The sequence below is a fragment of the Dermacentor silvarum genome, chromosome 1 (genome assembly GCF_013339745.2).
Source record: "Dermacentor silvarum isolate Dsil-2018 chromosome 1, BIME_Dsil_1.4, whole genome shotgun sequence".
In the NCBI taxonomy this organism is placed as follows: Eukaryota; Metazoa; Arthropoda; class Arachnida; order Ixodida; family Ixodidae; genus Dermacentor; species Dermacentor silvarum.
Genome location: NC_051154.1, coordinates 281,123,922 through 281,195,748, shown reverse-complemented (window position 1 = coordinate 281,195,748; position 71,827 = coordinate 281,123,922). Strand labels below are relative to the sequence as shown.

At 46.2% G+C, this 71,827-nt stretch overlaps 2 protein-coding genes and 1 long non-coding RNA gene across 3 annotated transcripts; 1 reads left to right on the top strand and 2 right to left on the bottom strand.

Annotated features, from left to right (window-relative positions):
* Positions 1 to 7,129: 7,129 nt before the first annotated feature.
* On the bottom strand, positions 7,130 to 15,761 carry LOC119440884 (histone-lysine N-methyltransferase PRDM9). Its single transcript, XM_037705717.2, has 4 exons — positions 15,605 to 15,761; positions 15,125 to 15,368; positions 9,041 to 9,206; positions 7,130 to 7,610 (listed from the first exon to the last, which is right to left on the bottom strand). Exons 1-4 carry the CDS (start codon positions 15,752 to 15,754, stop codon positions 7,130 to 7,132), a joined length of 1,041 nt encoding a protein of 346 aa, XP_037561645.1. The 5' UTR covers positions 15,755 to 15,761.
* Positions 15,762 to 46,754: 30,993 nt separating this feature from the next.
* Positions 46,755 to 48,950, bottom strand: LOC125942192 (uncharacterized). Its single transcript, XR_007464885.1, has 2 exons — positions 47,348 to 48,950; positions 46,755 to 46,899 (listed from the first exon to the last, which is right to left on the bottom strand). It is a non-coding gene; the product is annotated as an uncharacterized LOC125942192 (long non-coding RNA).
* Positions 48,951 to 50,424: 1,474 nt separating this feature from the next.
* On the top strand, positions 50,425 to 52,342 carry LOC125942189 (histone-lysine N-methyltransferase PRDM7-like). The gene is made up of 3 exons (XM_049660344.1): positions 50,425 to 50,529; positions 51,262 to 51,446; positions 51,701 to 52,342. The coding sequence occupies exons 1-3, from the start codon at positions 50,509 to 50,511 to the stop codon at positions 51,957 to 51,959; spliced, it is 465 nt and encodes a 154-aa protein (XP_049516301.1). The 5' UTR covers positions 50,425 to 50,508; the 3' UTR covers positions 51,960 to 52,342.
* The last annotated feature ends 19,485 nt before the right edge of the window (positions 52,343 to 71,827 follow it).

Genomic DNA, 71,827 nt, shown 5'->3' with positions numbered 1-71,827 from the left:
CGTCGCTCTTCCTAGTTCTTGCTTCGGCGATGTGCGGTGGGCTGCGAGGCCTGAAGCTTACGTCCATTTGCTGAGCGGGGTGTACCATGCTATACGCGCTTGAGGGTGGTGGACGGCGTACTGCTTCAGCGTAACTCATTTCAGGACGCGGTCCCACTGTGGTGCCTCGTACTGTACTATTCAGGAACATGGACGGCCTGTCGGACCTCGGCGAGCACCATTTCCGCAATGGAAAGTTGTCCCACAGAGGCAGCGGTCGTCTGAATCTGCTGCAGTTCCCCCTTGATGACAGCCCTGATGAGTTCTCGCAAGGCGCCGATGTCGTTGCCGAGGGTAACGACAGAGAGCTCCCTTGAAATCACGGCGTCGCGGTTGTATTGCCTGGCCCGCTGTTGAAGGGCCTTTTCCATGGTAGTGGCCTCGTTGTGGAACTCTGCAAGTGTCGTCGGTGGATTTCGAATGAGGCCAGCAAAGATTTCCTCTTTGACGCCACGCATTAGGTGGCGCACCTTCCTTGCTTCAGTCATAGAGAGGTCCGCACGTCCGAAGAGCCGATGCATGTCTTCTACGTACGCCGTCACTAGCTCATTCGGGCCTTGAATTCTCGACTCCATTGCTAACTCCGCCCTCTGCTTCCTGTCCGCCCTGGCGAAAGCATTGAGGAACTGCCGACGAAATTCTTCCCATGACGTCAGTGTCGCCTCGTGGTTCTCAAACCATATTTTCGCGGAATCTTCAAGAGCGAAGTACACGTAGCGTAGCTTACGCTCGTGGGTCCAGTCGTTGAGGTTGGCGACCCGGTAAATTGTCAAGCCAGTTGTCGGCGTCCTCTCAAGCACTCCCGTGGAACAGATTCGGCGTCCGGGTCTGATTGACGACCACGTGCGATGCTGCAGTAGCGGCAGGAGGTGGTTGGTTCGTCATTGAACTTCGTTCGGGTAGCAGACCGTGCTGTGGCTGGAGTCCCTGGAGACGTCGGCTGGTACGTACGTGCATAGGGGTAAGCTCGTCCGAACTACTCGCCGGGCTTAGGTCTGGGGTACGCTCCGGAGATCTTAACATCGACCGTACCCAGCACCTCCACCAGAAATGTCACCCAGCTAGTACAGCTAGAATATATAGTTGACCAGCATCAAATAGGCAAAAAACACGTATAATGGCTGGACCTCGGAGAGCGCGCGCGCGACCACGAACTTCCTCGTTCTCGCCTCAAGGGGCCAGTGTCACCATGTGCGAACTTATATCTCGTCAATATTAGGTTCGTGCGGTGTCCTCACTGAACTAAATAAAGGAGGCAGCTACTTCGTGTTTCATTACTCTAAAGACTAGCTAATGGGTGATGCGTAGGTAAAGCTTAATATAGATGAGTAATTGGGGATTTAGGAATACATTAAGTGTGCAAGCGCTATAGAGCGTTATAAGCGTCTGGAACGAGCAGTGCAGAATAGAGCACGCTGCACTGGCAGAACTATAAACGCCACCAAGAGCAAATTCAACGAACATTGGTGGTACGCCATGAAAACTTTCAGCGAAGTTGAATGCGGTTGGATCAAATACAGCCTTTGAAAAAATGTCTTATTCGAGTGTCAGGGCGTGTGATATATGGCCGCTATCGGCTATGCTTCCCAGTGTCACGACATAGCTGTGGATTACAACATGTTTATATTTCGTGGGAAGGCGAGGGGGTTGATGGTAAGTGCAATGTGCGACAAAAGTTTTACGTTTCTGGTCCAGTTAGAGGCGTTGCAAATAATTACTAAGCCGTCATATTTTTCTCCCTAATTTCATGCGTCATAAGACGTTCCTGTTTCGTTTCAGCGATGTTCTCGGTGAATTAAACAAGGCACTGTGTTTATATTTGGTGAAAATTAAAGGCGCGGTACGGGCAATATGTAGGTGAACTTCTACGTCAGGGGACTAATTATGACATTTGCAGCAAATTACGTAGGCAAGCAATCTGGAGTTTTATGAATGTGTTTTACTAACAAAGCAGAATTGATCTCTCGGCTCTGGGAGAAATGTGAACTCAAGCGATATCAACTCAAGCGAAAATTAGGTGGCGAACAGAGGTGGGGAGTGTATGGGATGGTTAGGGAGGGAGGACACCATGGTAAATGTTCTGGCGAAATAACATTTGTGTTGATGAATTACAGGCTTTTTCAAGTTTCCCAACAGGAAGTGCTCCGAAGCATTACAAGCGGGCAAGGTTTTAAGCGGAACAGTCATATACGGACTACTTTTGAAAGTGTGTGATTTAATTACTGGAAACTGAAACTTTTATTGCAACTGCTCGAAAGCGCTTCGCTGGAAATTGAGCAGTAGTTCTCCAAGGTCACACATATCGGCTGTCTTTTTTTCTTGTGAATATTGCGAGTCATTGATGTTGATTGTACTTCGTTGTGTATAATAACTCGCCAATACTATTAGCCTAACTAGCGATGCATTTGCGCTGTAGACTTAAACGTCAAGTACAAGTCTTTGTTTTATTAATAAAATTGTTTGTAGCAAATGTGTATTTTTTATATGCACTTTACTGGTGCTACTGGGAGAGATCAGAGAACTCTGCCTCAGTGCCTCCCCGCATCATCGGGAGATTATATAGAGTTTCAAGAAATAAATGCAAAGTCAAATAACTCTTCGGGACCCCATGGTTCACTATGTGTGATTGATAAATAGGTCTAGGTCTGTTCAACATATAAATAACTGACAGACTGCAATAGTAATAACTACCCGCCGGGGTAGCTCAGTCAGCTAAGGCGTTGCGCTGCTGAGCTCGAGATCGCGGGATCGAATCCCGGCCGCGGCGGCCGCATTTCGATGGAGGCGAAATGCAAAAACGCCCGTGTGCTTGCGTTGTAGTGCACGTTAAAGAACCCCAGGTGGTCAAAATTAATCCGGAGCCCTCCACTATGGCGTGCCTCATAATCAGAACTGGTTTTGGCACGTAAAACTCCAGAAAGAAGAAGCAATAGTAATAACTGACAGATGTAATATAGTAAGACGTAATATATACAGGGTGTCCCAAATATCATACACCAAGATAAAAAAAAGCAATGTGTGGGTGTGCGCGTGTGTGTGTTTTCGTTTTCAAGCACGTTATTTCAAGCACTGCGTCACGGCAGTTCCGTCAAAGTCACGGATTTTACAGCTCATTCTGAGATGAATCGTAAGCATAAAGGATTGTTCTCTGCGAGGTTGGACATTTCGCTCATTTGTTAAACTGCGTCGCTGTATCTCTGCCTTTATTGCCGACGGTCAGGTTAAAATGATGTCATTGTGTTCCTTTAGCCTCTATAAAAGCACAGATTTTGCTGTCATTATTCAAACGGAATTCGCGATTTCTTCGTGCAGTCATATTCTGAGTTATTCGCGAAGTCGTGCGTAACATACCTATATGCCACCTAGCGTGTCAGGGCATCCACCCTCTACACCATACTACATCTCATTCACTCCGTATTGGGTAAACAGCCGCTTAGATATATTCCTTATATCAATTTTATCTATCAAAAAAACCCACGGCGAGGCACCATTTGGAATTCCCATTCCATTTCCAGGACTGGCACTGCGAACGAGAGTGCTTGGTGGCTGTGGAGCTTAGCAGTCCAGCAAACTTGCGGAGCTGCGGATTCGGAAGAGACAAGTTGTCCTCTACACAACAGTACAGCTCGGAGCTAAAAGGAATCATTTCATGGTTTTTCTCGGAAAGGAAGGCTGTTAAAGAAAAAAAACAACATTGTCGTGGTCCACTGTTGTGATTTCTTTAATAACTGCAAGGCTAGGATTTATTTATTTATTTATTTTATTGCGAAGTTTGTATGTGTTTCCATGTAGCTTCGCACTTTCTAAACACGGAAGGAGTGGAGGTGGGAACAATTTTTCTCTGAGCTAGAGAAAATTCCTCCTCATTCCGGATTTCCGCAGTTTGCATTTGCATAAATACTTTACATAAAACTGTAAAGAAATTGCACTAAGTTATATTATTTTACTTTCGCATCGCGTTACTTGTGTCACCCAAAGTCTTGCGTCGTCCAACTTTTCCTTCCCAGGCGCTTTTGCCTTCACTAGTCCAGGAATTTATACACCCCCCTACCCCCCCCCTCCCAGGAGGATCTGGACACTCCCCCAAAATTATTCCGGATCAACTCCCCCTCCCCTCTTTCGAACAGGCACTCATCCTGGATCAAAATTACGCTGAACCCATCCACTGTGGTAATCGTTTTAAGAAATATTTACTCTTTGCTAAGGTGGACGCTACGTAGCCTTACTTCTGAGGCCCAATTTTGAAGTTCAGCGTGCAGACGACAGTGCTAAACTGCAACCTGCAGGAAATGGAGAATCCTTGAGGTCGCGGTAGACTCTTGCGTGTGAATGAGATGCGAGATTCATGTTTGGTCTTTCTGATTTTCCATTTTTAAGTCAACGTAGTTGTATGCACAATACGTACAGTACGAGTAATATCACTGTGCTTAGTCGTAAAATTTACAATGTGGCAGATTGCCCTCGTTATTCATTCATTCAAATAACTTTATTATTGCGATAGCAATTACGATATATGGACACTCCAAGCGGATTTCTGCCGTCGGCGTCGCCGTCGTCGTCGCCGTGAGGTTCCGTATCAAGTCCAAGGGCGATAAAATTGTCGCTGCGCGCCGTATGCGCGAGTGAAAGCGCGTGGGGGACGCGCGCTATCACGGAGAGTGAACGCACGGCGGAAAGCAAGCGCGACTTCCGTCGCGCGTAAGGCCGTGGAGGTATGGGAGGGAGGGAGGCGGGGCGACGCTATGCTGCGGCACTAAATGCGTATCTTGCAACCGGGCGCAATGGGAACTGGCCACTCAATCTCCCATGCGAAAGTAGGAAAGCGGGAAGGCAGCGCGGGAGGGAGGGGGGGGGGTGCAGCTTCTACTCTGCTAACAACTGCGCTTGTACTTTGCCCGGTTGCGGCGGTCGCCCGCACCGTCTCTTAAAAGCGATCTCCACACGGCTCTGACCTTTGTATCGATGTGCATTCGCCGCTCAGTTTCCGATGAAGCGATAGACCGCACGAACCTTCGCTCGTTGCGGCGGCTGCGCTTGCTGCCAGCGTTTTGACAGTGGTTGTCTGCGGTCATTGAGTGTGAGCTATTCATGTTCGCTTGTGCGCGCTGACACCACGCTTGTTAATTCAGTTAGTAAGCGAGTGTGTCCAAGTTTATGCAGCCGGTAAAACTACTATCCCTACTCCGTATAGCTCTCTACTAATTTGCTATGGCAATTGATGCTTCGCCTTTCGGGCGAAACTGCGACATTTTTTTGAGTGCCCTGCGATTTGGTGGGGTGGGCCTGGACCTCGCTTAGGCTTCCGACAAGGGTTGTTGGCCCTTGGCGTCTCCCCTCTCGTTATTGAATGAGTAGAATTTATAGACGGTATCCCGGAGAGCTGGCTTCACAGCAAGCACTCTTTGGGTGTGAGGTCGAGAAAAAGAATGTTCCTCGCTTTGTCATCAGCTGCAATGTAGATATTGCTTCTTCCCGTAGGAATTGCTGCCGTTGAACGAAGCTTTCCCACCATGAATAGGGTCTTACCATCAGAGAGATGTCACATAACGCCGGCCCATGTCGACGCGCTGATGAAAATTTCTATTGAAGCTTCAAGTATCCCCAATATTAGGAACGCGACAAGATGAGTATTTGCAGTTTGTGGACCAAGCCTACATGAAAACAAAAATAATAACTTCAAATTCTATAATATGCCATAAAATTGATATGAACTGAAATGATATTAGAATTCATTTCATATGTCATTCTTAAATAATAAAATCCTATTTAAGTATTCTTCCGGTTTCTACCCAATGTCGCCCGATTCATGACCAATCCCCTGTAGTGGGTTGTGCTATACATAACTCGTATATGCACCAAACCAAACCTATATGTTGTGAACCAAGAAACCACGTCGGGTATTGTAGATACGTGCGGGGTGACACGGTGCAATTGTGTATTTTGTGTAGTCCCATCTTTTTTATTATTATTATTTTGTGAATGTGGTAGCCATGGTTGGCCTAGTAGTTTCTTTGGATATTGTACGTACCGGATTGAAGCGCACATGATGCGCATATATACTCTTTAAATGTGAATAATTTCTTGGCGATCATATACCACTTTGACATTATCTATATATCTATCTATCCGCCTACGTCTTGCTGCTCTCATGGTCGTTTCGTTAACTTGGTATGTACTGAAATTGGCACAGTGGGACAAGAGTGTATGACGAACATAAATGATAGGTCATGACATGCGTGTCACGTAGGTCATGAAACAGCCGCCTACGTCTTGGCCGTTTCGTTAACTTGGAAGGCACTGGAAGGCACACTGCTTCGCATAACATCGATTCCCACAGGGCGTGGGATCTGCCGAATTTTCTTTTTTTGTTCTTAGTTGTTATATTTTAAATGTATTGTTTCAGGTATGTGGCTTCTCCGTGCCTATTGTGCTTGGTATTTTTTTTCTTGTGCAAAGTGATATTCTACTTAGCTTTGAAAACGTATGAACTTTATTCTTTCAATAAGACTTGTACATTAAAAACTTGCTTTACTTTGTTCTGCATAGAAAAAAAGAATAAACTTCGTGCAATCAAATGAAAACTCTAAATGCTGTCCCTTATGTTCCTCCAATTTTTAAACGTGGGGACAGAACGCCGTAGGTGTTTAAATATAGTACTGAATATATAATAAAAAACGAGGCACACATTTCAGCCTTCTATAAAGCGCTCGTTCATGCCTGCCTGTCTCCACCTTGGTTGTAGTATTGTTTGCGCAACAAAATCAACTCACCAACAAGAACAAAACCCCTCGTAAGGTGTAGTTTAATATGCTTGCATAAAGGGTTAATTAGTGTATCAGCTAATGAGCAGCTTTTCCGTCTCCATTTGATGAAAAAACCGTTAAGCCTGAATTAAATAAAACAACGTGGTAAAACGAGCGCCAACCCCTTGAACTTCTGACCCCCCCCCCCCGCCTTTCGCTTAAAAATGATAAGCCATACTTCGTATAAACACTCTCCCCCCCCCCCCGCGTTCTGGTACCTCCCCCCCCCCCCCCCCCCCCAATGTCGACATTCGGGATAAACCCCTGCACTGTTCATCGTCCTTCTCTTAGTCGTCGTCGTTGTGATGAGCCCGCACGTGTCTTCTCAGGTTTGCCATGTTGATGCACCCTTTGCCGCAGTGCGGGCACTTCAGCGGGTACTCGCGGCCGTGGACGACCTGTTTGTGTCGTTTGACATGGCTGCTCTGTGCAAACTTCATGCCGCACTCAGAGCAGGCGTGCGGCTTCTCACCCGTGTGAATAAGCAGATGTCTGGTGAGATTCCTCCTAAGGGTGAATGCTTTTTCGCACTTGGGGCACACATGTTGTTGAGCGTTTTCAGCCGAATGCTGCAGCCTCCGGTGAGTTGTCATGTTTGACACCTGCGTAAACCGCTGGCCGCAGTCTGGGCACCCGTACGGCATCTCCCCCGTGTGGACCACCATGTGGCCTCTGAGATGTGCTCGCCGGTTGAAGCCCCTGTCGCAGATGTGGCACATGAAAGGCCGCTCGCCCGTGTGTATCCTCTGGTGTTTGGTGATGTCGTTCCTGCGAAGGTGGGGACGAAAAAAGAAAGCGAACAGAGCGGCATTTCGACGCTGGCAGTAGACGTATCCTGCCACATTTGCACCAGCTTCGATATTCCGTTTAAGATGATATCAATTAAACAAATTCCAACCGTTACTCTGGGCTTCCCGCGCTCAGAAGAAGAAGAAAAACGAGAAAAATAATGAAATGAGATTTTGGAGGGGCTACGCAGATGACGAATTTCTATCGAGCCTAGAAGTTTTCTTTCGTATACATGACGTTGTCTCTATTCGCGTAGGTAGAAAATAGTAATACGCAGAAATTATATTTCAAGTGCACTCGGAATACATCGCATACAGTTTAGGAATATGCAAACTTTGACATGTACATTAATAAGCGTTTAAAATTAATGTAATGCCGAAAGTGCGCATTATTTGGAGTAATATTTACAGAGCCAACAATATAGCTGCGGTACATCACGCCTATATTGCTCAAGCAGTGTGCTCACTTCTGTAAGTTTTACCAGCACTGATGTTACATGTAGAGCTTACGAAAAATAACCAGAATCTCCAAGCTTGCGAGGATCTTGCCGTTTCTTTCTTTTTTGGATTTGAGAGCCGCTTAGCTATATAAATAAATTTAAAAATAGCAATAAAATTTTTTAACAGTTAGCGTGCATAGAGTGTATGACTACGCTTCGATTTGTCTATTTAAGTATGAGCTCAGCAATATCTCCTCCTTACCATGGCCAAGTCGACTGCCACAAAACTTGCAGCATCTAAATGAACCACTATAATGTTGTGTCAGATAATGGGTAACAGAAATTTCATGCCTGTTCTGTGCATGAAAGCTACAAAATTTTAAGGCATGCCGTGCTAACTTGCTTACAACTACCATGCTTACAAAACTACCATGCTTACAATTTTATTGCTTTTGTTTAGAGCGAACAAAACACGTATTTTTTAATTTTATTAGGAGTTAAAGTGTCACGGCGGCTAAACTAAAATGCAATGTAACCGGTTTTCATACGAAATAAATGACCCTGCAGTGCTACAATTCACAGCACAGATTATTAATTTATGGAACGCTCCGAAAGTTTGTGCACGCTTGAATATAGCATGCAGTTTTATGAATCACTGGTGTTCATGTTCAAGCCATACTGTCACCATTGTTCAATATCTGTGCGCATAGTTTCCAACCTCGCTCCCTTGTAGGCTGCAACGACTGTTGCCCTTACTTCAGGACTAATTACACCTGTAAGCGTCTTTTGATGCTTGCATATGCCAGAAAACATGATGAAGTACGCCTACAACACAAGCATGCATGATATTTGGGCTTTCGAAACACACGATATTGAAAACAAAGGAAGACTTATTTCTCATCAGCCAGCGAATAGCACCCCACAAGAAACACAGCAACATATATCAAGTGCCTGCCACATCTTCGCTCACCTTCTGTTGCTGGAGTAAGGGCAGTGGACGCATTGGTGCTTTTTTTGAGGCTTTTGCATGTGCTTGCGTCGCCGGTGGTTGTTCAGCAGCTGCTTCACGGTGAACTGATCGCCGCATTCCTCGTAGGAGAAGACCTCAGGTGCTGCAGCGACGTCCACCTCGGCCGCTTAATACAGACAAACAAAGAAACAAACATGGTGAATCGCCATAACCGCAGTACATTTAAAGTTGTGTATATATTTTTTATTCATTTCCTTTTTAGGAAAGTTCTCTTCGGAAAGAAAAGAAACTTTGGCTCCAGTCTACGCTGTGAAGGTGGTTGGACACCCACGCTGTGAAGGTGGTAAGCGACACCCACAACGTTGTGACGTCACTTGAATTCACACACGTGGCTCTACAAAGAGTGAAATCAGAGACAAGTGAAATGTACTTATGCTCATACAATGACATTATGTTCACGCTGTTCTTCCGGCGTGTTTACTTTCCGGAGTCTACCCATAGTGGCATTGAATGAACTGAATGAGTTGCTAGACCGTGGTGACATCACTACATGATTTCTACGCTGTTGGGTACTTTTCCACTCTGAGTAGCTCACGCAACCGTAATCTTTACCGGGAGACACACGTGGGAGAAGGAACGCTGTAAACGACACCCACAACGATTACCCTTTGTGACACACGTGGCTCTACAAAGAGTATACCCAGACACACCGGTTTCTCGAGGGTTTTGAATGACGTCACCCCCCTTCGAAGCAGCTGCAAACCTAATGTTTACCGCAACGCGTCGGAGGTTGTTCCCTTTGTTCACACGCGCCTTATCATCCATCATGTGGCTTTGATGCTTGTTTTGTGGTTGTTCTTTTGAAAACGAGTGCTGAATTGTATTCTGTATGTCCCATTTAAAAGGAGATATGCTGTTTGTATTCAATTTTGAGCCTGCCGTGTTTTGCTTACGCCGACAACAAAATTTCCTTGGCTAGCTGGTAGAGGTATACCGCTTCGCTGTAAAAAAAATGCTGGCTCTCCCGTAATCGAGAGCAGATATAAGCGTGAAATGGCTGCCATATGGCGTCTTTTGCTGCCTGTGGTGCCGCCGCCTTCAACCGCTTGTCTACTTATAACAGTGCAGCGCACTCAGCGTCTGTCGCTACTTTTTCTTCTTGTCGCGGACCGCTCACGACTCACGGACCACTGGCGTTCAAAAGAGCACAGGCAACCCTGTCTCAGCGCCAAAAGATAAAAGTCAATTGTATATGATTCCCTGTATCAGCCTTTTGAACGTCGCCATTAGAAAATACAAATATAACTTGAGCGTATACTGAAGATTCCAGCTTGAGTGGCATTGTGAACAAACATTAGGAAGAAATTGGAAGCAAAATTTGCGAACATGTGCTACTTTGACCGTATCTATCTATCTAGCCGCCTACCACTTTGTGCTCTCATGGTCGTTTCGGTAACTTGGTATGTAGTAAAATTGGCATACTATGACAAGAGTATATGAAAAACATAAATGATATGTCAATGACATGCGTGTCATGTAGGTCATGAAACAGTCACCTACGTCTTGGTGCTCTCATGGTCGTTTCGTCAACTTGGTAGGTATCAAAAATGGTATAGTATGACAGGAGTGTATGACGAACATAAGTGATAGGTCATGACATAAATGTCATGACATGCGTGTCATATGTCATGACAATGACCCAGCGAAAAAGATTAACACTAAATACCACTGAAATGGGTTCGGACGTGGGTACTAAGTGAAGGAAACACTACAGGATGCTGGTAGAAGTCACAGTCAAGAGCATGACTCAGCAAAAATGACAATGACTCAGCGAAAAAAGATTAACACTCAAAAACCACTGGAATGGGTTCGGACGTGGGCACTAAGTGAAGGGAACACTAAAAGATGATGGTAGAAATCATAGGCATGAGCATGACTCAGCATAAATGACAATGACTCAGTGAAAAACGATTAACCCTCAAAAGCCATTGGAATGGGTTCTGACGTGGGTACTAAGTAAAGGAAATCCTAAAGGATAATGGTGGAAGTCATAGTCATCAACATGACTCAGCAAAAACGAGAATGACTCAGCGAATAAATATTAACACTCAAAAATACTGAAATGGGTTCGGGCGTGGGTACTAAGTGAAGGAAACACTAAAGGATGGTGGTAGAAGTCATAGTCACGAGTAAGACTAAGGGTTTCGCCCTAAGATCTCTTAGGCGTAGGTAATAAAACTGCTGAGGACTCATGACATGAATGTCATGACATACGTATCATGTAGGTCATGAAAGAGCTGCCTACGTCTTAGTGCTCTCATGGTCGTTTCGTTAACTTGGTTCGTTAACTGCTGTGCATAATATAGATTCCCACAGGGCGTGGGATCTGCCCGCTTCTTTAGAACTTGTTTGGACGGTAACTAGCGTATGTAATCTGGTTTTGTACAAAGAGTTGAGGGCCACAGACACCAGCCGTGGTGGCTCAATGAGCTAAGGCGTTGCACTGCTGAGCACGAGGTCACGGGATCGAATCCCGGCCGTGGCGGCCCCATTTCGATGGAGGCGAAATGCAAAAACGCCCGTGTGCTTGCGTTGTAGTGCACGTTAAAGAACCCCAGGTGGTCAGAATTATCCGGAGCCCTCCACTACGGCGTGCCTCATAATCAGAACTGGTTTTGGCATGTAAAACCCCAGAAAGAAGAAGAGAGCCAGATACCTTGTGACTGGTTGCCCGGATGATTTCGTCTGACAGCCCGGATATTCTCGTTTGAGTTCCCGGATAACTGCTCTGACTTTTGGCTCGAGGTCACTTGAAAGTTGGGGACAACGGGAGCTAAAAGCTTTTCATGCTTAAAATAAACCATACAATACAAAATGAGGTGATTCCGTGGCTAAAGGCAACGCTATGGCAGTCACGTGGCTGGGCCTTCAGAGCCGCCACACAGGCAACACAACTACTATGTTGGTTTCAGGACAGCCATACTGTTTACTAATAAATACAAATGTAGCAGATAAAAAATGACGGCATACCTAATGTCACGATCCCTGTCTACTGTAATTCGATTAGCATTCGAGCAATGTAGTAACGCACCGTATTTCTGATGTCTACTTAGCCTCTGTTGTTGTCCTTCTGACAGTTCCGTTGGTTCGGCTACATTCGACATTCTCCTGTATCAGCCCACTTTGCTGTGGCACTCACTTGACAAGGTCGCACATCTTCGCACAACGACGACAGCTTGACGTCGATGTAATTTAGGGTTCGACGAAGAGTGTATGACGACGATGGAGTAACGATGACTGTACGATGACAAACGGAATCGTGGAGCTCGAATGTCAATGGTCACACGACCACGATGGCATGACGAGAGTCCGATGAAAAAATTGCTACGGCCTATATGCAAAGCGAAAACTTGGTTAAGTCTTGGTTTCACTTGGATAGCCTTTGATTTAGCTGTACTTAGGTATACACTCATCGATATAAGCCAGGTATAAATTATAAGCCGACAAGTCCAAGCGTTTTGCGAGCCGAACGGCTAGCTCTTCCTCAGTCTCCGACGCTAGCTTCGCGCGCTTAGCTTTCCGGATCCTCTCCAGTGAAGCAGTTCGCCGGGCGAAAGACGCGTGTCAGACGCCAGTAAAGAAACGCTGCCAGCCAGCTGCGGCGGTTGCTAGGCAACGGCTCAGCTCACGGTGCTGCCACCGGCCACTGCGAAACGGCGAGAATGCGGCCAGTGTAGCTTTCGCTACAAAAGCTGCAAGGACGACGATGCAACAACCAAGGACACATATAGTGGCCCAAGCTGGTAGGCAACTTGCGCCACTGGATCGGAGTGACTTAGGTTGATACTGCGACGCTAGCGATCTGCAATCTGCTGCACGAGTGAGATACCGTGGCGTGTCTGTTTGCTCGGAGCTATTAAGGCGTGAACTGCACTGACACGTTTACACTGAACGCGCAAACAAAACGCGTCTTATCGGTGCAGTGTCTCAGTGCAGCAAAACGCCAAGTTCCGAGTGTCGCGACTAAAGGAAAACTCGTGAGGTGAGCCAAACATACTGGCGTGAAAGGCGACTACCACCCTCCCCTCCCACCAGGGCCCTCTCTCGAACCCTCCACAGGAAGATGGCGGCATGAGAAAAGGTGGGCTGTCCTTCCGAGGCTCTCCACCACAGCAGCTAAACCACGTTTCAGATGTCACAAAGTTTTCGCGCGACAGCACGTGCGTCTCGAATAGACATATAATGGCATTCAGCGACGAGCACGTCTTGCTACTAGGTTGCGCGACAACAAACGCCCTTTGCGTCGGCGTCTTTGTATTGGCGGTGAAAGGCCAACCTCGAAAAGTGTCGAAAGAGTCAAACAAAGCTATCCGGTTTAATAATTGTACTATGCGGCACTTTGTTGACAATCCAGAATCAACAACCCAAACTCCAGTTAGCAGACCTGATACCAGCTGTCCCAACTATATGTTGCCAAGAATTTCAAGATAACAGAGTAATTCTGCCTCGAACGGCGCTCACATTTAGTTAAAGGGCGTCCTATGGACGAGAGTATTGTTCTTTCAAAAATATTCAGTTATAAACTTTAATTTGCTAACTTTTACTTAACTACAGAACTGGTAAGGCGTGAATTCAAAATCTGGGGAGAATTTCGAGAAATAGTGTAAATACCAAAAGCACTAAAGCCAAACAAGCTTCTCTTGTGTAGACCTTTTGTTTTATAAAGTTTCCGACGAAATCTGCTAGGGAGAACTTTGGCTCAATGATCTTCTTGCTGCTATGAAAATTATGGCTATCGCATGCATTTGTCTAATATTCGTTTTGATCCAAACGTTCTTGCCAAGTTACCATTTATATTTCCATATTTGCAAGCACTCATAGGTATATATAAGCACAGCAAGGCAACTGGTCTCTCTGAGCTTAAGCCTAATCATTGGGAATTGGGGCATGTGTGCCGCGACGTGTTGTTGCAGTGATCAGTTGGTAAAATTACAAAGTCGTTTGAAGGCATAAGGACGAAGTTTACGCAAAGCCATGTGCTGTCCATCATTACCATCGTGTCTGCGTGCAGCATCACAATCAATCGTTGGTAGCATGTTTCAGGGCACTAATGTCGCTGTGCGCCAGCGACTGTTCACGTGGCATGTTTTTAAATGTCGCGCAGTTTCTTTGCAGCCCGGAAAATAAAAGTCATCGCAGCTGTCACTATGGAAACAAATTATTCGAATATGTCTTAATAGGCTGTTCAAATTCTACATTGAAGGTCTTGCGTTTAAAACAACAGTTGAGAAGTTAATTAAATAACGAATAATAATTATTCACCTAAGGTTATCGTGAAACTATTCTGAGTTGTTCAAGAGGTTCGTGCAACGCGCACGTAGATTTTGTAAGTCTTGGCGCGAATTATCTGAAACACCGGGTATTTACGTTACTTAAACCATGCATTTCATAAGTGTTACGTGTATAATTTTTGGCAAATGAGACTGATCACATTCTGTTTGTAGTCGTCCAGCATTACTGCACCGGATTTTTAAATGAGATTACCAAACTTTTAGGTATTCATTTTGAGTCATAAGTCAGAGTGGAGAAGCGATACAGCCTGCTTACAAACACGCACTGAATCTTATTACTCGGGGTTATGTTTTACTAGGAATTCTTTTCCCTGGCTTGAATTTACTTGTGTCTTATCTACTGTTCACGGCTGACCAGTCAATGGAATAACCATGAGCATAGTGCTGCTCGATACGCTTACGAATCGCGTAAAGGAATAGCAATACAGTGATTGCTGTATCTCGGCTGAGGTTTCAGAAACAACTTTGTTGGATGCTGTGTTAGCTTCTCTGAAACTTTACCATTTAGGGCTTGTTTCCAAAAATGTATATTTAAAACATGCATTTTCCACTTTACCTATTTAGCTAAAAATACACTTCGGAAATACCTTTGGGTAGCCCACCTTGAAAAAGACAATCATCTCATAACGACCAAGAACAACCATTTCGTTGGTCTCATTTGCCCAGAAAGTTTCTGTAAAGTCTCGGTTCAAGTCACATCAAACAGTTTGTATTCAAACGAACGACTACACACCATGGTTCTGTTCCCCTGTGTTGCCGGCGAGACCTAGCTGCTTGGCGAAATCGTCACCGTACCACACGAACAGCTCCTCTGCGGTGTTCACCACTTTGCACGTGCGGTAGTACACGGCTCCCTGGCGCACGAACGCCACCAGATTCTGCTGACTCTGCTCTGGAGCACAGTTAACGTAGCGCATCCAGTTGGTACGGTCCAAAGGGCGGCCGTCCACCAGGAACACTCGGCCGTTCTGGCGGATCTGGAACGGGCCACAACGCACGAATGGTCTAAATCTAGCTATGATCAACTGTCAACTGATGGCGCTGCATAAGACACAGCACAAATGGACGAGACACGACACTGTATGGCTAGTCCCTTCCTTCTGTCTTGTTGAGTTATACGTAGAGTTTATCATTACACTCTTTGCACTAGTATCTGTCGGGTGCCTGTGATTGTTTCGGCACGCTGACACGCGGGATCACACATGACACAAACCTGCCAGGTGTAGCCGTCTGCAGCGCTGCTGTCCACCTTGACGCCCTCGTACGGCCCAAAGCACAGCCTCTTGGGCAGCCGCTTCAAGGTAAACACGCCGTGCTGGGCGCCTTTGATCGTTGAACGGCGCACAGACAACCCATCGGGCATGGTCTTATTTGCGCGCTTTGGGTCACCCAGAGGAACCTGCAATAGATATACATAGGAAATATTTCCTAGGTCGTGGCTATACTATATACAATAAGTATATCGTCTGGGCGCAGCTGCTTTCTGGCAGGGCGTTGGCCAGATCCGACCTCGAGGATCAGCAACGGCTGATCGCGAGGGCCCAGGACGCGGCCCGAGCTCAAGGCATTCTGGAATGAGGACGCCTCTCCAAAGCTGCATTTACATAATAAGGATGTTCTCTCTCTCTCTCGCAGTGCCGATAGAGTCGGCAGATTCCTGCCATAGCCTTGACAAACGCCATTCAGGTAGCGTTTCCAATTACTCTTATCACGACGTATTTGTGACGACTCAGACCAGATATAGTGGTGCAGCTCCAATGGCTATGCTTAATCATTAATCTTCTTCATCTCCTGAATGTCACCACTGCTAAAAGTTTCCCGTCTGCCCGGGCCCAGTCAAGCTGTCAAAAAACAGCTTTTTGCCCAGGTATCCCTACCAGAAATGCGTATTTTTTTCGGGACAATAAAACTGAAATGAACTCAGGGGCTTGCAGCGTGTGAAACATTGAACGTCGCACTGTCGAGGCATAATAGTTACCTGCTGAACACGGATGATTCGTAAAGACCTGCAGTGACGAGAACAAAATGTAGCTCTTCCAGAAACATTTATTTTACTAGTGACTTTACGGAACGTAAACGCCAAGGCAAAATGAAGCTTTTACGATACCCCTGTTCTTCACGGTTGAAACATTATCATCACATCATCATCAGCCCAATTTTATGTCCACTGCAGAACGAAGGCATCTCCCTGCGATCTCCAATTTGCCCCCTTTTTGCGCTAGCTGATTCCAATTTCTACCTACAAATTTCCTGACTTCATCACCCCACCTAGTTTTCTGCCGTCATAGACTGCGCTTACTTCTCTTGGAACCTATTATGTAACTCTAATGGTCCACCGGTTATCCATCCTACGCATTACATGGCCTGCCCAGCTCCATTTTTTCCGCTTAATGCCAACTAGAAAATCGGCTATCCCCGTTCGCTCTCTGATCCACACCGCTCTCTTCCTGTCTCTTAACATTCGGCCTAACATGTTTCGTTCCATCGCTCTTTGTGCGGTCCTTAACTTGCCCTCGAGCTTCTTTGTTAACCTCGAAGTGTCGGCCCCATAGGTTAGCACCGCTAGAATGCAACGATTGTGCACTTTTCTTTTCAACGACAGTGGTAAGCCAGGATTTGGCAGTTCCGTCCGTATGCACTCCAACCCAATTTTATTATTCTGTAAATTTCTTTCTCATGATCAGGGTGCCCTGTGAGTAATTGAACTAGTTAAGCGTACTCCTTTACAGACTCTAGAGGCTGACTGGCCTTACATTGCGTCGCTATATTGATTCAATGCTAGACGCATTACCATCGACAGTCATCGTGAGATGGCCTCTGCCAATTTTTTATTGATGCGTACCGTCAAATATTTGATTGAGCTAAAGATCTGGCGTCTGTAGCAGCGAAACGGGACCTATATTCCCATTCGCTGTGACGCGATGTCATGAGTGCGCCTCGACGGAGTTCCCATTGGATGCGACCCCTCGACGGAGCAGAGCGGGCGAAAGGCAACACTTGCTGCTGCCGTAGCGCGCCAGCTTTTGCGTGAAGGCATCGCCGCAACGCCACGTCGCCCTCCCTCTGTGTTACCCGCATGTTCCTTGGCCGAGCAAGCTGCCTTCTCACTGCGCTTCGGTAAGGCCAAATCAAAACGCGCCAAGCTTCACAACGAGCTTCATAAATCGAACAACCGCTCAGCGGCATTCAGTTGGGCATTATTCCTTTCGCATTCACAGCTCATCAGAAGCGCTTAGGTGTCCTTTGATTTTTTGTTCGTGCCCATTCGCTTTCAGTAGCAGAGTAGCATTTGTTTGGTCTACAATGCATGCGAAACACAAATTCTCTAGTTGAACTAACCTGATCAGCTATGCGCGCTAAAGTGAACCGAGAAAAACCCCACCGAGGAAGCGTTCTTACTGCCGATCCTAAATTCTTGTTCCCTCGCCAGGCTATTGAACATTATCGTTGTGTTTTGGATATTTCTCGGGGCACTTGGACACTTTCTTGGACGCTTTCTCGGTTAAGGTCATCAATAATTTTTTGTAATTCGTGTCTATTGTAGCTGAATAGGACAATTTCAACTGCAAACCGAAGGTTGCTGAGATATTCACCGTTGATCCTCACTCCTAAGCCTTCCCAGTATAAGTGCTTGAGTATTTCTTCTAAGCATGCAGTGAATAACATTGAAAAGAGTGCGTCTCATTGCCTGACCCCTTTCTTGATAGGTAACTTTCTACTTTTCTTCTGGAGAACCAAAGTTGCTGTGCAACCCTTGTAGATATTTGCCAAGATAGTCACGTATGCCTCCTGTACTCGTTGATTACGCAATGTCTCAATGACTGCTTGTATCTCTACTGAATCAAATTCCTTTTCACAATATATGAAAGCCATACAGAGGGGTTTATTGTACTCTGCATATTTCTAAATTATCTGATTGATGACATCGATGTGATCCATTGTAGAATATTCCTTCCTGAAGTCAGCCTTTTCTCTTGGTTGATTGAAGTCAAGTGTTGCCCTGATTCTATTGGAAATGATCTTGGTGAATATTTTATACAATACAAGCTAATGAATATATATTTCTTCACTTCTTTAACGTCTTCTTTCGTATGTATTAGAATAATATAGGCATTCATCCAGTTTCTTGGTATACTTGAAGTCACGAGGCATTGCGTATAAAGTGCGGCAAGCTTTTGAAGCTTGATGTCTCCTCCATCTTTGATTAAATCGACTGTTAATCCATCTTCTACTGCCGCTTTTCCCGGGGTCATGTCTTGCAAGACCCCTGTAACTTTATCGCTGAGTATAGGGTTGAAACAGCAGTGTACCAAATCTTTCTATACATGCCTTAGCCAGTCAACACGTCAAGCTGTTTCCACAAAAACGACAGTGTCAGCATTTACAAAATGAGAGGCTTAACCAAATGTCGACGCTAAGGAAGACAAGCTCGACGTACGTGGTGGTTCGTACGAATCGATGGCTGAATGGTCGATTATATCATATAATCTCTTTTTCATATTCGTTATTCACTCATTTCATGTCTTGTTCGTATAGGATTTCACGCGGAATTACTAACAGCTTGTCTTAGCGTCAACGCCTGGTTGACCCTTTCTTGTATTTCTTTTGCTGAAGACGCCAGGTTGGTCCATCCCGGATATAGCGCAATGTATGGCGCAATGTTGCAGTTTTCGACTATATTGGCGCTAATTACACCCTTGCCGTTGATTACCCTCCTCGGCGTATAATTCTCGCTTCATGTGGCTACCGTTGAAGCCGATTTCATGACATTATTGGCTTGCGCGAGCCCACGCTTATTCCAAGCTAACTCGCCCCATTTCCACGATTCTGTGCCGTAAGGCGGCTTTGCCTCAGCATGTCAGTAGCTACGGTGGTGCACTTTTTAAAGGGCATAAAGGGTATTTACGATTACTATAATGTTACGAAACGGAAGTCACATATACAGGTGTATTGACAATATATACAAGAGAGGGAACGATACGTGAACAAGATTTTAACTCTACGCGTCAAATTGTCTTCTTCGGACTGGCGCTACTCTTGGTTTCACCATAACATAACCCCCGCCTGCAAAGATGCTTGCTCGCGGTTAACTTTAAGGGAGGTGAACTCGCGGCAAAGTAAGGTTTCATCAATACTTCTTTTTGGGCGAGTTGGTACATCTTGAAACTTTGGGTAACAGCGCAAACAGACGACCACAAGAAGGGAGACACGGACACACAGGCGCTGACTAACAACTGGTTTTATTGTGAAGGAAAGCACACCTTATATATGCTAGAGTGAAGCAAGGGAAAGGGGAAAACATAACAAGGGTAACATCGTGCCAACAACGCAAGCGCAAAACAGCCAACCAAGCGCAACAAGACGCAAACAATTATTTTTCTTTCTAATCTGAACCCCCGATAGCCGCATCCAGAAGATAAAATTCAGCGTCAAAGAGAGCAAGGGAAGGGGTGCTGAAGCACTTGCTACCGAACTTCCTGATGTGGTAGGCTTCCAAACTGATGCGCGCTGTCTTGTCACTACTCTTTCCTAGAATCGTCGTCTCCTTTAACTGGGCCACACAATCAGTGCACTTGCTAACGTGCGCAACTATATGTGCGTATTTGTCATCTCGTTTTTTCAGTTTTAGAGCGTGTTCCCCTAAACGGTCATTGACACAGCGACCAGTTTCGCCGACGTAAAACATCCCACAAGACATGGGAATGCAATACACCACTCCAGTGGAACATTTAACGAACGGCGGTTGGTGGTTCTTCTGGCATCCACGTTTACTGGTTTTGCAGATACGTGGGCACAACTTTCCCAGCTTGTTAGGGGCAGAAAAACATATTGGCACGCCGTGCCTACTTGCCACCTTCTTCAGATTGTGGGAGAGTTTATGGATGTAGGGGACCACCTCAGGTCTATGTGCCTTCCGGTGATCCTCCGCCGTTGTAGTTCCCGTTCCACGCTTGAATTTTTGAAGGAGGGTTTCAGAAACAGCAGTCAAGATCTAGACGGGAAACCCTGCAGCCAAAAGACGGCTTACCTGATTGTTAAAACTGAGCGTCATCTGATGTGGGCACGATTTCTGGAGAGCCGATTCCATACACATCACCGCTATTCCTCTCTTAATTGTCTTGGAATGTGCCGAGTCATAGGGCAGTAGCTCCTTCTTAGCCCGTGGGTAGTATCCCCAGCAAACGTGTCCATCACAGAACGTGATTTTAAGGTCTAAAGACTGTAAAATTGAAGAGTCCGGAAGTTCATGGGTGAAACGCAACCCACGTCCATGTTTGCTAAAAAAAGATAAAACTTCACCTACAGTAGAGGAGTAGGTGGAGGCAGGCTGCTTTTTTAAAAGCATTAAAAAATCGTCAACATGCCTAAAAGTTTTTAAAACCGGGCCCCCCATTAAACACCTGTTCTAGTGTGTCGTCCACCTTGGCCAGAAAAATGTCACAAAGAATAGGGGCTACGCAAGACCCTATGCAGATGCCATCACGCTGCAAAAAAGGCTGATCGTCAAATACAATAAAAGTAGAATTCAGGTAAAACTGCAGTAAAGACAGAAAGATGTTTTCCCCTTTCCCTTGCTTCACTCTGGCATATATAAGGTGTGCTTTCCTTCACAATAAAACCAGTTGTTAGTCAGCGCCTGTGTGTCCGTGTCTCCCTTCTTGTGGTCGTCTGTTTGCGCTGTTACCCAAAGTAAGGTTTCAGCCGGGACACATGCACGGCATCAGTGGGGACAAGCGAGTCCTGTAGAGCGATCTCGTAGTTAACATCTCCAAGCTGCCGCAATATTGTGTAGGGCCCATTGTAGCGCAGCAGTAGTTTTTCAGGCAAGCCGACACGGCGACAAGGTGTCCCTAGGAGCACAACGGAGCCAGGAGGAAATCGAACGTCCCGATGTCGGCTGTAGTACCGGATGTTCTGTGCGGCCTGAGACTCAGTGAACCGGGAGCCGGCAATCTGGTGCGGCGTGTGAGCCCAAGCTAAGACGTCTTGAGCATATTCAGTGGGAGTGTTCATCGAGGAAGGAAGCAGTGTGTGAAAGGCCAAAGTAGGGTGGCGGCCGAACAGAAGGTAAAAGGGCGAAACGCCAGAGGTCTTATGATGGGACGAATTATAGGTGAATGTCACGATGCGTAACGTGCGGTCCCAATTCCTGTGGTCATCAGAAACGTACATAGACAGCATTTTGTCAACGTGCGATTGAGCCTCTCCGTTAGTCCGTTTGTCTGCGGGTGGTAGGCGGTGGAAAGCTTGTGCTCGGCAAAACAAGAGCGAAGTAGGTGTTCAACAACGTGCGACAAGAAGGTGCGGCCGCGATCAGTGAGGAGAGATCAGGACTCGCTTGTCCTTGCGCCTGTGTTGGTCTTCCTCTCTCTTGTGCTGTCGTGTTGCACGCCATTTCAAGATGGTTCTTATGTCAAAATACCAACTAGCCCAACATTCAAAACTTTTAACGCCGCTGTTCAGTGGGAATGTCACGCAGATCGCCAGGACGCAAGAGTCGGTGTCATGCGCATCATATTCAGGCCGGTCGACAGTATGACGGGAGAGGCAATCGGCGTCCTTGTGCCAGCGACCTGACATGAATATTCTTGCATCGGCCCAATCGTTCTGTGGGGTCTTTCAGTAACGAGAGCCAGCACAAGGCGTTGTGATCGGTAACCAGGGAAAAGGTGCGGCCGTACAAGTAGGGGCGGAATTTGGCTCCTGCCCAAACTAACGCCAGGCACTCCCATTCAGTAGTTGAAAAAATTCCTCTCGGCGGGTGACAGGAGGTGGATGGCGTATGAAATTACGCGCTCTGCGTCACGCTGCCATTGAAATAGTGCTGCCCCAATTCCATGGCCACTGGTATCCGTGTGAAGTTCTCTGCGAGCCGATGGATCATAATGAGCCAGTAATGGGGAAGCCGTTAGCAAGCGTAAGAGGGCGGAGAAGGCTTTGGTCTGAGGAAGGCCCCATGTGAAAGCAACGCCCTTCTTAAGTCGGTGAGTGGGCGACCGGTTTCGGCGAAATTCTTGATGAAACGACCGAAGTAGGAGCATAGTCCAACAAAGCTTCTTACGTCTGCGGTGGAAGACGGAACAGGAAAGTTCTGGACAGCGCGAATCTTGTCTGGGTCAGGTTGAACGCCAGCGGCACTGAAGTGATGGCCAAGAACGGTAATTTTCCGACGTCCAAAGTGGTTCTTGAATGAGTTCAACTGCAGGCCGGCGCGTTGTAAAACCGCAAGAATCGCCGACAGACGTGTGAAATAACTCGCAAACGTTGGTGAAAAGACTATTACATCGTCTAGATAACACAGTCATGTGGACCATTTATTGACCCTTTTCGCGGCGATCCCGTGGGCGCTGCCATGTTTGATCACGTGGTGACGCGTCAATTGCTTGCCTCAACTGCCTCCGTTGCCTCCTTGTTTACAATGAAAGTGTATGACGCCGGCGCGGCTTAGAAAACCTCTGTTTTCGGAAATATCGTAGACGGTGGACGACACGAAGCTTTGATCACGGTTTCAGAGAACATGCAAAAGCGCTTTCGGAGCTGATTAAGCTATATCCAAACGGCGCAAGCAGCGTATATGGTACTTGTTCTAAAAGCGGAGCTAAGTATGTATTCCAAGATATCCAAACATTCCGCTCATGAATTCAGTCAGGATTTCAGTGAAGTTTCTCGGTGCGGCCACTATCTGATTATTTTCTGACTAATCTCTCACGGGTGTGCTCAGTTCCGATAGATTTATTCTTGCTGCGCACAAGGCTTGTAGCAAATATACATATATTACAGCTAGTAACTCGCTTACTCTTGTGGACTGTCACTAAACATTCAGTTTCGACCATTCGTGCGCCATCGGTGTAGTCCGTCATTTATTGTGCGTATACAGTGCGCATATATTTAAGTGTGCGCCCATTCACTTATTCTTGGTACGTTAGCGATATAGTGGGCGTAAATTTTCCTGCCATTTGGGACAGATGTGTATAGATAACGTGCGCGAAACTTACTATGACAGGAAGCGGCGCTACTCCCTTTGTCATTGTTTAACGAGTGGTATTCACTCTTGCCGACGTTCTGGTGATGAAGCCATTTCTTTGAAGGTTAGCGATACAAGGCAAATGGCGGATGAGCAAATTTCTATATCCTCGAGGAAAGCCGTACATCACGAAGTGCCGGTAACACGTTCGGACAGTTGCAACAGCGGTCCGCGAACTTGGACACACAGATTCATTTCTATTCTTTAACATGCCAGTCACTATTTTTACAACAAACTACTGCACACGTCTTCAATCCACATGATTCAATCTAGCATGATTGGAGCACAGTGTGTTAGCGCAAACTCAGTTACATTTCCGACAGCTCATCGCACAGAAGCAAGGTGGAAGCGTTAATGGGTTTCGTATTCGTGCGCGGTCGCCGAGGAGAGGTATGGCGCGCCGCCGTGAGCGCCATCTCGTTTCTCTAATACAAACTGCTCCGCAAAAAGGGTCAATAGCCGCGTAGTAAGGAGTCCGTCATTTTTTCGAGGGTAGCCGGGGCATTACAAAGACCGAACGGCATAACCTTGAATTGATAGAGGCCGTCAGGTGTTACGAAGGAAATTTTTCCGCGGTCCATGTCATCTACCGAGATTTGCCAACAGCGTCATCGAAAGTCTATGGACGAGAAGTACTTGGCTCCGTGCAAGCAGTCCAAAGCGTCATCGATAGACGGCAAGGGGTAGACATCCTTGCGTGGGATTTTGTTGAGGTGCCGGTAATTGACACAAAAGCGCCAACTGCCGTCCTTCTTTTTGTCAAGGAAAACAGGGGACGCCCACGGACTGGAATATGGCTCGATAACGCCTTTAGTCAACATCTTATCGACTTCGCGTTGTATCAATTGTTGTTCGGCATGTGAAACACGGTACGGACGACGGCGTATTGGATTGACGTCTCCGGTGAAAACACGATGGGTTACCACCGATGTCTGAGCCAAAGGGCGGCCGTCAAGGTCAAAAAATGTCGCGCTAAGTTTCCGAGAGACGGCGGAGGTCAGCAGCTTCTGCAGGAAGAAGGTCAAGCCCGATCATCTTGCTAAGTTCGTCTGTGAGAGTCGGTGAATTGAATTGGAGGTTCCTGTAGAGGGCGACGAAATTTCGACGTCAAGCGCCGATATCTCGCAATCGTTCACAGCCAAGATGTCGCCCAACAAGGACATATGCCTCTGAGAACAATTTGAGTCGAGCAGGCAAAATTAAGGAGAAGGAGCGAAGTCTGATTGCCTGTATAACAGTGAGCACAGTATGGGGAACGGCCAAATTTCTTTCAAGCAGTATGTCAGCGGTGGGACATAGCACATAGACGCCGTCAGGAACAGGTGGGAATGACATTAGAGTGACGCACTGAAGTACATTTTGCGGCAAAGTATTTCTGAAATAGCCTATTTCACCTCAAATGGTTTTCTCCACTTCAACGAAAAGTGGTTAGGGGCCCCTTTAAGAGCTTCCTCTGCAAAATTTGTATCCCGTGAGTTGTACAGAGGCATGTCCAGGAGTGTTCGCCAGATGCTTCTAAACGTGTTATGATCAAGCATATGGAACGGCGTGGTCTTGTCGCAGGTGTCTTCGTGTCTAAAAGAAATTTTTTGGTGAAGCTGCAAGCTCACCCGTGACGTTAAACGGATCATGACGTCTACAAAACAATCAGTACAAATGACGTAAGCCGCACGCCTCATAGCATCGCGTCACATTGAAGTAAAACGCAGAACATCCATAGGATCGGTGTCGGTGGTTATCTGAATGGTCAACCGCTGGCAGGGGGGGGGGGGGACGGTGATAAATTGCATCTCATTATTTGGAATGTCTTCATCGTACATCACTTGTAACAACTTCCTTGACCCCGCGCAGAACGTCGACATTCACGGGAAGGCTTTGGTGACAAGGGAAACATATCAGGGTAATTCTATCAGGACTGTGGTTGTACTAGGAACCATTTTCTTTAGAGACAAGAAGGATTTTTTGAAAGTACAATACCTCGAGCCCACGTGATTAATGAAACATTTACAGTTACACCAAACAACAGCGCGAGCTGTAGCTCATCACATGCTTGGAGCCTTTACAGACTATCGGCACACTTAAAAGAAGTTAAGCCAGTTCCACGCTTGTGAAATCTGATGAAACAGCGGCGCTCTGCAAGCTCGGGTGTATAGCGTAGTGGGTATGACGCTCGCCTTCGGACCGTGAGAACCCGCTTTCAAATCCCGCCTCGCCAAGTTTATATTGTTTTAGGTGCGAAGCACCTTATGCGCTCGGGCTTTCGGCGTCTCCTGTCGTAGTCACGGTAAGCAAGCGTCTCGTGCTCGCGCTCGGCACGCTCTCGTCCCACTGCTCCCGCATCCGTTGTCGTCGTCGTCTTCCACAGCTGGCTGTGTTGCCGCTCATCATTCCAGCGTATAATTTCACTTCTCTTCTGTCGTCGTAATGGGGAGGCCGCCTTTACGGCGTTATGAGCCATTGCTTAAGGCAGTATGAGCCCCAGGTTTCACGTTAGTGGAGCTGCGTTTCGCTCAGTGGGTCATTTGACACTTACGCATAAAATTTAATTCACCGCTCAAACCGAGCCTACGACTTAACTCGTGCTAACTGTAATAACTAATAAATGCCCACACCGCAATGGGGCCGCACTCGTGCGAGCCAGCGGCGATGTTTTTCTTCTTTCTTTCTTTCTCTCTCTTTCTTTATTTCTCTCTCCTTCTTTATTCATCTCTATCTGTCTCTCTATTTGTCTCCTTCTTTCCTGTCTACGTGTCTCTCTTTTCGTTTCTCTCGCTCTCATTTTCTCTTTATCTCACCCATAGCAAGTTGTCTTACAATCGTCGGTACAATGCAATCATATATGGTCCCCATAAAGGCATGTTCTGCAAGTGTGGGTGAAAACAAAAAGGGGGGGTGCATAGCACAGTGGTTATGACGCTCGCCTTCAGTCCGTTGGTATCCGGGTTCAAATCCTGCCTCGCCAAGAACGTTCATTTTGTTTTATTTATTTCGTTAATTATCTCGCTCTCTGTCTGTTTATCTTTTTCTTATCTCTCTGCACCTGCTTTCTCGCCACTGTCCGACTACCTGTGGCTGGCGCTGATCAACGCTCGGCACGCTTCAACCTCGGCCTTAAACAGCTCCGCTGCTAAAAGCTATAATGCGCTTTCTTTCAGCCTTGGGGATTTCTAAACTAATATGAAAATAAATGTAGAGAGATGCGTCCGACAGCTGCAATGCAATAGCACGGAGAAAGGAAAAATGATGCGTCAGGCTTTCAGGATCGATGAAGCATCAAAGTATATCGAAAATCATCATCATAAGCCTATATTTATGTAAACTGCAGGACGAAGGCCTCTCCCTGTGATCTCCAATTACCCCTGTCTTGCGCTAGCTGATTCGAACTTGCGTCTGGAAATTTCCTAACTTCATCACCCTACCTAGTTTTCTGCCGTCCTCGACTGCGCTTCCCTTCTCTTGGTATCCATTCTGTAACCCTAATGGTCCACCGGTTATCCATCCTACGCATTACATGGCCTGCCCAGCTCCATTTTTTCCTCTTAATATCAACCAGAATATCGGCGACCCCGTTTGCTCTCTGATCCACACCGCTCCTTTCCCGTCTCTTAACGTTACGTCTAACATTTTTACGTCCATCCCTCTTTGTGCAGTCCTTAACTTGTTCTCGAGCTTCTTTGTTATAACCTCCAACTTTCTGCCCCATATGTTAGCACCGGTAGAATGCAATGATTGTACACTTTTCTTTTCAATGACAGTGGTAATCTCCCAGTCAGGATTTGGTAATGCCGTATGCACTCCAACCCAATTTTATTCTTCTGTAAATTTCTTTCTCGTTATCAGGGTCCCCTGTGAGTAATTGACCTAGATAAACGTACTCCTTTACAGTCTCTAGAGGCTGACTGGCAATTCTGAATTCTTGTTCCCTTGCCAGGCTTTTGAACATTATCTTTGTCTTCTGCATAATAATCTTCAACCTCACTCTTACACTTTCTCGGTTAAGGTCCTCAATCATTTGCGGTAATTCGTCCCCATTGTTGCGGAATAAGACAATGTCATCTGCAAACCGAAGGTTGCTGAGATATTCGCCGTTGATCCTGACTCCGAAACCTTCCCCGTCTAAGAGCTTGAGTACTTCTTCTAAGCATGCAGTGAATAACATTGAAGAGATTGCGTCTCCTTGCCTGACCCCTTTCTTGATAGGTAACTTTCTACTTTTCTTGTGGAGAACCAAGGTTTCTGTGCAACCCTTGTAGATATTTGCCAAGATAGTCACGTATGCCTCCTGTACTCCTTGATTACGCAATGTCTCAATGACTGCTGGTATCTCTACTGAATCACATGCATATATCCAGCATCCTCCCTCAAACATTGCGCACCTTTTACAGCAGCAGTGGCTTCGTGTTTGAAAGCGCGTCTCTTTTATATTGGAGGTGTAAGTTGTAAACTATATAGCTGCATGCCAGTGGTTATCCACTAGTATAAATCTGAGTACGAACGCATACCCAGCACCGCATCGCCTTGGAACTCTCGCCGAAACTCCTCAGCCACAACGGCCCACCCGTCGATGTAAAAGGTACCGCGACTATGAAAACACACAGACGCCACACTCTCGTGTTAAGTAACAAGATTATAATAGCATAAGGGCACTTCACTTACCGGAGTGTCCTTCACTTGCGTTAGGGGTCCGTGGACGGGACAGTCTCCCGGGTAGTCCATCTTGCAGTCATCACAAACTGAGAGTGGAAGAGTTCACAGCCGTGTTGGGTTACAGCTACGGCTAAGAACTCATGACATTTGTGCTGGCTGTGAATTGTTGTATTTTGGAAAAAATACCTCCTCAATTTAAAAACATTCATTATGGCCAAGTAGGAGGTTAAATCATATGATATACGTCTCGTGTTGTCAGCGAAAGTCGCACCATCCAAAATCGTTGCTTGCCTAACTTGCCTGCTTTGACACCTAACAAAAAAAGGTAGGTCCAATCCACGCTGTGAAGGTGCATTTTAGCGAAGCTGTTGAGATTAACCAAAGGAATTATTAAAGATAATAATATGCGGTATACAAAACCAAGCACGTGATAGCGCCACTATTTCAGCGCGCCCCAAACGACCGATCCATAAACGAAATCCGTATATCTGTATAGCGGTTCCGGGACGGGCTTGGCGTTACCGGTGGCAGCAAGGTACGCGCCAGCAACTCTCGCCAGTAAGATATGATCGCGAATGAATATAAGAACATGGCAATTGCATTTTCCTTCCCGATGAAACAGTTCGATGGTCAACATGTACTGAAGCCTGAGTTTCCTTCTTTTTTTTTCCTTGCTTTGTCCGTTCGGGGTTCATTCCACAAGTGGAGCGAATGATATGTTTATGCGACGTCACGTCGAAGCGCGACACACCTTTATCACCGCCGCTCGCTCTGTGCACCCGATTGTGACTAAAGCCTCTATATATAAAAAGTAGCGCCATTCTTAGATCTTGCCGCCACCGCGCTCACCCCGGCGTTTCCTCCTTGCCGCCTCCTGTCGCCCCAGCCTCCTCCGCTCCCCCATTGGCCAATCCGTGTCACGTGGAAGCACGTGTTGCGCTTTTGTATATTTTTTTCTTTCCAGCGCGCTCCGACTGCCATTCTCGGGCCTGTGCGACGAAAGTGCTGTACGCACAAACGGATCAAACGTGTCAGGGACAAGAACTTCGTTGTGATGGCATGCTGCTGCGCCTTAAGTTGCCGCAACCGACAAGGCGAGGGCAAAAGGCATTTTTTGTTTACCATCCGGCGTGGTCAAACGCTTGCTGCACACTTGATATTTGCGCCGTCTCGCATCGTCGCGTTGCTACTTCCAAAACGGCATTATTAAGGCCAGTTACTAACTGACGAAGCAAAATCGCGCCTCAAAAACTTCTTCGCAGGGCGCGATCAAAGTTTTCCTCGCATTTCCTCTGGTAGTGCGTTAGCTGTCGTCTGCCACGGCTGGCCCGATGCAGGCGGCGCCACTGTCGATATCGCGCCTCGATCGCGCTGGTCGCGCCGAGCGCGACAGTGGAACGGAGGAGGAGGGAAGTGGATGGCGCTACTTTTTATATATATGGGCTTTAATTGTGACAGGGCAGGGTTTTTTTTTCTTGAAAAACAAACGCTAGGATGTGCGGCTAGACCGGTTTCTGCGTGGCGAAGGTATGGCAACGAAGATAGGCTGTTTTGTGCCTTCAATTGCTGACAACAGGGACCTTATCAGTTTTTTGCTGGGCACGCGAAAGAACCGTTGGTTGGTAGAGGTATATTGCTTCGCTATAAATAGAATGAGTGTTTGCAGGTGGCCTATTTTCACTCATATCTAGACCTTCATCCGTCACTGTCATTGGTTAAAAAAATAGGCTAAAACTAGCAAGTGATTATTTGTTCAAGCTCTAAAATTCCACTGGCAGTGAACAATACTTTCTCAGTCGAAAGAATGAAGGACAAGCTTTTACTTTTTTTTAAAATTGGTCTCCCAACCTGAGCACCTATGACACCATACTGACGCCATGGTGTTTACTCCTAATGTGCATGGCTGCTTTCTCATCGGCGAAATCCCCAAAATATGCCACACTCAGTCTTTCGCTGCATTTGAATGTAGCTTTCATTCTTTTTTTTTCAGTATATTGGTAGACAGCTACCGCGGAGCAGACGCTGTCAAAATCGAATATGTCCTGATGAGATGGTGGGTGACATACAAGGGGGGTCGCTCCCTCTTCCTCATTTTTGCATTCTCTACTCCGGTTGGGGCCATGAACGGGAGTGCACTTTCAAACGTATTTATCCAAACTTGGCTAACTTATGTCTCTTTACGCCTGAAGTGCACCGTTGCACCGGGCGGTGCAAAGCCAACTTTTGAAGCCTCTGTAGAGCAACTTCCCGCTTCATTACAGTTTTAAATTATTTCCTGCTTTTAGTTCTAATGAGTAGTTTGAGAACTGCTGAAAATTGCAAGTTGTGAAATCAAGAGCATGTCCATTATTCCGCTACCTGGCTGCTTTCAAAAAACTCACTCGCACGTGAGAAATGAATAGACACAATGTGTGCGTGTGTTTGTCTGCGCGTACGTATGAGCGAGTTTTTCTTTAAAACGCTCGGCAGAACCTATTTCCCGATGACTGCCGATGCTAGTGCGTGTAGCATTGTGTCAATATATCGACACATAGTATTGCCACCATTGAAATGAATTACGCATGAGGGGTGTAACGCAGCGGGACTCCTCTTTCGCGCTTCATAAGATGATGATGATGATGATTTATTGGCATCCCCTTTGAAACGCGGCGGCGACAGTCACCTAGCCTGCTTGAATTATTCAGGTTTGCGTGCACGTTTTTTTTTATTCTAGCACTTCTACATTTCCCTAATCTTTCTTTTTTTCATTAAAAACTTCTCTATCTGCCTCATACCGCTACCTATGCCTGTAACAGATCCGATCGTATCAGTCTCTTCCCTGCTTGTTTCCACCAATACTCTAAACGTCTCTTGCTTATCTCGACTGCTGACGGATTGAAGCTTCCGTCCGCTTTAAATCCTAGTGCTTCTGGCTTACGGGTCTCGCTGGGCGAATCCCTTGGCATTCCATTAGGATGTACTGAGTGGCGTCCGCGTTTTCGATGCAGCATAGACGTGCCTCATCTAGCTCCGAATATTTGCTCCGGTATGTTTTTGCCATTGGGCAACCCGCTCGAGCCTCGAATAGCAAGGCACTGCCCTTTGTGTTATCGCGCAGGTTTTCCCTTCTAATTTCTTTCAAATCATGCTCGTAAATCTCCGTGGTCATTTTTGTTTCCATTCTTTGCGTCCACTTCACGGTCTCTATTTCTCTCATTTTCCTTCTGATGACTCCTGCTTGTCTATTTACAGTTTCGGTTAACCTGTACTTGGTTGCCAACTTTCTCGACCTGTTCCTCCATTCTGTGTCTACGCTTTTCAGCTACAGATACTTGTGCAGTTTAGCCGTCCATTTATCTTCATCCATGTTCCCTCGTTTTTCTTAAAAACTGATTTTGCTTTGCGCTTCTCTGACGTCACACGAGGCCCAACCCATGTCACCCTGCACTGCCGCTTTTCTTCTAGACGTGCTGCGTCATCTAGTGGCACTGCCAAGAAGTCCAGGCGTGGCCTCCGAGACGAGAAGCGTTGCGCGTGCGAACGCTGGGAATCGTCCCCTCGCTTGCCGCACACTCAGTGGCACATACACAACTTGACGAGAGGTCATTGAACTTGTGGAGCAGTCTGCTAAGACATCGGGTTGCTGTCCTCGAGGAATGCTCGTAACGCGGGTTCCATTTAAAGGATTTTTTTCTTTTATTTATTGTAGAGTGGCACAATTAAGCCTACTGGCACATAACCAGTGGCCAAAGTTGGCATCACAGAGGTTTTTGAAGACCAGCACAGAGCGATTGGCACATACTCGGTGCTTCTATTTTTTTATATAGTCAGCGTGAAAGAGGTTCGTTGAAGGGCGTATCATATTTATACATTGCCGCATACACAGTGGCAAGTTATTCCAACGGTTGCTTTCGATTCTGTTTCCCTCAGCACATCAGCCCGATGCTCTAATCATTCCATGATGAACTACACAGTGCCCCAGGTTGACGAGAAAGTGGTTAGATAGATAGATAGATAGATAGATAGATAGGTAGATAGATAGATAGGTAGATAGATAGATAGATACAGAAATGACCGTGAATTAAGTACCTTAAGAATGCTAACGGAATAAAAAAAACGCGATAGGCTTGCTTACACAGGTACTCTTCGTCCGGTCCCTCTACGCATTCCATGTAGTTAACTTCCTTTCGTCGCCGTCTTGGGTAGCGGATATCGCCGGGAGAAACGCTGCCTGTAGAAGCTGCAATGAATCGAATATTAGAAGGGTGTAGGAAGCTTTTCTCCTTTTTTGCGGTGTAATGTCACCTGCCATAATTTTGAGTACATTCATAAAATACAAAAGGGTTGCAAGCTCCTTATAAACATTATCTGCTCAGGTGTGAATGTTTTCATCTGGAAGCACACATACAATTCAAAGATAAGCTTTTGTAGCACGTACCCTAAAGCAAATATGTAATGGTGACTTAGCCAATTTATCGTTACATTATAACTGCTCGTTGTTATTTGTTACGCAAGTGATATTTGGTTCAAGTGGTGCTTCAGAAATTAGTAAATTCCCTTAATACGTACCGCATATGAAGCGTGGATAATATGAACAGCAATGTAAAAATAAGCAGCCATAGATGAAAGCCAGCTGTGTGGTATATGCGTCTGTGCATTTATATATATATATATATATATATATATATATATATATATATATATATATATATATATATCCTGCACAACATATAAGAGTGTGTCTTTAGTGGACATCGATCAGCTGTTCCTAAGTTTGGATCACAGGTGAGGCCGTTGCACACTGATTTGACCAGGAGGACCATAAAACCAGAACATTCGTTTATTTATAACTTTGGGCACTCTCTAAAAAATGGAGGGGGTCGAAATAACCCTGGCAATCTCCACAATGGCATCCCACATGTATAGTTCGATGCGAAGCTTTGTGATGTAAGGCCCCATTAATAAATCGCTCACGCAATCAATTTTGTGGCGTCAAAGTGGCACCGCTTCAGCGGAACAGACTCACAGAATTTCTTGTCGGTCGATTCTCCGTCGCTGTCATCGCACTCGGCGTAATTTATTTTCTTCTGAGCACGGCTGGGACGCTTGTAGCCAGCGTCGTTAGCAACTGCGCCTGCAAGGAAGCGCGTACTTGAAATTGTTGCTATGCAGGTAAACTTAAAGTGTTTTAGCACAACAATATAGCATTACTGCGAAACAGCCAACGTCTAGCACGGCCGTACGCCAGTTTTGAGCGCGTCAGCTTAGTTGTGCCGCAAATTTACCTATCGTAGTTTAGCTGCGCAAGATCTATAAGTGGCTAGTAGTGGTATGTTAAAACACCTCCAGATTCTGTTAGTATTGCACCAACTGTCACACACTCTAACCTCTAACTAAACAACCGTGTACTGCACAGGAATATGCAGATATTCAGTTAATAAAAAAGTGCAGTAGATCTAACGAGTTGGAATGTTTATACAGTGGAGCTTTGCGTGAGTGCATAAGGAGTCGAAACACGATTTAGAGTTTATTTAATGTCCGCAGAAAGCGACATGGAAGGCTTTATTCAGGCATTGTAGAGAGGCTAATGCAATGCCGCCGCCACCGCGGACGCACGAAGGCGAGCTTTCTGGTTCTTTTTTTTCCTTCCTGAGGACGCCCGCCGCCGCCACTGCCACGGATGCACGGAGGCGAGCGTCATCTGGGGGGGGGGGGGGGTGCAAGAAACCCAGCGGCGATGTCGCTCACGTCCTCCGCTGTGATTGGTTAGTCTATTCGGCTAGAGAGAGAGAAACCATTTTATTTAAATAAAGATGGAAATTAGATGGATAAGTAGGCTAAAGAATAACCATGAAGCAGCCACGGTCACGGAAATACGGCGAGGGTCGCAAAGAACAACTTCACTTTTAAAATGTGGTCGCGGGCAAGGGATTTAGCAAGCTGGAGCCAAAGTCTCGACAAAGGAACTTGCCATCGTCAGGGCAGCCGTAAGTGTCGCGAAAGCCTTATTTTGTAACGTTAAAGCGAATAGCTTCTTTTACAGTGAAAGCTGTATATGGCTATCCGAAACGAAAAACGATTCGTCCCATGTTTTGTTCAACGTCTCCATTGGCTACGCTGTCAGTTACGTCGTTCTCTACGTCGCACCCAAGCGCGCGCGCCATTGGCAGCGGCGTTAGTGACGTCGTTCTCTGCGTCGTACCCAAGCACCCGCGCCTGCTCTGCCCGCAACGCCGCCGCTATGGCTCGCCGTTGTCGCATGCGTTTGATATCTCGAGTTAGCTCGACATCGTGGTTAGCGGCATCCGCCCGCCATTGGCGCTTGCGTTCCACTAGAAACACAAACTTGTAACCAATAATTGAGAAACGCTTCAATACAGCGTCGGGATTAACCCACTGCTAAACACCGGGGCCGCACGTTTCAGCTTCGCTGGTTAACCATCTGTACGAAGTGATTGGGCGGTGATTTTTTTTTAGTTGGCTCTTACCCAGTTTCCCGTGGTCGATTGGAATTTGTTCGCTGATAGAATGAGGAGAAGGTAGCGTTATAGGGAAGAGGAGAGGGGTATGACGAAGGCGAGGGCAGTGCCCAGTAAGTAGGTCAACGGAGCTGTATCTGTGGATCTCGCTGGGTTGTCAGAGCGCTTGGTTGCGTTCGGCGCTGAATTGTAGCCTACGACAGCTGATTGACATTTTCGCAGGTGCTATCGCTAGAGTGCTTCGTTGGGTCCGAAGGTTTATATCCTTTATGCTGCGGTCGACTGTGACGCTGTGTCACGTTTCTTCGCAGCCTATGCTAACTACGGCAGAGCATGCTTTTTTTTGCGAAAGTCCTCTGCGCACTGTTTGCAGGCGTGCCGTTTCGTCTTGCCGGATCATCACAGCTTCGTTTGCGGATTATCATGTCATCGTGGTCACACTGTCATACCATGTACCAAAACATGTCGGCGATAATTTATACCACCATCATCGACCACTTTATCGCCGTCATCAGTATACTTTGGAATTATCGCCAGTGCGTCTATTTCATTTTTGTGGCCAGTCGAACGCTTCATTGGAAAATTGAGTTCGTGGTTTTTTTCTGAATATTTGTTTACATGTGTTCGCCCACGGCGAACATTGCACGAAGATAACTCGCTAGAGGTCCGTTCATATCTGTGACATAGGTAAAATGCAGTCCCGTTTACGTGAAACCGGTATGCTTGTGGGTTGAGTGAGAGGTCAAACATATTTGCGGCAAGATCATACCATAATAAATCAACACCATATATCACACTGCAGCTTCACGCCATAGCTTCAGCTCACTTGTGTTGATGCAGATGAAGATGATGTTGATTCCTTTCCAACTCACTGCTTCACTTCGTCCTTTTTGTCTTTTTATTTAACCACCTCTGTAAACAACCCTATGTAAACCTAACCTAACATAACATAGCCAATGTAATCCCTAACAATACTGCTATTCATACTTTGTGTGAAAATTGGGTTGGGAGAATGAAATCCCGTCCCTGTTAGCATGTGGATTGACAAACTAAGGCCGAACTACAGAAGAACTATTATATTGCATAGGATTTAGAAGAGCCTTACGAAGCAAGTTACCGTCTCTCAGACAAGCGGCGTTGCTGGCGTACCTGGTCCTTCTCGTCAACCGCCTGGTATACGAGTGGTTCGTGATCACCTTGGACAGCACATCGGCCCACAGACACATGCAGACGTGCTATATATTTGCAAAGTTTCGTTAAGGCCTCAATATTTTACAAAAACCTTAAGCCCTTTCGCAGGAAGCAATGCGCTACAAAAGCCGTTCAGGAGCGTCGATCTGTAAGCGCTGCAAACGGGAATACTTACTCTTGTGGCCGGTTGCAGCGCCAGCGGCGAGCTGCTTGTTGTCCGCGACGACGGCTTGGTCTTTCCCGGGAGCCGTGCACCTCTTCTTTCGAGGAGCGCGTTTTACTCCACCGCTGTTTATTTCGTGCTTGGCGACTGTATTGGGTGCCTATTATTAAGCACAAAAAATTAATATGAATAATAAAAGGAAGAAGAAACACCCACATTAAAGTAAGTATTGCATATCAACAGAAGGAGACAAGCGATGTCTTCCGAAAGAGGCATAGTAAAATTACAGGCCAGTGTAGGGGGGCACAGGGCAGTCATATTCAAAAGGGTCATCGGAGTTGAAAGATATTCTACATTGTATATCTCTGCTACAAAACACCAGCGTTTCATATTCGTATTCACGGAATAAAGATACATGTGGCACTTCCCGTTACCAAATAAGGCTGCTCTCAACATTTGCGCACGAGAATACACCTTCCCTCCGTTGACATATACAACCTGCTGCAGCATATGTTTCTCGTAATGTTGCGATCAGGCGCAGAAGGAAGGTCCTGCATCATGTGCCCTCATGTGCGCTTTCAGCAGACCAGCGTGAATTATATGGCGACGTTCGAGAAATAGTGATCTGGCTGGAAATGCGGTTGTCCGGCGCATTTCCATTTGAGCGTTCGTCACACGTGGGCGTATAGTTCACTGTGCTGCAATCTGTATTGTATTGTCCAACAAGCAGTTAATCGACAGCACGTATATCATTGCGTGAGCTCATTGCATTGCGTATGTCTGATGCACTTGTCGGATTCCCATTAATTATGTGTGCTTGAATCCTGGCATATTCTGCAATTTTTTTTCTTTCCTCCACTTCCCTCGGCCAATGAGACATGCATCATTGTAAATAAATCAATATATAAAGTCGCAGTTTCATCTGAAAGGCGAAGCGTTGATAGCGATATCAATATATTAGACGACGACACAAAGTAAGGTTCGTAGTCTTATTAGCCGTATAAACAGCAGTAAATGATCGCTTACCTATTAAATTATAAAACATGATGTCAATTAATCGCGCATAAGCAAGCATTAACAGATCTCACTCGAAGACCGCGAACACTCGCTGTGACAACGCCTGCATAATGAAGAGAACCAGCAGCGGGGAGCAAAAGATTCGTGCTGCCTCTCGCTTCAATACGTCTGCAAAACTTGTGATTACTCGACATCCAACTCTATAGTCTCCCGGGAAGACAGCGCACATGAAGCGAGCAGCCATCTATGGTCTCCCAGTGTTTTGCACCTGAAGCTGATCACCTCCAAGATAGGGCGCGCGGGCCACGATGCGCTCAGCCGCGTGGACAGCCATGAGGAGCCACGTCCGGACTAGAGGAGCAGACGCATGCCCACCTGCCCCCCCCCCTTCCCCACCGCGAGCTTCATCACGTGACCAAGCATAGCCTCCTATTGACCCTTTTCGCGGCGATCCCGTAGACGCTGCCATGTTTGATCACGTGGTGACGCGTCCACTGCTTGCCTCAACTGCCTCCGTTGCCTCCTTGTTTACAATGGAAGTGTATGACACCGGCGCGGCTTAGAAAACCTCTGTTTTCGGAGATATCGTAGACGGTGACTAGGTGGACGACACGAAGCTTTGATCACAGCTTCAGAGAACATGCGAAAACGCTTTCGGAGCTGATGAACCAAACGACGCAAGCAGCGTATACGGTGCTTGTACTAAAAGCGGGGCTAGAAATGTATTCCAAGCTGTCCAAACTTTCCGCTTATCAATTAAATCGGGATCAGTGTGCTCTGCGTTCTTTATTTGGCAAACATTTTGAACCAGCGGCTTGTCATATTTCTGACTTAGTTAAGTTCCTCGGTGCGGCCGCTATCTGATTGTTTATTTTCAGCGCAATCACTCGTGGGTGTGCTCTGCTGCAATAAATTTGTTCTTGCTGCGCACGAAGCTTGGAATTTAAATGTTCTGTACTTTGCGGTAGCTCGTAGCAAAGACGTATTATCGCTAGTCCCTCGCTTACTCTGTGGAGCGTCACGAAACATTCAGCTTCCAACATTCGTGTCTTGTCGGTGTAGTCGCCGTCACTCATGCTTCGGCACATTTATTCAAGTGTGCACCTATTCACTCACACGTTGGCGATAGGGTGGGCGTAAGTTTTTGTGCGAGTAAGGTGGATGTGTGTAGCTAAGGTGCGGGAAACTTACTATGCCAATAAGTGGCACTACTTCATTTTGTAACGAGCGGTACTCACTCCCAAGTGTCGACGTTCCGGAGTTGAAGTCCTTTCTTTGGAGGTTAGCTATACAGCGCAGGCGGATGAATTATATTTTTTTTATCCTTGAGGAAGCCGTGCATTGCGAAGGGCGGCAACACAGGCAGCCCTTATGTAGCAGCGGCGACACAGGTTGATTCCATTCAATATGTGAATCACTATTTTTGCAGCGAACTACCGCACACGTCTTTCCTTTATCGTTACACATTTTGCAGTATGAATTGGGCACAGTGCATTAGCGCACACCCAGTTGCATTGTCGACGGCTGATTGCACAGTAGCAGGGCAGAGGCAGTAATGGTTTCGTATTCGTGCGCATTCGCTGAGGCAACGTATGGCGCGCGGCCGAAAGCGCCATCTCGTTCCTCTAGAGCAAACTGCTCCGCGAAAAGGGTCAATATCCGGCTGTCACGCTCACGTAACATCCAGCGTTGGGCTAATAAGTTGGTTCTTTATTCTACGGTTTGGTAGGCGGGAAGACGGCGCGCATCAAGTCACCGTTCCTCTCGACTCTCCCGATTTCCCTCCCATTCAAGGCATATGCCGTGGTACGCGATCTTACCGCACTTAGACTTCATAAGGAAACTCGCGGCGACGCTGACGGCGAGAATTCGCCTTGAGTGTCCCTACAATAACAATTAAAAGAAATATCTCATTTCCTTTTGCTCTTTCCACATAAGTGGATAATACAGGCCAGAAAAATAGCTCCTTTCGCCTGACCTCTCCGTGCCTTTCTCTCAATAAGGTTTGCGGTTTGGTGAGCTTTTGTTATAGGCATTATTCGAATAAAGTTGAAGAAAGAAAATGTGAAACTGCATGACAATTCCTGCCGCCAATTGCCATTCACCATACAGCAGAATTCTTTCAAATGAAGTGATTTTGGCCCCTTGGAAAAACAAACTTCGGAGTCTACGCCCCCGTCCGAACATCGAGCCTGAGCCCACCGCCTTTCCGTGGCAGGCGCGCTGTAATCTGAGTTACCCAGGGTCTTCGTAACTGTAAGCTCCCCCGCCCCCCCCCCCCCCCCCATCCCCTCCCAACTCTCAAGCGCAATTCCCAATAAACCAAGAAATACGCCTTTCATTCTCTGCGAGCAACTCTGGTTCTAGGAAATCGATTAATGATAGTCGCTTCAAGCTTGCAGTGCTTTCGCTTGTCATAAAATTTGACAGATGATCACTTTGGCAAGAGATATGGTTTACAGGGTGCCTGACCTTGCAGACATTTACAAACATTTCATTGCCAAACAGCCGGAGAAAAACGCGCTTAAGAACCGTGTCCCTACCTGTGCGCTGTTGGCTGGCTTCTTCGGATGTTTCTTTTGGCTGTGCGATTCTGGAACAAAACAATCGTTTCACCAGACAACAAAAGCACAGGCGGGATATTTGCACTGCGTTTAGCGTTGCATATTCTTCATTTCGTTAATTATATTTGAATATACGCGCGGGCACTTCGAGTTATGTCCTATGACAGGTGTTGCCACAGAGTAAGGTAATCGCAACTCAAATGAACTGCAGGGGGCGCTGCGAAAACTGTCCGCGTCTGGCTACACTGTGCAACATGGCGGATATACGGAGGTCCCCGCATCGCCGCAACGGCTTTGTTTGATGTACAGTACAGTCAGGGGCGGATCCATGTTTTTTCTGAGGGGGGGTCAGCTTCTGTCAATAATGATGATGATGATGATGATGATGATAGTAGCCTTTCTTATTTAACGAAATTTACCGTTTTTCCTCACGATAAACCCGCGTTTTATACGGCTAAAGCAACACCTGTAGCCCTCCGTGGTGGCTCAGTCAGCTCAGGCGTTGAGCACGGGATCGCGCGATCAAATCCCGGCCACGGCGGCCGCATTTCGATGGAGGCGAAATGCAAAAACGCCCGCGTTTTTGCGTTGTAGTGCAGGTTAAAGAACCCCAGGTGGTCAAAATTAATCCGGAGCCTTCCCCTACGGCGTGCCTCATAATCAGAACTGGTTTTGGCACGTAAAACCCCAGAAAGAGGAAGAAGACCTGTAGCGAAGCCAGGTATCGGTTTCTCCGAGCTTATAGGAAAAGGACGTTACCCAATACAGCCATGTGCTTGGCGTCTGCACCTGATAATACAGGGTGTTCAAAAATAAGCTTTATTGTTTTGTTAAAGTTAGGCACTGGGAGGCACGCGAAGACCACCTGTGCAAATAAGTTATGTGGCTAGGGGGGCACAAAGTGAGATGATAATTATCGCTGTGAGCTGCCCAATTAATTAAAATTGAACAATTATTTTTGTTGACTGCAGTAAGTGGGTATGCTTGTATTGAAAACTTAGAGACAGTCAAGTTTCTACACAGTATCAGTCGGAAGAATTATTCTAGCGTGTCCGTGCTCCGAGATATCAGACTCCAAATTTCAATTGTCGTATTGCGCAGAATAATTGAGAATAAAGACGCGACAATTCTGATGAATTCCCGTGAATGATCATGAAGCTCAGTGACCACTTCTGTGGAGGGATGGCGGTGCCATCTTCTCTCTTGAGTCGTGGTGGTGTGTTGACTAGAGGAACGTTCTTGAATACGGGCGTAACGCTCCGCTCCAACGCAGCAACCACTACGCTGGTTGTTTACGATATGCGAATCACCGCGTATGAAGACTCACGACGCCACCTACAAGAAGAACGATGTGGCGTAGTAGGCGAGAGCGCTAAAGCCCCTATATATAGGGGCTTTAGAGAGCGCGAGCCAGCGTCTTCATGTTTTGTTTCCCACGCGGCGTCATCCTTTTACACAAGGCGCGCATCTGCTCCCGTTTCTCTAACCACGCGACGCCATCCTAGGCCCGCGCGCTGGCGTCACGCTCCCCCACTTCGCAGCCGCGGCTCGAGGCTTCGCCCCGCTCCGCGAGAACGCCCACTCAGATAAACGAATCCGGCGGGCTTGAGCATCCTATGCTTACTGTACGACAATAAAACTGCGAAGTTACAAATGAAAAACTTGTAGCGTACGAACGGTACTGTGCTCGTACTGGATATTGTCAACGTGTAACTGTGATCACAATGAGTGCTACAGTTAAAAAAAGTTGCCTATGCGTAGTTCTTAGTTTAGCTGTTAGTTGTTATTATTTATATATGAACACTTCAGCAAGAAATCTCTTTCATTAAGCAGGTTGGTCGCGGAACCGATGACAGCCAATGAGGCAACCGTTGACACCTCAAGGGGAAACTTAGTTAATCAGGCGCGAAGGCGCTCGAGCAGACCTCGGCGTGTTTGGCAAAAGGGACGTCCCCTCGTTCATTCGATGCCACCGACGGGACGAGTAAGGCACTGCAGGCGCCAGGAGGTCCAAGGTGTTCATGAGAAAAAAATAACTACGGCAACTTCGCGACACCACACTCCTACGGAATACAACTAAGCTTGTGAATGAGCTAGCTTCTACATAGCTTCTACATGGCTGATACCACTGGTACTCGCGAAAAATACTTTTGAAGAATGCTGGTGGCCATATTTGTTTTTTTTTTGCTACAGGGCCATCCCCCTGTCAGCGAGGGGGCGATGCAGAAATCTGAGGGGGGGGGGGGCGGTCAGGACATCCGGACATCCCCCCTGGATCCGCGCCTGAGTACAGTGTAGTTTGATGATTTTCGTGCAGTGTGATGCCGGTTTGCGCTGTTTTGTGGAAGGAAAGCGAGCAGCTTACGCCGACCAAATCATTTTAGCCGATCTGAGAGAGGCACAGTTGGTAATGAGGCTGAAGTGGTCGCACGGTGTGTTTAAACATCTGGCGTGACAGCGGACCCGCACGAGATTCTGATGAAAATCACCGATGTATTCGTTAATCCATTGGGCGTGGAACCGAAGTACTCGTGCACTGTTGGATGGTCAGAAAAGTACAGCGGTGAGCACTGTTAGGGTGAACACGCGAGCGCGTGGCCGACGGCACTATCAGCGCCGCGTAACAGCCATCGTTGGAAACATTGCACATGCGCAGCATGTGCTTTGCGAAACACTCTTTCCACCGCGCGCATCACGTCATCGATACGCTTGTTCGTCGTCTGCTAGCCGCATTTTTTGTTCGCTGAGCTGATACCTTCTGCATTTCAAGGTCCATCTGGATTGAAGATTGGCGCGTGAAGGAAAAAAAATGTGGTTGATCCCTCTTATATAGGAATCGGTATAGAACACGAAAGTGAAACGTGTCTTCACAGAAGTAGTGTAATGTTTATTGCACATTGATATATAATGTCTATTGGTGTTTTGTGGCTAAAGCGCCCTTAGGCGTTGATGCACCCACGCTGACGCCTGGTGGCACGTCTCCTCCATCACGACTACCAACGTCGATGACCATGAGCAACCGTCGTGCATATGGAAGCTGCACTACGCTGCACACGCTAGCACAACGCGAAAGACGAAGCACGTAACTGACACACTAATACAACGCGCAAGACAAAGCACGTAACTGAATCGTCACCGAGTCAAATCAGCGCGTACAGCGCGTCGTAATTGCAGCCTCCGCGATCAACTTCAGAAACATTTTTCGAGCTAATTGCGGAGGCCACGCTCCGCTGTGCTGAGTACGGTGAACGCCACCTAGTAGTGCTTCTGCGAGAACGCGTTGGTAGTGCTTCTTGATGCCAGCGTCCCTTCGAATGCTGGCATCGAGGCGTCGTAGTACTGAGACCACCGAAGCGTTCACTGTCGGTGCGCGTTAGTGTCATAATGCAGTACTTCTCTTTTCTGCTCGTAGGCGGCGGCACCGCCCCGAGCAAGAGCGCGGGTACACGGAGGAGTGTTAGATATATAAGGCGCGTCTGTGTAGCTCTCTGCAGATGCGTTTGTGGCGCAATGGGTTAAACGCTCGGCGATCTATCGTCGCGGACCGAGAGGTCGTGGGTTCGATTTTCAAATTTTGCATGTTTGTGGAACTTTTTCTTCTGGTTTCTTTCTTTGTATTATGTTCGTGTATGTTCGTGTGACGTATTTCCGTGACGGAAATACGTCAGTGAAGTCTTGGTGGACCCCGGCATAAAACACTTTCGTGTTAAAAAGTGAGTGTAAGAGGGATAATTATTAAACTTTTTATTCAAGAAAATTGCACTTTTGCAATTCAAGTTAAACAAGACCATGAGAACAAATATAAAAACATGAGCAAATCTAATAGCGAGTCATGTGACCACTTACAGCAACGACTGCAGCTATTCTGGACGGTAACGAGTCGTAAAGTGATCGAACATATTCCCGATCGGCTTTCAGCCTTTCCCACTCGTTGCTGACTTGCGCCCACAACTGGTCCGAAGTCGCGGAATAAAGGGGCTTCCTTGCCAAAGAAGCTTTCAGACGGCCCCACACGTTTTCTATCACATTCAGGTCCGCTCCTTTCGGAGGCCATTCCAGTAGCTGCATGTGCTGCTCCGCCTGGAACTCCTTGACAGCCCGCGCCGTGTGTATCGGTGACCGGTCCTGTTGGAACAGGTAATCACCGTCTGGGAATAAACTGCTCGCATATGGCAACAGCACATTGTTCAAAATGTTGCAGTATTGTTCCGACGATAAGTGTCCACGTATACGTTGCAGGGGCCCTAAACCATATCTTGAAACAGCACCCCACACGTTCACACTCGATCTCCCACTGGCAGAAACACCTTGCACGTTGTCCGGGTCGTTCCTGCGTGGCATTGTGACGTTAACTAAAACAATTGCTTTTCAAAGCAGGAAGTTTGCCTCACCGTGTGCCTGGTAGTCTCCAAACACGCAATCTTTGGTCTTGTCGCGTCGAAAACGTCGACTCATCCGAAAAGATGACGCGACCCCACTCTTCTGATGTCCATGCTTCGTGCAGCTCAGCGAACTGCCGTCGTGCGTCCTTGTTTGCCGCCGTTAGTAGTGGCTTCTGCGCTGCGACGCGACTGCGAAGGCCCGCAGTACGCAGGCGACATCGAACAGTGGTGTCCGAAACGTCCAAATCCAAGTCCTCGCGTATTGCTGGGGCTGGCAAGAAAGGGTTACGAACAGCAGCTGCAACTATGAGGGCGTCTTCATCGTCTGTGGTAGCTTTAGGGCGGGGCGCGCGGGGTGCATCCTGAATGCGACCTTCATATTTGTAGGCTTGAATTATCCTGTTCACAGTCTTCAGGGGCCTATTAACTAAAGCGCCAATATACCGCTGGGAATAACCTTTCAGGGAAAGATCGACAATTGAGCGCCGTTCATCATCGGGAACCCTAGCCATAATACGATCTGGCGACCGAATGAACGGCTGCGAAAGATGTTTGGTTGTTTTATATACGGCGTTGCATGCACAACGACTTTGAAGGGAACGAATAGACACGCCCCCATAGATATACAAGTTTTTTTGTCTTGTTCTGTTCAAGCACAGATGTTTAAAGAAATCTTAAAATGCAGGATGCATGGGCTTAGAAAACAAAAATGCGGCTAGCAGACGACGAACAAGTGCATTCATGACGTCATGCGCGCGGTGGAACACTTATTTCGCGGAAGGCGTGATGCGCATGCGCAATGTTTCCAGTGATGACCGTAACGGGGCGCTGACAGTGCCGTCGGCCACGCGCTCGCGTGTTCACCCTAACAGTGCTCACCGCTGTACAACCACGTTTCTGCTGCTTTGATTCACTGTTAAGGCGCGGTTAGGTAGTCCGGTGTTTCGAGCGTGCGAGACAGCGGCCGGCGAAGTTGGATACGTCACGCTGGCCTCGCCAGGATTGCCGAAATCTTACAACCTGCTCAGTTTGGCACGTTTAACATGGCCCGCAGCAGCGCACCGACTTGCTCGATAAGATGTTGCCGCTGTACATGCGGATAAATGCGCAGCCGGCGCGCACTTTCTCATTGTTGTTGCCTTATTACACATTTTCGTTCGGCGAAGGTGCAAACTCTGCACGCTGTTTTCAGTCCAGAGAGCAAGTGAACCTAAAATCCATCATTGCACTTTATCGCGAGCATGCACTACGAATCTGTGGCCAACCTTTCCCGCTACTTTTGCGTTCCTGTTATCTATTTTAGATTCAAGATTTGCGCGACGTGACTGCTGTTTCGCTTAGCTGTAGTTATTGCAGTAGCTGGCGCATTGCTTCTCTAGTAGAGAACAAAACGACAAATAAGAAACCGCAAGATATGCTTACTACAATAAAAATACATTTGCACACCATGTACAGGTACGGCTTATGCTGCGTGGGCTGACCATGACTGATTACTCCCCGCTGTCTACGAACATGTCGCTTATGGCTGCTGTGTAAACTAATGAAATAAAACAAATGTTTCTGTGTAAATTAATGTTAACTAAGCTACTGCATTATGAATCTAATTATTTTCCATGTAGAAGAGCTATGAATTGGGCTAGTTGGTGTGTATTCATTTTTTTCTTGTGTTTCTGGTGTAATCATAGTTCACGCAGTCGCAATACGGCGCTATGTGCTTTAAATACTGTATAATGATCTGACAATAAACCAGTTGTTAGTTTGCGCTTCCGTGTGTCACATCGTGTCCGCTTCATATCCAGTGTCCGTTTCATTTTTGTGGCGTCCTACTGTACTTAGCGCAATTAAGAAAAAAAAATTTCCATGTTATTCTATAATTTACGTATCCTGCACTTTGAGTGGCCAAAACTGTGTTCGCCTCTGAACTGCCAATTCCTTCAGACACTGATAAGAGATACAACTGCTTTGATAATTACGCATTTTCAAATGAGCGCCTACTAATTTACACTAGTTACACGGGTATAGCGTGTCCAGGTCGCAAGGAAGGCGTACGCTATGCCATCCCATAGTTATTTTGCACGCTGGCGCGTACATTTTGTGCTTACATAGAACAATTCATACCGACGTTACCCGGGAGTACCTGAAACTCCGATGTTCCGATTTTCGCTGATGTACCATACTCGGTAGTTCCACGCTGTGCGCCGCATGTATCCGATATAACAGCTTTATTCAAGGAAAGCTTGAGTACCGCGGTGACATTTGCATCATAAACTGCATTACCACGCCGGCTATCACATGAAACTGCATGTTGCAGCACGCATACGCTGAATGTTATCACGATGGCAGTAACAACCTCAACGCAAACTTCCTGAAGTTCGCTGTAGCGCTTTACTGCAAACATAGCCCAGGTGAAAATTTCCAACTGGGAATGCAACTGGTTCCAGTTAAACTGGTTTATGGAACAATTCCCAGTTGGTCCCCGTTGCAACTGGTCCCAGTTGGTCCCCATTGCAACTGGTCCCAGTTGGTCCCCATTGCAATTGGTCCCAGTTGGTCCCCATTGCAATTGGTCCCAGTTGGTCCCCATTGCAATTGGTCCCAGTTGGTCCCCATTGCAATTGGTCCCCATTGTAATTGGTCCCAGTTGGAGCCCATTACAACTGATCCCAGTTGGTCCCAATTGCAACTGGCCCGTGCAGAAGCCTATCAAAAGTGTATTCTGCTGATGGATTTCATACAACTAAGGCAGTTCAGCTATTATTGCTTAAGTCCCTAGCAAAATTTCTAATACAAACCCTAATAGCCTATTCGGTTATCGACACTAATACAGTCTAGTAGGTCTCTTAGTGTATTAGTGTAATAGGTCTATTGGAGTGAAAGAAAATGTTGTAATGTTCCAGATACATAACGAAAAACAGGTAAAATTGCTAAAAGCATTTATTAGCACAGCATGTATTTTTACAGATTCCTCCTTCGAGATCTTCGTCAGGTCAGCAATCTTGATTGAGAGCTTTTCGTTGACTTCGACCAAAGGGCGTCCTTTTGAGGAAGTGGTTAAAAAAACCTGGGCACAAAAATACACACATATAGAAGCAGTTAGAAACAGGGGTGCTAGTTCTACCACTAAACGTTTAAGCTGGCAATATTTGCTTCCACATTAGAATAATGTGGCTCCGCAATTACCAAACTAATTTTAGGACAGTGTGATATATGCTAGCTCAAAATGTTTATCATAATAAAAAATGACGCCACGTGACACGATAGGACCACTATAAAGAACACAAAATCAACATAAGATGTGTGTTCCATCGAAACAGTAGGCAGATATAAAGAACTCTAGACACAAATCTTGCACAGCGTTGTCGGAAACAGGCATGTCGATCATTGCTGCAACGCACACAGCAATCGGCCCGACGGCACTGTTCAGAAGTACTTACGTCCACCGTCAGGATAAAAAAAAAAGAAAACACTTCATACTGTACTTTAGAATCATAAATAAGAAGTATAATTACCTCGAAATGGTAAATCGGCGCCGGGGAGAACACTGCACATCGATGCACGCTGACAGATCCACAAAGCCGCGAAGGACAGGGGTAAAACAGTTGCCTTGGGTTGTTTGGAAGTCACAACAGCAGCCATAGATAAAACTATCCAAATATACTACTCCACGAATGAGACTGCGCAGGCGCTAACACCACGGGTTCCTTAAAAACACATCGTTAATTCACTAACACGCACGCACGCCTCGCGTGACGCCTCGCCTTGACATGGCGGCCGCCATTGCACACGTGCTGTGCGCAACTACCGCTGACTATGGTCGCAGTTTTATATCCTTCCCACCCGCCGCGTTCCCTTCTCTGCGATACTGCTCTTTGATGTCAATAAATATTACGGCCTTTTATATGCGATATCAAGTTAGCAATTTAGATTAAAAGTTTAACATTTACTTTATGCGCACTTCAACAGAAAATACGACACTGACGAAACTTCAGTGCCAAACAAATATGGTTGTTCGTAAGCTGACCGGGCACCGCGATCTGACGGCTGGTTGTTCGCGTTTTTCTTTTTTTTCGCGGGGGAGTATTCGCTGTGCTGTAAACACTAGCTGTTTCCTCGACTCATCGCGACGAGGCTCAGTGAAGCAAAATTGGCAAGACCATGTAGGCGTACGTCGCTGAGAGGTGGTGTGCTGAAACTAATGCATACGTGCGAACGCAATCTGCTGCACAATTGTACAGCAGAATTTTTAATTATTCAGTGATTAATTAGAAACACCCCTCCATGCAAGCAAGCGGTCCGCTATTCTAATTTTTTGTCAATTAACTTTCACCAGCAAACAAGAGCTGTGGAATCTAGCAGTACATGTTGTATCAGACCAGTAACAATCTGCATAAGGCCAATAGGACCTGTTAGTCTAATAGAGAAACTAGTAGACACGCGCGTGTCTACTACACTGCTTGTAAAAGACTAATAAGTCTAATACACACGGCCTCTTGGTCTTATAGGTAAATCAGTACGACTAATAGAAATTTCTATTGGTCTAATACAAAACTTATACAACTAATACAAAACTGACGTATTAGACTAATTATTACAGACTTCTATTAGAATGTTGGCTAGGATTGCTAAAACTGCCAAACTTAATTGCTCAGTATAAGTAGGACTAGCTGCTGCATGTTACTGGATGTTACTTGCTTTCATTTAAACTTCTGGTCACCGTTTCATTTGGATTCAAACTGGAAACAGTTGCTACCAGAACAACTGGCCAATGTTTAAGTTGGTTCCAGTTGCTACTGATACAACTGGTCAAAGTTCCAGTTGGAATCCAACTGGAACCAGTTGATTCCAGTACAAATGGTGAAAGTTCCAGTTGCCTCTCTACTGGAACCAGTTGATTCCAGTACAACTGGTCAAAGTTCCAGTTGGATCCCAACTGGGTCCAGTCACTCCCAGTATAACTGGAAATTGTTCCAGTTGGATCCCAACTGGAACCAGTTGCTACCCAGTTGCTTTCCAACTGGGACCAGTTGGTGTGTAACTGGGACCAGTTGGTTTCCAGCTGGAACCAGTTCATCCCAGCTGATCCCAGTTGGATCCCAGTTGGAAATTTTCACCTGGGAGTACAAGCAACAGGATCGCGTTCTCTTCACATAAACAACAAACCGACCCTCGCCTGACAAAAAATAAAAAAATAAAAATGAGAGCTTTCTCGAGCAAGATGTTGAGAACACAACAATTGCCGTTGTCGCAGCTTATGATAAGATTCGCAATCCATGTGGCTCTTCGGCGCCGCAAAACTGCAAAACACAGCATAATTCCACGGCCAAGCGGAGTTTCGTAGATGGTGGCTCCATCGTACTAGAAGCACTCCCGATCGCAGTGCTACAGTGCCTAGAATAGAATATACTAGGCACTGTAGCAGTGCGAAGGCTACGAACGGAGCGTCTGCTCCGACGCTCCGACCTCCGTACTATGTTTCCGGCGCTCGCCGCTAGGTGTCGCATGAATTGCTGGAGTCGCGAAAACAAGGTTAACTGAACATGGTACAATGGATGTCCAAATGATATCCAGAGGATGTAATTGCAGTCAGGTAGAAATAGATTTAATCAAGAGAGGAAATATTGCCACGGCAGTGATTGCAGGGCAATAATTTAGACGAAGTCTGTACAGGTCCATCATAAAACCAAAATAAATAAAATCTGTAAAATCACCGCAGCAGATGAAACGTTTGCTCTAATCAGTGTGGACAAACTTCCTAAGTGCCCGCAGGCATTTTTTTGGGTGACATGCTAGAAACGCATAGGTGGCAAGTTCTCATCGCCTGCGCGAAAGTTAACGGTGCGCGTACACATTTTCAAAGTACAGGAAAACACGAGATAAAATACTCACGAGCGCTGCTCTTGTTTACGCGTTTTGGTGCCACCGGCTTGGGCTTCATAAATTCCGGCATGACCGGTTTAAGATCTGAAAAGTTTAATGTTACGAGTAAAAAGAGTAGAGTTCCAAACATGGCATTCCATTAAGGGGAAGCTCCTTAAGGAGTTCGCTTACCCAACACGACCAGGACGTCGTAGTTCCTTTTCATGTTCCCGTATCGCTCCTTCATCAAATCCGGCATCTCTGCCCACTCTTCGGCAGTGAAGTAGGAGCGGACTTGGCGCAAATGTTCCTTTTCGGACATTATTTCGCAGATCTCAAACAACGCACGGAACAAGAATTGCCACCAACGACGGAAAGCTTCTTGGGAAAGTGTCGTCTGCTTCGCGCTGAAAACATAACTGCGATAATCACATCTCTACTAAACAAAATTTGTTCTTAGGTTTCTTATAAATCCCTTCTGTAATGATTAAATACTCTAATATTTTAAAAATTGTTAGCGCCTAGTACTTTTCATTGTAGCCGCTAGGGCACGTATATCGGCAATCGGAAGAAAACCAAAACGCGGCAGTTTCGCTTTCGCCTGTACGTTTCACATGGTAAGAGCAAAGTTGGTTCTTTATTCTATGGTATGAGCATGAGTAACGACCTGTAGTGAATAGTGGTAAAAGTTCATTCGTTGAAAATATTTCAGCACCTACGCAACCGCGACGTGCTAGAACTATGTGCGGCCAACCGTCGTGTTCAGACCCATTGGCCTTGATTCTTCATCCTACAGGTAAAGGAACCCGTCACAATGACGAGATTTTCTTGCACGGTAGGATCAATTCGCGTAATATAAGCTTGTTGCATTTTAGCTCACGGAAATGCAATGTAAAAGATGTAATGTGGAAAACATTCAAGTTAACAAAATCAGGCAAGTAAAATAATATCGCTTGATTGTTTGGTCGGCGTGTGTTGTGTTTGGTTGCTGGCTGCAGCGAAATTCGTGCGTCCTTCCCTGTTCCAAGGCCTAGCGTGCCTGTTCATTCGCGTATGATACTCGGGCCTAGGATCCAGTCGACAAAGATGAAGCATCGCTAAAGCATAAAATCTGGAAATGCGTTTCGTAGGTTACCGTAATCTCAGCGTCGTTGTTTCTATCCCAGCGCTGCGTCCGACGACATCGTTTATGAACGCCCGTACTCGCGTAGTATTCGTAGGTTCGGGGTTCCCATTTTAATATGCACCGTGGTCACTGTGGATTTCGCGTTGTGCTTCGTTGTACACGTTGGTACAACATTTACACTGTATTGTAATACACGCTGCAGGCCCCTAAGTTGTGGAGCAGCTCCACTTTATCTAGTCCCAATCATGCCGTGATGAAAGTGGTTGGAAACGATCCCTGAATGTGCCTGTCATGGCTATGGCTGGGATGTACCGACTCTATCGGCGCTGCGAAGCAGAACAAAGCCCTGCCAGAACGTAGCTGTTCCCAGATTATATACTTATCCTATATAGTACGTATAGCCGCGAAACGGGAAATATTTCCTATATATATTCATTGCAGGTTCCTCTGGGTGACCCGCAGCATGCAAACAAGACCGTGCCCGAGCGCTTGTCTGTGCGCCGTTCAGCGATCAAAGGCGCCCAGTACGGCGTGTTTACCCTGAAGCAGCTGCCCAAGAGGCTGTGCTCTGGACCGTACGAGGGCGTCAAGGTGGACAACACGCCGCAAACGGGTACATTTGGCAGGTGAGTGTTATGCCTCATCTCGCGTGACACCATGCCAAACTAGTCACAGGCACCTGATGATACTAGTGCAGCTAGTGTAGTTATAAACAGTTGGCTCTACTTATGAACCAACAAGACCGCACGAAAGCACTAGACGCACAGTGGCGTGTCATGGTCCCTTTGTGCTGTGTCTTGTTCAGCAAGTTGACAGCTGATTTTAACTAGTTAACAAGTGGCTCAGATTTAGATCACTTGTGTGTTGTGGCCCGTTACAGATTCGCAAAAGCGGCCAAGTTCCGCCAGGACAGCCGCCCGTTGGATCGTTTTATCTGGTTACGCTATGTCAACTGTGCTCCCGAGCAGAGTCAACAGAACCTGGTGGCGTTCGTGCACCACGGTGCCGTCTACTACCGCACCTGCAGGGTGGTGAACATCGCAGAGAAACGATTTCACCAAGCAACTGGGTCTCATCGGCAACACAGGGGCACAGAACGATGTATTGTCGTTCATTTGTCTACTGGCTGTTTCACTTAATTTTAACCAAGCCTTTCAAGAGAGTTGTTTATCTTAGGCAACTGCTATCAACGACATTGTGTTAGTCGTCTTGATTTTTTTAGAGTGCTCTTGAGGTTTTTTTGAAGTGCTGTTATTTAGCTACTCAGCTAAGTTGAAAAAAAGGCAAGCTAAATATTCTTTTCAGGAACAAGCTTATTTGATAAAGTTTCAGAGAAGCTAACGTAGCATACAACAAAGTTTTTCTCAGTGCTCGCCCGATATAATGAAAATATTTTATGGGCATTCCTTTATGCGATTCGTAAGTTACCGGAGCGGCACTACGTTCATGGCTGTTGCAGGAATTGGCCGGCCGTGATTAGTTGCTGATAAGAAATAGAATCAAGCCAGGAAAGGAGTACCACATAAAAAGTAACCCGAAGCAATCAAATTCAGTGTGTTTCAGAGCAGGCTGTACCGTTTTTAAACTTTTCCAGATTTGAAAAAGTACGTGACTAGGCGCTTGCGTGTACCGGCATTAGTTCCCTCAAACATTCTATCATCAATTGACTGATGCTGCAGGCAGACATCATGTGAATAACGGTAAAGATTGGCAGCACACAATTTTCAGAGATATTCATCCATCTGGCTTCAAAGAACTTGGTAAATTTATAAATTGATCATTTCAACAACACGCTGCATCAGAAATGCCACAATTAGCACTGATTGCATGTATACCCACAGAGACTAATTGCCTTGATGCAGTTAGAAAACCATTAGTGCTTGGAATACTAAAATGTCAAACGTACGAAATAATTTCACATTTGCAGCCACCAAGGAGAATGCTAGGCAAAAAATCCATACACTAACCATCATTCCAATGGCAGAACGATTGTAGCACCAGTTTCTTCTGGTAATTAAGTAAGAAGCTCTATAAAAAAAGGGGGGGGGGGACGCCGAGGTTGATTTAGGACCTCTTGTTATTTGTTCTATTTCTATAAATTCTTGCTAACTTTCATCCTAACACCTTATTGATTATGTAATTTATGTAAAAGTAAGTTACTTAGTTTACTGATTTAATGTTTTTAAAAAACACAAAGAGAAAATAATATTACCTGCAGGATAAATAATGCCCTTTAACTAAATGGTGAGCGCCGTTCGCGTTAAGTCCCCGAGTAATTTTTGGTTATTTCTTATTTGGCGACATATAGTTGTGACAGCATGGTATAATCTCTGCCACTGTGTTTTTTTACTTTAACTTTGGATTGTAAACAATGTACCATATACAGCTTTTAAAGCAAATAGCTGTCTTTGCCTCTTTTGCCCGTTTTTGTGATCGGTGGTCGTACTTTAACCGCCGATACAAAGGGCTGCAACCTATTTGCGAGGCATACTTGCTGCCGAAATTTCACTAGCTTTTTCAGACGCACATGCTGTCATACAAGAGCTCATGGCGTCTAAAGGTTTAACTGGGTTTGGGTGCCGTGGTAGATCACTTGAAAATTCACAGCGATTCTCTTCTCCAGCATATAGTGAACTGTATGCTGTCCCGAAATTGGCACTGCCATTGTGTGGAGTTTGTGGTGCTCCGAAGTCCCATGTCAGGTGACCGGTATAGTGTTGCCTCTAGCCACAAAGCCACCTGCCTTTGTACCGTGCGGCTTAAATTTTTAGACTTTCTTAGACCTTTTCTTGGAAAGAAACAAAGGAAAGAAATGTGTGTTGATTTATGCTGCTTGTTTTCTTTGTATGTATGTCTTAAGGGGGAAGAGAAGAACGTTGCCGCACCCTGCGTGGTCTTCGCCTGCGAGGACTGCGGCGAACATTTTACCGTGAAGCAGCTGCTTTACAACCACTGACAACTCAAGCACCCATAAAGGCATCAAGGGAAGTACCAATGCACCCACTGCCTTTACTCCAGCAATTACAGGTAAGCGAAGATGTGGCAGGCACTTGATATACCAGGTGTATCAGCAAACACTTTCAACAATTTTTAAACATTGCTTGTGGCAGATAGCACAATTCTAGTTGATGAGCTGGTATACTGGAAGAGGCAGACATTACTTGCACAAAAAATTGAATTGCATAATTGACTAATCAACAAAAACTCATTTAGGTTTTAAAGCACTTTTGTGGTTGAATGCATAAAACAACGTTTTCTTAAGGAAGTAACTGGAACACCAATACATTTCTCTGCAAAGTTCGGAAAATACGAGGGCGGTCCAATAAGTATTTAGCCTCACCGCGAGAGCGCGACGCTATCGCATGAGACATATACTGACGTTGAGTTACCCGCCGGGGTGGCTCAGTCAGCTAAGGCGTTGCGCTGCTGAGCACGAGGTCGCGGGATCGAATCCCGGCCCCGGCGGCCGCATTTCGATGGAGGCGAAATGCAAAAACGCCCGTGTGCTTGCGTTGTAGTGCACGTTAAAGAACCCCAGGTGGTCAAAATTAATCCGGAGCCCTCCACTACGGCGTGCCTCATAATCAGAACTGGTTTTGGCACGTAAAACCCCAGGAAGAAGAAGAAGACGTTGAGTATGCTCTCTTAGAGGGACACATGCAAAGGTCCAGTCGAATTGGGCTCGCGGTTTTGTTTTTGGCCGCTTGAGGAAGAGAAAGCAGGTGATTTTTTGTGTGTCCGTTAAAAAAATGGAAAAAGAGCAATATCGGTCGGTGATTCGATTCTTGTTTGTGGAAGGGAACGCGCTCAGCGAAATCAAACAGCGACTGGATGCTGTCTACGGTGAGTCTTCTCCTTCGATGGCAACCATCAAAAATTGGTTCAACGAGTTTAAACGTGGTCGCACGTTGGTTTTTGATGAGCCTCGCCCAGGGGCCACGCAAATGGCTACCACGGCCGATAACGTGGCAAAAATCCACGACCTCGTATGGCAGACTGTCGACTGAAGGTGCGCGAGATAGCTGAGACAATAGGCATCTCAAAAGACCATGTGGGTTATATCCTGCATGAAATTTTGGGCAGGAGAAAGCTTTTGGCACGATGGGTGCCACGTTTGCTCACTCCGGACAACAAGCGCGTCCGTGAGACCACTTCAGAGCAGTGTTTGAAGCTGTTTAAGTGTCGTTTAACTGTGAAGCTGTTTAACTTCCTGCGTCGTTTTGTGACAGTCGACGAAACATGGATCCACTGGTACACACCAGAGACCAAAGAACAGTCGAAACAGTGGACTGCACCCGGAGAACCTGCTCCGAAGAAGGCGAAGACTGTCGCATCGGTCGGAAATGTAATGGCCACCATTTTCAGGGATTCTCAAGGTGTGATCTTCGTCGACTACCTTGAGAAGGGCAAAACGGTGACAGGACCCTACTACGCCGAATTATTGGGCTGATTCGACAGTGAATTGCGAAAAAAACAGCCACATTTGGTGAAGAAAAAGGTGCTCTTCCACCATGACAACGCGCCAGCTCACACCTGCGCCGTCGCCACGGCCAAGTTGGTCGAACTGGGCTACGAAGTGGTGCCCCATCCAGCGTTTTCTCCAGATTATGCCCCGAGAGATTTCTTCTTGTTTCCCAACTTGAAAAAGTCACTCGCCGGACAAAAATTTTAGTTGAATGAAGAAGTTATCGCCGGGGCCACAGAAGCATACTTTGTAGCACGGGAGAAAACATATTTTTCTGACGAGATCAAGAAGTTGGAGGATCGCTGGGGCAAGTGTATAGAGTTGAAAGGGGACTATGTTGAGAAATAAATCGACATCATTCCAAAATTTTCATTTTTCTCTTGAAGGCTAAGTACTTATCGGACCGCCCTCGTAGTATCTCGAAACTGGTGCCATCCTCAGAATTCATTCCAAGTGGATCCGCCTTGCGAACTCCATGCCTAGCATTTGTAAATTGTAATATGGGCAATAAGGTAATTAAAACTTGATTAGTGATTTTTGTTAATTAGTCGATTATGCATTTCAAAATTATTTTTTTTGCAAGTAGTGTCCACCTCTTCGAGTACACCAGGTCATGAACTAGAATTGTGCTATGTGCCACAGGCAACCTTTTAAACATTTTTGAAAGTGTTCACTGAAACACCGTGTATGTTGCAGTGTTTTTTGTTGGGTGTCAGTGTGGTTATTCAGTGGCTGATCAGAAATATGTATTCTTTTGTTAGCACTAGTATGTTTAGCATGCACAATTTTCATGCGATTGGGTTGTAGGCACAATTCATGAAATATTCCGGCATGACGTAAATAAATACGCTTTTTACGTGTAGAATTAGTCTAGAAATGTAAGCAGTGTGCACAGTAGTTGCAGCCTACACCGGAGTGAGGTTGAAAAAGGCTGACAGTACAGCCTAAACATGAACACTATTGCTCCAGCAAAGTATATGCGATATTTGAACTCTAGCTTTCAGAGCGTTCCATTCCTATTGAAAAAACGTGAATGAGAATGTACAAGAAATAATTGTAAGCGATTATTGCTCCGTAGACTATTCGAGAACTCGTTCAGTCAATGCAGCAATAATCACGTACATTTCTCGTGCGCATGTGTACGAGACGCATTCTTGTCACTGAACGACTTTGTTTCTGCGAGCTGAGTGCGTACAAGGTGATGAGCTTGTACGACCTGCGAGAGTATGCGCCCTGAAAAAGATAGGCACCTCATATTCATATTTAGTATAATAATGCAAATACAATTCTTTTAAGTGTACTACATGCACGAACACTTGAGCTGACCTTACTGCCATGTTGCGTTGCTGTAATGGTTTGTTCAGAAATCAATAGTAAAGAGTTACGTTGAGGTGAAGAAACTGTCAGGTGAGGTAATGGCTTGTACTTGTTTTTAAACAAGTACACTTTATGCAGGTTCTTCAGCACAGCTATTCAAGCTTACATTAATAGTGAAGTCCTCTGATTTTAAGCAAGAGCACGTCTTACATCTCACAAGTGTTGTTTATTAGACCTTGTAATGGTACTTCAATACCCCCGGTCTGTTGACAGAAGACCACTGTAATGTGTTGTTTGAGTGACAGCTTCCAGCACACCTGAAAAAGTAAAAAAAAGCCTACATTATTTTTTCACACATGAAATAAGATAATGCATAAGCAAAAGTAGTTTGGCTTACATTCACACAGGTAAGAATGCTTCAACATTCAGAACATGAGATACCGAAAAAAATTTATTAAAATTAGGTGGTTTCCTGCAATGTTAATGACTCTGAATGAAACATGCATTAGTGTGGTAGAATAACGTGTCACATTAGCAGATCACTGAAACAAGTGTTATCATCGTAAAAAAAGACACTACTTGAGTAACAATAATTACTAGTATTGAAGCAACATAAGTAACATGCATAAAATCTACTTTTAGAAAGCAGCATCAACAGGTCGAGCTAACTAAATTACTTGGAAACTGCCATTCTGCCAGCAAAGTAAATATTGTGGTTGCGTAGTGGCTTTGGCATTGCACTGCTAACCTGAATGGCGCAGGATAAAATCCCAGGCACAACGGCCACATTTCGATGGCAGCAAAGTGCAAAAACACCCCCGTAAGGTGCATTGGGCATATGTTGAAGAACCTCGGGTGTTCAAAGTTAATCCAGAGTTCCCCACTACAGCATCCCTCATAATCATATTGTGCAGAAGGACTTGGTGTTAGGCAAGTTGTTTGCTGAACGACATATTGTAGTGCAAAGGTGCAAATACACAGAAGATACGCAGACACACATCACAGGTGCTACTAACAACTTCATTTGAAACACAGCGAGATACAGTATATATACTCTTTCCAACGCGCAGGCGCACCAGCCACTTCAGGCAGACCACAGAGGGCGATTATCAGGGCTGACACGATCATTTTGAAGATCTAAAGAAAGCAAGTTCTGCATCGTCAAAACGACAGAGGTCTACTTGCACAAGCACTACTTTTTTTCTTTCATGTAAAACACTTCCACCAGCTCACGTGCGGTTTTATCTTTACTTCTGCCCAGGATCTTCCCATCATGAAATCTCGCATGCAAGGACAGGCTTTACAGTGTGTTCAAAGATGCGTATTCAAGTCTTTCGTCATGTTGTCAGCATGCTCCATGCGATCACTGATGCAGCGGCCACTTTGTCCTACATAGGACTTTCCACAAGACAGTGGGATTTCATAAACCACTCCGGGGCTGCATCGCCCATGAGGTGTTACGTGTTGTACTTGGCAGCCTACCTTAGATCTGCCCATTATGTGGGGACACAGTTGGGCCAGCCTATTGGGAACAGAGAACACTACAGAAGCGGGCACACTGGCGAATGAGGCCAGAGCCAGTGAGCGGAGTGGCCAAAGGCCGCAAGTTGTACCGTATGTGCATAAGCTGAGCCACAATTTAAAGAAAGTGGCGAACAGGCTTGGAGTGCCTGTAGTGTTCTCTGTTCCCAATAGGCTGGCCCAACTGTGTCCCCGCATAATGGGCAGATCTAAGATAAGCTGCCAAGTACAACATGTAACACCTTACAGGGGATGCGGCCCCGGAGTGGTTTATGAAATCCCACTGTCTTGTGGAAAGTACTATGTAGGACAGGGGTTCTGAAGCATGTTCGTTCCAGGGAACCCTGCTAAGCTCCATGAAGCGCCAAGGAACCCCCCCCATTTAACCGAATTAAAATGTCCTAATTAACCGAATGTCGAATTACCCAAGGTGTCAAGAAAACAATAAATGAATGCTTACTACATCAACAGGCTTTTATTTACTGAATGAATTAGCAAATCTTGTTTCTATTTTGCACAAGAGCAGTGCGGCACCCGCCGCGGTGGCTCAGTTAGCAAAGGCATTTCGTGGCTGAGCACGAGGTCACGGGATCGAATCCCGGCCGCGGCGGCCGCATTTCGATGGAGGCAAAATGCAAAAACTTTTGCCCGTGTACGTGCTTGCGTTGTAGTGCATGTTAAAGAACCACAGGTGGTCAAAATTAATCCGGAGCCCTCCACTACGGCGTACCTCACAGTCAGAACTGGTTTTGGCACATAAAACCCTAGAAAGAAGAAGAGCAGTGCGGAAGCTGAAGTCCTCGTCATCTCATGACTTATTTGAGCTAGCAGCGGCGAAGGCCTCGCGACATCCTTCGCAGTGCGGCCGCGGTGCGCGTCTTCATCTGAGACACGCTTTTCACTACCGCGCGCACATCCCGTTTATTTTTTCGCTAGTGAGCTGGTCGCCAACAAATTGCCCACCCATCGCGATGTAGCCGGTGCTCTTCATCTTCGACAGCTTTGCACTGAGTCAAAGCGAAACTACTGCTTACCGCAACCGCTGCGGAGAAAACCGCGGCCGTTATCGACGAGATCATGGTCGGCGACCTTACGGTTCAGAAGGCAGGCGGCCGACGCACTCACCAAGTCAAAACGAAACTACCGTTTGCTGCAACAAGTGCGCACGAAACCGCGGTCGCTATCGACGCGATCACACGCAGCCGACGCGCGCACCGTCAAAACGAAACTACTATTTCCGCAACCGCTGCTGCAAACGAAACTGTGCTGGTTATCGACGCGATCATAGATCGCGATTACGCACTTATGAAGGCACGCGGCTAGCCGCCAACGTGGTGTTACGCGCGGCGATTAACTCAAGAATAAAGGCTTTGGGGACACAATTAGGCACGAAGAGTTCCGGCGTTGCTGTCAGTCACGTATAGCATACGATTGCCGCTGAAGACCATACCAATGAGGACTGCATCGCTTTGTTTTTGGACGCTAACGCCCTTTTAGCTCTTTTGCGGCGTGCACTTGTGGTGCTCCGCGCATCAGTTTTTTTTTTATTCCTCCGAAGTATAACATCAGTGCGCACGCTATCGGCACCTACCCTATCTACAAACGGGAGAAATGCGCACGGTGGTAAGTTAGAGCCTCCGAGATTCAAGTGCGAAAGCTTAGGCGCGCTGCCCATGGCTGCCCGTTTTCGGAGATTGGGTGGCTACAAGCTGCTTGCGTTGCCGTTTCGCACTCTTTTTGACACTCGGGCATAGGTAATTGAGGATCAGTGGATCAAGCGCACCTCGTGTTCGCCGTTTTCGACACTTGGCGAGCGCGGGACCACGGAAAATTTATCAGTGGCTCGCGGAACCCCGAGCAGGGGCCTGCGGAACCCCCGGGTTCCGCGGAACCCACTTTGAGAACCCATGATGCAGGACAAACTGCCCACTGCATCAATGATAGAATGAGGGAGCATGCTAACAACATGACTACAGACTTGAATGCACATCTGTCAGTGTGCTGTAAAGCCTTCCGTTGTCGTGCGAGATTTCATGATGTGAAGATCCTGGGCAGAAGTAAAGATAAAATCGCATGTGAGCTACTGGAAGTGTTTTACATAAAGAAAAAAATAGTTATGTAAGGTTTTAGTGCTTGTGTAAGTCAGACTTCTGTTGTTTTGTTCGACGCGGAACTTTGTTTCTTTAATCTTCAAAATGATTGTGTTAGCCCTGATAATCGCCCTCTGTAGTCTGCCCGAAGCGGCTGGTGTGCCTGCACGTTGGGAAGAATATATATACAGTATCTCACTGTGTTTCGAATAAAGTTGTTAGTAGCACCTGTGACCTGTTTCTGTGTATCATCTGTGTATTGTGCCTTGGCACTACAATATGTCATTCAGCAATCATATTGTGGTTTTGACAGATAAAACCCCAGAATTTTATTTAAAGCAAATAGTATTTCATAAGGCCAAATGCTTATATAGAATCATCTGACAACAGCTACATATAACAAAATTTCATACTTTCTGAAACAAGAAACTTTCAAATGGTTTGAGCAAAAATCTACCAATTATTGCCATTAACTTTATATGGCCCATTCTGCCTCACTTTCTTTTTACCCAAAATAATATATGCAATGCAGGTGCTCACCACAAAAAAAAAGGCACCATTCCTTAAAGTGCATGGTATTGTTTCAAATGACAGCACAAGTTTGCTTTGTGATTGTTAACCAATGAAATGATTGTCAAACTTCTTGAAAACACAGACTCCTGGACAGGATAACTAGTCACATTGGGCGCCCTTTCATCAGTTTTTGTCGACAAAATCAAGCAGATAAAGGCATTAACCCGAGTCTGCAACTGTGATGCATTCTGTTTGATAATGATAATTTTATGGTCTTGACCCAAGCCAAGCCAAAAAAGCTCCTGTTCTGGAGCCGAGACAGGTTCCTGGATTACACCATAGAAGGCAAGCTCGTGGGCCTGTCTCCTGCTTCAGAAAGAGCTTACTGCTGGCACGTTCCACGGTGCAGGTTACTGTCGTTAGTGTTGGGTGAAGTGCCAGTGTTGAAGTTCATTCTTTTGCACAGAATGGTAGTTTCAGGTTTAGTTTGCTTGTAGAAAGACAAACTCAAGATAATTTCGTGGTTTGAACAGGATGTTTTTGTTATAATACGTCAAGCTTTCTTGTGACTGCCCGCACAGGTGGTCCATTAGTCTCACTGTGAGGTTGAAATTTAGCTGTATGTCCCGGAAGACCCGAATAATGGTCTGCTCTTGTTCACACCTTGCGAAGAATGCTCTAGTTTCCAAGCTCTTGATTTTCTGTCAGCATTCTTGAAATCTTGCTGCCAGTAATTTCTTCCCAGCTGGCCGAATTATCTTGAGGCCCCACGCTGACAGTACCGATGCTTTCAAGTGTAGACTTTTCAGGATAAGGTTCTTTGCTTTGCAAGTTTGTTTGCCGGAAAGGTGGCACTTACAGATTTCTATTCTGGGTGCTAGTGACACAAACCAGTAAGTTTTGGTTACAATGTTTTGTCTATAAGTTCTATAGAAGGTATTGTCAAGGGTTCGACGAAAATTCATTTAGCCAGGTAACATGATTATGAAGTTGTGGTGAATAACCAAGTGAATATCATCGTGTGAGTGACAATACAATTTTTCGTCAAACGTTAACTCATACAGGACTACACACAAGATGTAACCAAGACTTGCCGGTTAATTTCACTCACATATTGAATAGCCACCTGTAAGTGCCACTTTTTCTTAAACCACACTTGCAAAGCCAGGAGTCTTATCCTGAAAAGTCTTCAGTTGAAGACATCAGTAGCATCAGCGTGGTGCCTCAAGATAATTCAGCAAGCCGAGAAGAAATTGCTGACAGTACAAGTAAAAGTACCCAACTGAAAATGAAGGGCTTGGAAGCCAATGCATTCTTCACAAAGTGTCAACTACAGCGTCATTGTTCGTGAGTTCCTGGATGCGTAACTCCTTGCCAACTTCATGCCGACGCTAAGGAAACACCAGGGCAGGTAGTTTCAAGAAAAGAAATTTGGTGCTCTGAGAAAAATGCACCAACTCAAACCATGAAAGTTATGTTTAACTTGTCTTCTTACAACTACACTGAACCTAAATATGCTGTTTTGGGCAAAGGAACATACATCAACACTGGTGCCTTGCCTTACTCTATGACAGAGTCACCTGCGCCGTGAATGGTGCCGTCAGTGCAGTCCCTTCCAAGATGCGGCCCACACCTGCACTGTCAGTGTGCTGTACAAATGGCAGAAGCACATCCCACAAGCTTGTCTGCCTAGCAAGGAAGCTGTATGGGGCTCCAAAACCCATAGAACCAACGAACGCAAACCCAAACTAACAAACCTAGCTTGTTCAGGCTGAGAAAGTAGCCTGACTCGGCTTTTCCTACAATTCTTTCTAGGCATGGAACAAGCTTGCTTTGCTGTGTAGGCACATACATGATGAAGAGGCATGCACCACTAACAGTGAAAGAAAACATGCAAAAAAGTATGTAGTACAGAGGTGTAGTGTAGATGAAATACCACTATCGAGCTGTAGACGCTACATCAGCAGAACAAGCCCATGTACAAATGACTGGCTTTGTGACCATGCCAACTTGATGTGCAGGTCATTTGGAAGTCACCTGGTAGTGCGCTGCTCACTTGAACCATTTCGTTTGAGAACTGTGCAACTGTGGCAATATGTAAGGACCATAGGGATGGAGTGATTTGTGAGGCTTTCCTTATACAGTAGAAACCCGCTGTTATGTTTTTCACGGGACCGTAAAAAAAAAACGTAAGAGCCGGGAAACGCAAGAGCCAGGAAACAGGAAAAATTGAGAAATGGGAGTAGTGTTGAACTGCACACAATATTATTTTAATTCTTACTTGTGACAAAAGGTAGTTTCGCCCGACAGCCGAAGTATCGATTGCGATGAGCTATACAAAGTAAGAATAGTAGTTTTATCGTGTGTATAAACTTGTAAACATTCGGTTATTAACTAATTAACAAACATGGTGTCAGCGCCCACAGGCAAACATGAACACATCACACTCGATGAGCACGGACACGCGCAGTTAAGCGCCGCTGCAGAAGTGAGCGAAGTGACCTTCGTGCTGTTGTCTATCGCTTCAACCCAAACTGAGCACCGAGAACACGCAGCACGCACAAAGCCACGAGCCGCCGACGCACCTACACTGCGTAGAATCTGCCCCCACGCAGATTGCTTTCAAGATACGGCGACCGCGCGCGCTCCGCCGCGCAGTATGATGCCAGAGCACAACGCTGCCCGCTACCCCCCCCCCCCCTCGCTCCCTCGCTGGTGCCTCGAGCGCAACGGAAGGAGGCGCGCTTCCTCCCTGCTTTTCTTTCGCGCGCGAGATGCGGTCGTCGGCTGCCCTCCCATGCTTTCACTCGCACATTCAGCATACGGCCGCGCAGCTTCCCTCGCACACTTTCACTCGCACACACAGCAGACGGCGCGCGGCGACGTATGCTGTATGTGCGAGTGAAAGCGTGCGAGGGGAGCCGACAACTGCGTCTCGCGAAAGCATACGGCGCGCGGCGACGGCGTTATCGCCCTTGGACTTTATACGGAACATCTAAGAGCCAAAACCAATTTTAGGGCCGCAACGTGTCATAGACATCATCTTTAGATAGCAAAAGCGGATATCAAAGGCTATACTTTTGCTGGCGGAAACCGAAAATACGTAATAAATGTCGCCCCCAGCACTTTGGGCGGCCAATGCCATCGTCAAGCAACCAAGCCAAGCGACATGAAAAGTCAAAATGGCTGCTCGGGCCGGCGCGGTGTGGCAGTTCGCAACGTATGATGCGGGAACGGTCCCACAGTTGCGACGTAACAGCGGGGTTACCAATGCATTGGGTTCTATGGGAGCTGTGCCGGGACCAGCCGAAAACGACGTAACAGCCGTGAAAACGCAGCACCCGGGAACGTAACAGCGGGGTTCTACTGTATACGTGACAGGGAACTTGTGAATTGGCTCCTCATCCAGAGGAATATTAGATAGTGAGACTGCTTATTTATTATTGAAAACAAGTTTGATGCTAACCAAAGCATGTGCCCTTTTTGCAGTTTTATCTGTTCTCGTCCTTTCACCTCTTGCTTTATATTGCTGTGCAAGCAGTAAAATTGGATGGTTGTTAGTAGTGTTCTATCCTGTCACCTCCTTGCCTTTCCTACGAATGTTGTGCTAAATAAGGCTTTTTCTTGGTGAAAGAGTGCTAGTTTAGTGCATGAACCAGCTTCATGACAGTTTGCAATTAAGGAGTGTAAGCATTTTCTGAAAATAGGTTCACGAAGAACATTGCAAAAAGAGCACTTAAAAAGAACACGAGTCTATCTATCACCAAGGCCAACCCTTGTGTCTTCTATCCTAACACATTTCTCAAAACTGAAGCTCAAAACTGATATCCAGGTGCAAGCTCTCCATATCATATTACCTTGTCAATGATGAAGCAAAGCAACGTGCCTGGATGGTGTGGGACCAACTCAGGTGTGGAGATCAGCACTGATCAGCAACACAGCACAGTCTGTTTATACTTTCTCTGCAGGCCCAGCCATACCTGTATTAATACAAGTGGGCTTAGTGTCACATAAGTATAATATAAAAAGTGACACTCTGAACAAAGCAATCCTTGTTCGGTATACTTATGAAAAAATGCAGATATTCACCATATAGCAAGCTTCACTTTGAGTAACAAATCCTGCACTATAAGAAAAATATGATGCATGAGCCATCTATGCAAGAAAATTAATTGAAGATCCTTTTTTTTGCCTCCCTCCTCCTCATGTATAGATGGCAGTCAGGTTATGTAAACTACGCCAGACAGCCACATTGCGTAAGCAAAGGTGGTAACTTGGTGGGCCAATTATGATACCATAGCACGACATCCCTCCTTACAGTCGTTTTAATGTGTTTTGTAATGCTGGCCATCCTGCAGGCACTGCAATGTTAAAGCACCTATAAACCTAGCAGCATTACCCAATAGGGCAAACAAGTAAGTGTCCCCAGCAGCACAACTCGGCACGTCTACCAGGAGGCTTTCATTACACATTGACAACTACCCTCCTATGGCTTGAGCCCCATTTTTGTCAACAGAAGACAAGCTTTAAGCATCTGCACAAGGGCACGTTAAAAAGTACCACAATAGCTTACTACCTTATTCCATCTTTAAAATAATATTGGCAAGTTCAGTACCATGTGTACACCAATCAAATTGTTCTGGAAATAAGTAAGCATACCCTTTTCATACACGCAAATATCAGCAACACTACTACTGACATTGGGCATTTTGTAGACAAAAACACCAAGAGCTGAAGCTTGGGCAGGTTGGTAACAGTTCATTTTGATGGTGTTCAAAGTGCACACATGCCAAAGGAATAAGTGAAAGACAGACAGTGAAAAAGAACTGTTTCACACTCTGTGTGTCCCTTAGTTCCTTGGAATGTGTGTGCTGCGAATGCCACCATCTGCCTGTCCCTTATCTCCTTATTAAGTGTGCACTGTGAATAGCATGGAAAGGAACATAGAGACCAGATAATGCTACAATAGATACAGAAAAGGAAACATGCTCTCCGATGCAGCACATCTTTAAGCAACCTAATTTTCAACCAACATTCTAAGCCTGCCCACACTTAAGAAAGCTCACTCGGCAACAGCCACAGCAAGTTATCATTATCATCATCAGCCCATTTTTGTGTCCACTGCAGGACAAAGGCCTCTCCCTGTGATCTCCAATTACCCCTGTCTTGTGCTAGCTGATTCCAACTTGGGCCTGCAACTTTCCTAACTTCATCACCCCACCTAGTTTTCCGCGGTCCTCAACTGCATTTCCCTTCTCTTGGCACCCATTGTGTAACTCTAATGATCCATCGGTTATCTACCCTATGAATTACGTGGCCTGCCCAGCTCCATTTTTTTTCTCCCAATGTCAGGTATAATATTGGCTATCCACGTTTCCTCTGATACACACCGCTCTCTTCCCGTCTCTCAATGTTAGGCGTAACATTTTTCGTTCCATCGCTCTTTATGCGGTCCTTAACTTGTTCTCGAGCTTCTTTGTTAACCACCAAGTTTCTGCCCCATATGTTAGCACTGGTAGAATGCAATGATTGTACACTTCTCTTTTCAACGACAGTGGTAAGCTCCCAGTCAGGATTTGGCGATGTCTGCCATATGCACTCCTGCCCAATTTTATTCTTCTGTAGATTTTCTGCTCATGATTAGGGTCCCCTGTGAGTAATTTACCTATATAAACATACTCCTTTACAGACTCTACAGCAAGTAGCCATCTTTTACAGCAGGTTATGTGTCGGAGAAATCAAAGCGGGCACTTCGGCATATCTCTTTAGAAGTATGGTGCTATTTGTTGTAATTTAGTGTACTCATTCCTGCCTTTATTCATATTGGTATTTTTGTGCGAAGGATAATACTTTTGCTTAGAGACAGAGTAATCGGGCAAGGACGAGACATGTCTGGAGGAGACAAGACACACAAGCCTGCTTTTTCAGTGCCTCGATGTTGCGCAGTTAGTCTGTTGTTATCTGTATACCAACAATATCAAGTTTCTCATCAGCTACGTTTACTAATTCTCTGTTATTACAATTTCATTGACACAACATTGAAAGGACAGGTGCACACAGGAAGATACCGACGTGAAATGATAAAGAGTGGTAGAACAAGGAACATCATTGGAGCCAATGTTTCGACAAGGGGAAAGAGACAAGGCTTAAGTCGAAACATTGGCTCCAGGGATATTCCTTGTTCTGCCACTGTTTACCATTAAAGGGAAACGTTATTGCTCTTGCTGCAGTATTATGCATTACGGAATAAAATTAGCAGGGTGAAATGTCAAAAATGTGAAAGTTGTCAGGTATTCTAATGCTAGAGCAAGAAATGGGCAGAAAAACAAGGATAAGATTGTAAAAAGCATGTTATTTTTTCACTAACCAGTTGACCAGCTTCATCGTCAGCTTGCACTTTGTTTCTTTAACAACCATGGGAATTCGTTAATTGAATTGGCTTGGTGATTTACCTGTCAAGAGACGTTCAACTTGGATTTATGCATCTTAAAATAACGCAGATTAAGCAAATATACTGTGACATTTTAAGATGGCAGGCTTGCAGTTGACTAGCAGATGGCTTGATGGCATGAGCTCTGGTTCCAACCAAGCTTCCATGCAAAGGTCGGTTGCACTTTCTTTTCATCTTCACTTGCATTTGGTTAAAATAATGCGGTTTTATTTTTGTCGGTGTTCTAGTTGTGTTGTAGGCCCTAACGGTTTACATTTATTTGTATTGCTGACCATGTTACGTATATAACTGCTGCATTTTTTTGTGAATTGCGGCATGGTAGGACTAAAAACACTTGTGCAACTTTGTTGCAGCTACAGCCTGGCGGCCCCTGCAGCTGCCTGCCACCACCACCCCATTCTGACTGCGTCCACTAGACAGTTGCCAGCCTTAGTGACTAAGCCAACCAGGCCGACAGCAGCACGCAGGTAAATACATGTAATCTAGCAGCGTCTTCTTGACTGAAGCGGCTTGTAGCCACTCAGCAACGAAGGAATTAACTTGGAAGCACTTTAGATTCCCCTCTGTCGGTGCAGGAATGCTCAAGTCCATGCATTTTCTCTTAGCTGCCAAGAGGCTATGTGGATTAGACAAACCACAATACAAATTTTGAGACTGGTGGGAGACCACATAAAATTTTTTCTTGCTTAACACAACTAATTTGATAAAGCTTTACCAATGAAAAACATTACAATGTGGTATCAGATGTGATATTTGACATATTTTTACTAGGACCACCTCAACGTTAAACGTGCAGATAAACATGCACAAAAACTGTGTTTTTTGCAAGTTCATCTTCATCTCTGTGCACTTCTGCATAATATATCTTTCTGAAACCATTTTTTTATAACATTACATGTCCTGAGCACTTGGATTATGTAAGTCTACAGCTTTTGCTAGAAGCCAGTCCTCTGAAAGAAAAACATAGACCATTTTGACCATTTTGAGCGGCCCATAATTGAACAATAGCTATTAATCAAAGGATGCAATTTTAGGTGTAAGGCCTCTCTTCATTCTGAGAAAAATTTGTTCTGCTCTCGTAATGAAGGAACTGGTTTCTTGGCTATGCCTTTTGGTGCCTTACAACAAAATTCACATAGTGCTTACGCCAGTAAAAATTTTTCACCTTGACATATTTCATAAAATGACCATTTGTCTTATATTGAAGAGCCTCCAATATCGTGAATATGTCTATGTACCCTTTGATTAGTTTAGTGAACCGCTTCTCCTCCTCGTGCCACACAGTTCATTAATATTAACCTGGTTTATTTCACTATAATAATGTTTTCTGCTATTATTGTCTTTGCTCTTTAATATTCCGCCAACAAGAAGCAGGCGAGAAACAACACGATACTAATCAATTTTCTTGCGTAGCTTCATGATTGCAGATCGGCCGCTGCTGTGACAAAATTACGTGTTACCTTTAGAAAACTGTTGAGGATAGCAGCTCACCACGCTATAATTAGGATCGGTAACGGCTGAAAAGAGTCATGGGCGCACCAAAGTAAATAAAATAAAAAAATGCACTGTACAATCTTTCTACAGCAAAAAGCAGGGCGTCCGTGCAATGAATGCGTGCTTGCTAGCAGACGACGCACTTCACAATGACAGCAAAATTGAAAACGTCGTGTTGTATAATCCATGCCTTAAATATATATGTGTGGCAGAGTGGTGTAAACATAAATTTGCAGTTGAAATAAAGCCCTATTTTAGGAGCATACAGTGCACAATCGGCCTTGGCGCCCACAGCGAAAATACGTTGAATGTCATGGAGCCCATCTCCGCCCCGGTCGTTCGCAGCGCCCTTGCAGAATTTTTCCACACGCAGCACCTTGGCGGGACAGCGCCGTCCGGCCCACTCTAGTTAAGATGGATGGCGTCACTTGAGTTACAGAGGTCTCGCTTGCTTTGTGAGTAGTTTTCAGACTCTGAAAGTGCTTGAAAAGTACGCACGACCTTGTGCGCTACCGCCTGCATCGCCAGACATGGAAAGCAAGCGCTCTCAGCTTTGACAAACCGCGTCGAAAGCAGGAGAATCTGGCGACTACGCTGTGCAGTGCGCGGTCCCGAAGCACGGTAGCCCCCGTTATTGTTGCGTAATGAATTGTTATGAATACGAGGGTCATCCTGATGTGTGGTTCTATCGGTTCCCCAGAAAGCCGTACGAAGCGGGAGCGACGGGAGTGCTGGATACGTGCTGTTCGACGCGTGAAGTAAGTATGCAAGAGAAACACTGTCTGCTTCGTATGTGTCGGGTATTTGCAACTTCTCTTGCACGTGTTCCCTATACTATATACAGTCATGACTTTGTAGGCAATGAGACGAACGACGCCATGGGTGTCACCCAGCCTGCATATATGTTCCTACCGTTTTTCTGGCAGTTTACACCTGGCTGCTTCCAGCTGACCCCACAAATGAAATGGAGAGGTTTAGTAGGTGTGTGCCGTGTTTGCGATGCACATTAGTCATCTACCTTAAAAATGGCTGTTGTAAGACATATTGTCACAACATTGCGCATGATCTTATTAGACTGCTCATTTCCTTCTGCTATGCTCAGCTTTCGAAATATAAATATGTATACTGCTTCTATAATACTTAGATAAAAGGAAAGGGGCCAAGATACATCATCACTCCATGTACAACAAAGTAGCGAGACCTCAAGTTCTGGCACGGCAAAAGTGCTTGTGCGATTGACTGCTGCAGAAACGGCATCGACCCACGATGGCCCGAATGCGTGAATTTGGGCCATGGCCAGCCGTCGTCGGTGGAGGTCTTTTATGATTCCGTTTGGTCGTTTATTGCAGATCATTTTGGCAATCTTAAGAGCAATCTCTTGATACATTCATTGTCGCTAATTGCGCCAACCTCCCTCTTAGAACATACTCGGATTTCAACGTCATACAGTGGAATCTCGATGATAAAAATCTCATGGGGTCACGAAAATATTTGTATTAGTCAAAATTTGTATCATTGAAACGCAATTAAAACTAGATAAATTATGGGGGGATGTGGGGATCAGATTGCAAAATTCGTGAGAAAAATTGATTTTTGAAAACCACGCGTTTCGGTATCTGCAACGCCTAATCTATGCTGTACCAAAATGGTTTGGCTGACAACGCACTAAAAGTGGCCAAAAAAGATAAATTCATCAGTGCACAAAACGAGAAACCAGCTTTAAATCGCGCAAAATCACTACAGTCCGCGGAGACATATCTCGTATTTCCCTCCACCGAGCGCTGCCATCTCGGTATTGTTCGAAAGCTCAAAGTTTCGCCGTTCCGCTTCTCAATTTGTCCATTGTCGCCATCTTGTAACAAACGCACAAACACAAAAGAAGCGCGGGTCTGCGATAGGTAGTCACACGGGCCCTCCGATGAAAGTGGGCCTCCAATTGGCTGCCGTGCTGAAAGGCATCTCTTCATTGATTGATGCTGTTGCAGGGGCAAGATTGCAACCGCAGTTGTCTGCTTCGTAAATCACGCCGGCAGCTTCACTTGACACGCAGAATTCGGATTACTGAGAGCTTCCAGGTTAGTGATGGATCATCGCTCGTTGGAGAAGAAATTTTGGATGAAGCACGCCTTCGGAATACGGAAGCGCAAGCCTCCTATGGCAAGAAAAATGTCACAGTTTCGCCCTAAGGGCGAAGCAATGAATGCGATAGCAACACAGCAATGTCATACGAAGTAAGGTGAGCGGCTTATGAATTGTAGTAAACATGAGCTGATTAAGTAAGCAGGTGTGCTGCGGCGTAAGTAGACCGACATGAAGAGAGACTCGATGACCACGAGAAGGCGCGTGTGAAACGGTGGTGTTGATGAGAAGCGCTTCCCGTGGGCAGCGCGCGTGCGAAGGGACACACCTGTAGCGCTGCACTGCCGATCCGGGCAGCATTACATGTGTAGCGTGCGTTGGAAAATGTGACCCGACTATTACTAACTGAATGAACAAGCGTGGTGTGAGCGCGCACAAACAAACATGAAGAGATCACACTGAATGACTGCAGACGACTGTCAAAACGCTGGCAGCAAGCATACGCCGCTGCGGCGAAGGTACGTGCGGTCTATCGCTTCAACAGGAACTGAGCCGCGAATGCACGGCTCATAAAGGTCAGAGCCGTGTGGAGATAAGAGACGGTGCGGCGAGCGACGAGCGCGGTTGTTGGCAGAAGAAAAGTGCGCCCCCCCCCCCCCCCCGCTTTTTCCGGCGCTGGCTTCCCGCTTCCTTGCTTGCGCGCGGGAGAGATAAGAGACCGTGCGGCCGAGCGACGAGCGCGGTTGTTGGCACAGTAGAAGTGCCCCCCCCCCCCCCCCCCCCGCTCCCTCCGGCGCTGGCTTCCCGCTTCGTTGCTTGCGCGTGGGGGATTGAGTGCGTTCGCTCTCCGTGATAGCGTGCGTCGCAGCACGCTTGCGCTCGGGCATACGGCGCGCGGTGAAGATTTTATCTATACGGAACCTCACGGCGACGGCGACGCCGACGGCAGAAATCCGGTTGAAGTGTCCATATAATTGCTATCGCAATAAAAATACGGCTATTAGCAGGAGAAGCAGAGGAGCACCCGACTGAACGTGCCATGCTACTTAGCACCATGGATTACGTGCCGTGCTATCT

What these genes read in the sequence shown, in the direction of transcription:
- LOC119440884 (XM_037705717.2), bottom strand. Translation starts at nt 15,754, where the DNA reads ATGCCCGATGGGTTGTCTGTGCGCCGTTCAACGATCAAAGGCGCCCAG. An exon ending in CAGACGGCTACACCTGGCAG is followed by an intron (nt 15,369 to 15,604) that starts GTTTGTGTCATG and finishes GGCCCGTTCCAG; the next exon opens with ATCCGCCAGAACGGCCGAGT. An exon ending in CACAGGGGAACAGAACCATG is followed by an intron (nt 9,207 to 15,124) that starts GTGTGTAGTCGT and finishes GTCTGTATTAAG; the next exon opens with CGGCCGAGGTGGACGTCGCT.
- LOC125942189 (XM_049660344.1), top strand. Translation starts at nt 50,509, where the DNA reads ATGACGAGATTTTCTTGCACG. An exon ending in TGACGAGATTTTCTTGCACG is followed by an intron (nt 50,530 to 51,261) that starts GTAGGATCAATT and finishes TATTCATTGCAG; the next exon opens with GTTCCTCTGGGTGACCCGCA. An exon ending in CAAACGGGTACATTTGGCAG is followed by an intron (nt 51,447 to 51,700) that starts GTGAGTGTTATG and finishes GGCCCGTTACAG; the next exon opens with ATTCGCAAAAGCGGCCAAGT.